At 41.3% G+C, this 72,089-nt stretch overlaps 1 pseudogene; it reads left to right on the top strand.

Annotated features, from left to right (window-relative positions):
* Positions 1-493, top strand: part of LOC149154819 (laccase-4-like) — a 2,300-nt pseudogene extending 1,807 nt beyond the window's left edge.
* The last annotated feature ends 71,596 nt before the right edge of the window (positions 494-72,089 follow it).

Genomic DNA, 72,089 nt, shown 5'->3' with positions numbered 1-72,089 from the left:
TTGGTTCCCTTCAACGCCACCATACAAGTGGTTCTCGGAGAGCCGTCCTGTCCATCTTCATGGATACGATTTCTTCGTAGTTGGGCAGGGCACGGGGAACTACAATCCACGCTCTGACCCCAAACACTTCAATCTGGTGGATCCTCCCCACAGAAACACCGTCGGTGTTCCCAGTGGAGGTTGGGTGGCAATTCGATTCTGAGCTTGGGTGGCAATTCGATTCCGAGCTGACAACCTAGGTAATATTATTTACATTTGTCCAATCTATTCCCCTCTTACAATTCTAGTCGCATTGATCTAAGACATCAAATTCTACCGTTCATATCTGTTTGATTTTGATGATTATTGTGTAACTTTTGTAGGCGTTTGGTTCATGCATTGTCACTTGGAGGTTCACACGAGGTGGGGATTGAAAATGGCATGGGTTGTCCTGGATGGAAATGCGCCAAATCATTCTCTGCCTCCTCCTCTCTCGGATCTTCCAGCCTGCTAGCTCCTCACCATCATCAATACACCACAGACGCTTCCAGTCACGGCTCAAACTGGCTGGTATTTATGAAGACATATATTTACTTATACTGAACCCTAAGTTGTCGAAGGTGATAAGAACATTTAATTTTCTCAGATCGTGGCACTACAATCGTGGATAACTGAGGATCGTGTATGAGTAGCCCGAGTTTTCACTAGAACTAAAGACTTAAATTATTATATTGATTGTGTTCGATTAGTTGGAGTCACGATTGCTATTACACCAAAATTTGTAGGTAAAAACTTGTAGGTGTTAGTAAATAGACACATCGCTAGTATTAAGCACATGCCACGAAACACACTGGAGTTTGTTAGTAAACAAACACATCGCTAGTATTAAGCACATGCCACGAAACACACGGGAGTGTTGGATCAACACCGCCATTAATGCAGAGTGCAATAATCTCCCCCTCAAGGCGAGCCAGATGTGTTTCGAACTCGTTTCGCTCTGATACCACTTTTTGGAGTCATGATTATCGTTACACCAAAACCCGCAGGTAAAAACCTGCCGGTGTTAGTAAATATACACATCTTTAGTGTTAAGCACATGTCACGAAACACACGAGAGGGTTCGATCAACACCGCCATTAATAAAAGCGCAACACGACTTTCCCATTTTCATATTTCTAAGCAGTCATACATTTTGTTTCATTCTTGTGGACAGAGTTTATGTAACCTGATCATTTTCTAAATTTCCGTGCACATCAGTCTTTGTTAAACTCGTGAACGTGTCACACGGTCTTATTATATCTTATTTGAATCTTCAGAACCATGTTTGAAGAGCAGCAAACAATTTTCTGGGTCATCATCTGAATGATTTTTGACAACATTAAAATTTAAAATTCAGCATCAAGCTCTAAAAAGAATGGCGATAATGGCTTTTAAACTGGAAACTGAATTGTTTGAGACTACTTTAAAACCGCGTGTGGTTATCAACAATAATAAAAATTTGAAAATTGATGTAGTTAAGAGCTTTAAAACTCCAATTTTCTAAAGTCAATATTTTTAAAAATATGTGGCGCTGATATGTAGTTCTTTTACGCTTTGAGAGTATATATATGTTTGAAAACTTTTAACTAGCATTTGCACCTAATGTTGCAAAGGAAATGCCGTAAGGCATAGTGTGTGGAAGAATATTGAAATGTGAATGGGCATTTTTGAAAGCAAGGGTCGATGATAATGAATTTGAATTGAGGAAGTCATGCCAAAAACCCTGTTCAGGGGTTAAAGTGCCTATGAAATGGAATAAAAGTAGTCATACATATCCATTGAACTTGTTTAGATACCTTAAAGATTGCCTAGTTGAAGGTGAAGTTAAACAAATGAATTCACGCGAACAACAACTGGGTATCCATATCGATATACAAAATTTTAAGGAGAGGCATGTTAATCTTTTCAAACAACATTCAAATATATTTGCCTAGAAATATGAAGACCTTAAACCATGTCACATTGTGATGAACTAAATCCCTGCCAGGATATATTCCTTATGACGCAATGCGCTTAGGAAGTTTTGTTGTTGGAAAGTTTGATTGGGCTGCATTGAATTAAGCAAGGCTAAAACATTAATGTTGACGTTGTAGCTATAGTTGTTCTGCATGTTGTTGAATCTCTTTGCAAGTTTGGTTTCATCGTGCCCATATACTAAGGAGAGGGTCCTCTTGAGAGAATTGAATTTGTTGTCATTATCCACTGCTAATTCTTCTTGTTTTGGGACAACTTCATAACGACAATCACTATTGTTGTCATTGTTATTGCTGAAATTGTTGTGAGAGAGGTTGGAGAACTGGACTTGAGGTAGTCTGCTGCTGTTTCCATTGCCATCCATGGCTTCATCATTTAAAAAACCATCTATGAAAGGATCGTCACTCTCCAACAACCCACTGAAAGAGGCAATGTTGGGCAGTTGCAGTTTGTTTTGCTGATAAATATCAGGCAAAGAAGCCATCACTTCATCTGCACTTGGTGATTCATCTCGTTCTACCCCTTGTACTCCCTGAGAATGACCATTTTTCTTGTAAATTCGGCACAACACCCAATCATCAAGCTGGAGAACAGAAGTACCATCAAAATCAACAATACCAATTTTAGTTGAATGAATCAATTCCTATTCATAAAGAATCAAAACACAAGAATTGTGAAAGGAAAATCATTCATATTGATCAATATTCAAGAAGACATCATTTTGTAGGGTGTGTTATTTGTATTTACACAATTGATTTTTTTATCCAATCAACTATGCTATTCTCTATGCTTTTGCTAGGTTCCTTCATCACCACCATCATTGGGAAATTCATTTCCCTCTTGAAGTATGAAACGAGTAGCAATTCCGAATTGATCTCACACTACCACCACAAAGAAGCTAGCAATCCTGATATACAAATCAAACCAGCCATCCTATCAAGCGATCCATGTAGTTCTCAATCTATAGCTTTGATAACCCAAAACTCAAATCTTTTATATTTAATATGCACAGAAATTTTCACATTAATATGTCTGGATCTCATTCTAAGATCTTTACAGATCTGATACAGAGGTAAACCAGATTTTTCATACTACGACAAGCAATATTAGCAAGTCTTTGAGTCTCTCTTATGTAATGTCTCCTCCTTATTTGATAGAGTTGACATTGTATGAGCATCGACTGCATTGAAGGGATCATCCAATAGATAAATGTCAACATCGTTATATACTGCTCTAGCCAACTGAATCCTCTGTTTTTGTCCTCCACTCATATTCAATCTCTCTCCCCAATCTCAGTGATATCTCCATGAGCAAAACTCTCTATATCCTTGTCTAATGCACAAGCTTTTATGGCCTTCTTGTATTGAATTTTGTCTATTGGTTTCCCATAGAGTATGTTATCTCTGACAGTACCACTCTGAATCCAAGTTGTTTGTGCCACGTAGGCAACATTGCCATATACTTCAACCTGCACGTAGTCCAATCAAAAAGTTTATGGAATAATTTATGTATATAGAAAGCAAAAAAGCAGCATCTACAATCTTGTTGAACTATGAAATGGTTACTTTTGCTCAAGAAGAGTAGTTAATGCTCAACTTACATCTGAAATTTTTGGGATTTCTCCAAGAACTGTATATAGCATAGCAGATTTCCCTGATCCCACTGAGCCACAAATTGCTACCTTTTCTCCAGTTTTAATGTGCAGATTTATTCCCTTCAAATGTTGGCTTTGTCAATGAAGATTCTGGATCCCAGCTAAGTATGGCTTGATGAATTTCGATGGTATACTAGGATCCGGAAAGTGCTTTCCCCACAACAAAATCTAGTCTCAGCTCATCATATTGTAAGAACTTGTCCAAAACGATCTAAGGAGACTTTAACCTGAATTAATATAGCCAAAAATTCAGGTAGCATTCTCACTGGATCTTGTATCACACGGAATGTTGCAAGCACTGTAAATATGGTTGTGGCAGTTAACGGTGGATCCCCTATGATAGGACACCCGACAAAAACTATAGATGCAGTAATGATGGGTGACATCCAGTAGAGTATGGTACCATATGTTCTATTAAATTGTGTTGAAGACAACCATTTGAACTCCACAGCTCGGAGATTTTCTATCAGCTCTTTAAATTTTTCTTCCCATGCTTGTAGTTTAATTATTTTCATACTATTAAGAATTTCAGATGTTATTCTGAGTCTTTCATCCTGTGTAGTCATGAACAAAACTTGGCACTTCTTGAGGGTTTTGGCCTTGGAAATTTGAGTGTTAACTTAAATTTGTAACATTATTCAATCATCATTATACATCATTTTACAATTTAATTAATTTAATTGCACCAGATGTTGCAATGGAAACGACGTAAGGCAATAGCATATAACATTAATTAATGTTTTTTTGACAATTTTTGAAAGTCAGAAAAATATCAAGAAAAGGAATTTGGAGGAGATGAATGTGATGGCAAGGCAAATCTGTTAAACTTCAACGATCAAATATGTTGAATAAATCTGCCACTATTGGAAGAGGAACATCTAATCCCATGACGCCACTGATGCATTGGGCTGAAGGTCCCTCACCAATTTGAAGAATATACGGTTCTCTAATGATATTGCTCAAAGGAAACCAAGAAAACAATGTTCTGACACCACAGGGCATTTATTGTTAGCTCCGTATTTGCTAAAATTTGCATTTTCTGTCTTACAAACATTCTGAAGCTAAGTCGTCTTCTTGCATAGATGAAGATGAACAATTTGCAAATGATGAGGAGAATTAGGGATTTAAAAATATAAATTTCCATGCCTGCTAGTTCCTAAATAATATCCCAATAACTACAGCACATATAAAGAGCAATTTCTTTGTAGGAAAAGAAAAGGCAAATCTGTTAAACTTAAACGATCAAATATGTTGCATAAATCTGCCACCAATGATGTTGAAACAGTACATTTATATTGGTCTCACAAAGAAGCATGAACCTGCCAAGTTCCAACGCAAAAATATTTCTTAAAATGTATATATGGAAATGTGTTCATCTCTTTATTGGATGTGTTGTGCATTTGATATTCATGAGTTTTCTTCATGGGCGCACCTCTTCTTTCTTGGCACACACTTAATGTTTGATTCTTGGTGACATGCTTGGATTTTTCAACACCTGGATATTTGCTTGTTGGCTCTCTCGGTCTGCTGGCTGAGATTTTAAAAGTGGAATGACAAAAACCAAAAGTGGAATTGCGTGGGGGTGGTTCCCTGGGAGTGAGCTTCACCAATGCACAATATACACCTAGTAGACTTGAAACCCAAATAAACCATTCCTAAGAGATCTTTGATATGACCAATGAGGAAGTTTAATCTTGTTGCCACCGACAATATCAAAATCATAAAACGAAGTGCAAATAGAGCATTGCTTACCCATCCATTCACTATTCCATCTCATTGCTATGAACATATATGCCTCACATTCATTACAGAGCCCTGGCATTGTTATGACTACAATTCAATGACTTTTGTTGGTGCAATTAAAAACATTGTGTGATAGATGCAGCAAAAGGTGATAATGCCCATGTCATAGTACTCACACTAAGGTATGCCATTGATCATCATTGAGTATTGCAACCCTATAATATCTTGACTACAGCTCGACTATGATGCAAAGAATACAGTGAAAAAATCTTTGGGCCATATACCAATTGTTATGAGAATAAGAACACCCAATAAAGCTGGTGGATTTCTGGAAAAGCTCAAAAAGTTTAACTGTATTATTTTGCCCAGAAAATGTTACAACATCCCCAATCCAATAAATCATTCATGGGACTTTAAACACCCTAAGTAGCTAAAGCTTCCATCTTTGACCTGCTTCTCCAACCCATGAATGCCTTGATAAGCATTTCTTCTAGGGCTTCATCTTCCTCAACTTCTTTGGGAAAACTCTATGTCCCGCTCCTTATTACTCACATAATGAATATATGTTACATCACCAATTCCCTACATCCAGAAGCTTCTTTCAATGGTGCATGTAGAATTGCTGCCAAAGGACAGGCTAGATATGTGTTCAAAAAAATAGCAACAAATTATTCATTAGCATGTATGCAGAGGATCTTTAGTACAGATAATGAGGAAGATGAACCCTTCATTATGGCCTTCTCCTTAAGAATGTGTACGTCCAAGCTGCGTTGTCTTTTGATTTGGAAACCTTTTCAAGCACATGACATTCTCACAATAAATACCATCCAGAGGATTACTACACATTCAAAGTCGTTATAGCCATCCACTCATCCTCCATAGCTTATATCTTTATGGGAAGAAGAAAAGATGATACCTCCCAAGAACGAAATGAAGAGTTGTTCCAGCCTTGTACATTAAGTGCAGCTACTGGATCTTCAACAATGTTGCCAAATACAACATAATTATTACATTGACCATCATCGACAACGACTTCATGACTTCCCACAACCGCATTCAATCATCAAACTGGGTGTAAAAATGGTTCCATTATGACATAAATTAAATTGTGTAATTTGTAGAGATTCAAGACTAATTTCCAATTAGCATGAGGCCTTATTATGAATGTATGATCAACACTTTTCAAGTATAAATTTCTATGAGAAAACAGTGGCTACCATTTAGGATACAAATAGATCTGCTAGGAAACTTGACCATAAATCACTATTAGAACATTGCACACATGAGTGTTGTGCATAAGAAAACTGTTAAGTATCTTAACAACACGATTACATATAGCATAGGCAGGTAAGGAATACATCAGTTGAATAATTTATTCCCTTGATATCATGCAGACAACGTATCCATATTCTGCCATTGCAGAAGCAAGTGTTCAATTTTTCTTTCGTTTCTAAAAATGCAGAGAATGTTACCTCATTTTTAAGAGCAGAATCACATTTTTAAATGCCAAACCTAGGATCGATAACACTCAAGAGAGCCCTGTTGAAAGAAATAATCACAAATGTATCAATGACATTCCTTTCTTCTTCCTACAAAGATGGTGGATTTCTGGAAAAGCTCAAAAATTTTAACTGTATCATTTTGCCAAGAAAATGTTACAACATCCCCAATCCAATAAATCAGTCATGGGAGTTTAAACACCCTAAGTAGCTAGAAGCTTCCATCTTTGACCTGCTTCTCCAATCCATGAATGCCTTGATAAGAATTTCTTCTAGGGCTTCATCTTCCTCAATTTCTTTGGGAAAATCTATGTTCCGCTCCTTATTACTCACATAATGAATATATGTTGCATCACCAATTCCCTACATCCAGAAGCTTCTTTCAATGGTGCATGTAGAATTTCTACCAAAGGACAGGCTAGATATGTGTTCAACAAAATAGCAACAAATTCTTCATTGGCATGTATGCAGAGGATCTTTAGTATAGATAATGAGGAAGACGAACCCTTCATTATGGCCTTCTCCTTAAGAATGTGTACGTCCAAGCTGCGTTTTCTTTTGATTTGGAAACCTTTTCAAGCGCATGACATTCTCACAATAAATACCATCCAGAGGATTACTACACATTCAAAGTCGTTATAGCCATCCACTCATCCTCCATAGCTTATATCTTTATGGGGAGAAGAAAAGATGATACCTCCCAAAAACGAAATCAAGAGTTGTTCCAGCGTTTTACATTAAGAGCATCTACTGGATCTTCAACATTGTTGCCAAATACAACAGAATTATTACACTGACCATCATCGACAACAACTTCATGACTTCCCACAACCACATTCAATCTGAAGAAACAAAGTTGAATATCTCGAACAGGTGCATTAAATCATCAAACTGGCTGTAAAAATGGTTCCATTATGACATTAATTAAATTGTGTAATTTGTAGGGATTCAAGACTAATTTCCAATTAGCATGAGGCCTTATTATGAATGTAAGATCAGCACTTTTCAAGTATAAATTTCTATGATAAAATAGTGACTGCCATTCAGGGTACAAATAGATCTGCTGGGAAACTTGACCAGAAATCACTATTAGAAAATTTCACACATGAGTGTTGTGCATAAGAAAACTATTAAGTATCTTAACAACACGATTACAAATAGCACGGGAAGGTAAGGAATACATCAGCTGAATAAGATATTTCCCTTGATATCATGCAAACAACATATCCATACTCTGCGATTGCAGAAACAAGTGTTCAATTTTTCTTTCTTTTCTAAAAATGCAGAGAATGTTACCTCATTTTTAAGAGCTGAGTCACATTTTGTAAATGCCAGACCTGGGATTGATAACACTCTAGAGAGCTCTGTTGAAAGCAATAATCACAAATGTATCAATGACATTCCTTTCTTCTGCCTACAAAGATGAGCACCCCCAATCACACCTGTATGAAGCCACTGATGCATTGGGTTAAAGGTCCCTCACCAATATACGACTCTCTAATGCTATGGCTCAAAAGAAACCCAAGAAAACATTGTTCTGACACCATAGGGCGTTTATTATTACCTCCATATTTGCTAAAATTTTCATTTTCTGTCTTACAAACGTTCTGAAGCTAAGTTGTCTTCTCTGAGCATAGATGCAGATGAACAATTTGCAAATGATGAGGAGAATTAGGGATTTAAAAATATAAATTTGCATGCCTGCTAGTTCCTAAAGAATATCCCAATAACTCCAGCACATATAAAGAGAAAATTCTTTGTAGGAAAAGAAAAGGCAAATCTGTTAAACTTAAATGATCAAATATGTTGCATAAATCTACCACCAATGACGTTGAAATAGTACATTTATATTGGTCTCACGAAGAAGCATGAAACTGCCAAGTTCCAACACTAAAATGTTTCTTAAAACGCATATATGGAAATGTGTTCACTTCTTTATTGGATGCGTTGTGCATTTGATATTCATGAGTTCTCTTCGTGAGCGCACTTCTTCTTTCTTGGCACGCACTTAATGTTTGATTCTTGGTGACATGCTTGGATTTTTCAACACCTAGATATTTGCTTGTTGGCTCTCTCGGTCTGCTGGCTGAGATTCGAAAAGTGGAATGACAAAAACCAAAAGTGGAATTGCTTGGGGGTGGTTCCCTGGCAGTGAGCTTCACCAATGCACAATATACACCTAGTAGACTTGAAACCCAAATAAACCATACGCCAAATTGACTTGAACAAAATTTCATATTTCTGACACATTTCTGATCCTCTTAGATTAGCCATTTTCTTGGCTATTTTCGAACTTAGTTTTTACTTGTGTCTCTTCCAGTTTTCTCTACAAATCATTGCACAAACAATTGCCATTTAATGGCCCCTCAAACAGTAGATTCAATGAACCTTTTACCAAGCGAAATCATACCAATTTCCACGGCTAATTCGTTCTAAAATTTACTATGTTTTGGTCGCTGCTTCCCCAGCGAAATCATGCCTCTGTCAATGGCATTTCGTGGCCCTTCAATACAACAATTTGATGGGTGCCTTACCACCTAAAAATGCGCTCCCTTTTGTTGCGACTTGGTTGGTAAATTCTCAGCAAAATCATGGATCCAATCCTAGTGAATTTGTATTCTTTTTATACTCCAGCAAAAATGAATCTCTTGGCTCTGTCAACCATGTCTGCAATTATAAATTTGTGATATTACCTCCCTGACTTCGCATGTTACATTTTTTTTCAACCTTCACTAATTTCGTCTTACTAGACCCTGGTTGTCCACGCATCTGCCTCTGCTCACAACTTAGCCATATTTTCATTCTTGGTTTGATCAAATATCACTGGTGATATGTTTCTCCCACCGATAACCACAATAATTGAAATCTTGCCCGCAAAAAACGTTATCAAAGATTTAAAACATAATTGAAATCGTTTCCACAAAAAACGCATTCAAAGAATTAAAGTACAATGGGTGGACGCTATTAGATGCTATCGTGACTAATACCCGCAGGTGTTAGGATCCTATAACCGCATAGGTAGAGTTAGGCTATTTGAGAGCATGTGGGGAAGATGGACAGTGTATTGATTAAACATTCAGTGCACAATTACTGCAAGTCTTACCATCGACGACTGTGTTGTTGTTGGGCTAATGTGCAGGTTCGGACACGATCTCAGCCGTTCCAACAGTGCCGTATTTTTCCCGGCTATGTAAACTGCTTTTAGCAACTTTACCTTCTTGGAAATCTTGTGCCCATTTAGTGCAGTTATCCACTAATGCGTTCCCCACACTCTCTATGCAACCACCGACAATGTCTGCTAAAGCACTTGTAATTCATTGACCACTTCCATAAAATTCACTGTTGAACTGCAATCAATGTTCTTGCATAATCTGTATAAGGCGTTCCCTGCCCCTACCTTCTTCCAATCCAGAGAGTCTCCTCCATGTTCAATCACCGTAACTTTCGTTTTACTTTCTTCTGCAAGATTATCGATTGTAGCCACTGCATCTTCCATGTATACAACACTTGTAGTATCCAGAGCATTCTCTGCAGTTTGTTCCTTTAATGTTTTGAATACACTATCTGCCGCTTTACTCAGCAAGCTATCGGTTGCAGGATCTGAGTCCTCCACCAAATCCATCAGTTCACTTGCCTCAGAGTATGCTTTTAAAGCATTTCTCCCACAATCAGGTGACAACCGAACGATTATATTGACCAATGAAACCGCTGTTAGCTTCAATGACAGTTTGGTCACGTATATGTAATGCTCTTCCACATCTAATACAGCGCCGGGATCTCTTTTCCACAAGAACTTCAAACCTGCTTTATTTTGTAATTTTGCAGGATCCAAACTCCGTATACCCACACATCCTGTTGATTTTCTATAGTTTCTCAGAAACCAGATTAGGGTATCGCATTATATACCATCCATGTTGCCCTCTTTCACAAGTTCCTTTGCTTTCTTGATGGAATTTCGGTTTGTTACAAACACGGTCCAAGGAGCCCCCCACAGAAGGTCCACGTTCTCCAAAATTGGCCTGTATTCTGAAAAATCCCCGTCCTCTGTTTCACCCAGCTTTGATAAAAACTTTGAGGATATTTTCTGCATACACCTATTATCCAACACGAACTCTGCCATAAACCAACAGAGTTTACTAGTATAAACCATAAAAAATTGCAGCCAATACACACATTGCAACAAACCCCATAAAAAGGCCCATAAGAAACGTATTTCTATTCCTTCCGAGCCAATCATTTTATTTACCTTTTCATCAACAATACTTTTCTGCTTCTTGGATGCTGCTTCCTGCAACTCAATGATGTACCTGGTCCAAAAGTCCTCTACCTGGAAATAGGTATACCATCTTTCATTTGGATTCCAGCTTTGCCATCTTCCATAGTACGCTACAGAGGTAAGACATCTCCAGCCGATGATTGCCCACCCTATCAGGATGAATACGACTTCCATGTTTGTTGTGATGAATTTTAACCGAGATTTGACACCAGGAAACACGTCTATAATTGGGCCCTGAACAAGCCATCCGGCGATTGAACTTAAAATGCAAATTGTGACTGCTACTGCGGCCGACGCGTCTAACACTGATCTTGCAATTATGGTTTCAGGATAACATGCACGGGAGACAATCCAAGATTTGAGTACCAGATCTTCTACTGCTGCGAGGAGTTCTCTGTAGCGTTACCTTGATTTGCTAAAATAATGGGAAGTTTTTGAGCGATGATATCCTGGATGCTTTTATTGGCTATTGTTGCAGAGCTGGAAGAAAGACATGAAGAGTCTCTGCGAAGAGTCTCATCACCAGCCGGCAGTCTCTGATAAGAGTCTCATCGCCAGCAGAAGAGTCTCATCGCCAGCAGGCGAGGCCTGGCTTTTCATTGGCCCATTACCATGGAAAAAAACTATTTTTCTATGAAAAAAAACAGATTAAACGGACGGCAGAAAACACCCCAATCATCTAACACACAAAATCAATGGCTCAGGATCGCACACGTCACATTTTAGGGATGTCTTTCTCAGAGGGAACGCCTTACGGCGTAATTATTTTTTGCGTTATGAATACATATTGTAATGGTATCCCTCCTATTTAGATATGAAAAAGCAAATCAATTAAATTCCAAAAATGAATATATACATTAGAAAACAAATTGCATAGAATTTGTATCATTGACATTAGTAATATATCATCATTAATTGTTAATTAGTTTATTTTTGCAAATTATTGTAAATTATGTTTCCTTATGTCGTACACCATAAGTAAATTGTGTTATCTATCCATCATAAGCCCACGCAGATGTTGTCAAACATTGAAAACTATGTGCTCCGCTCCAAAACTTCACATTGGCTCCTTAGTGTAGCATCGTTTTAATTAACATAAGGTTTACTATGCCCGTGTTATTCCGGTTGTCAGCATGATTTGGTATCCAAGTGATTTGTATAAATGGCCATATCTAACATCGAAAATATTAAAACCATTGAAGCGATTAATGACTCAACTCTTGATCAAAGATCTGTGGTTCGAATCGGTGTGGTTTTTCCTCTTTTGTTCTGGTACAAGTGCATGGTGGCCACGTAGCCCTAGAGTGATGAGGGTGTATCCTAGTGTATATACATTCTCGCATTAAATAAAGAACAGTTTTATCACATGATATTGGTCCTATATTCTAGTACAGGCGTGGAAGGAACATTTGTTCAGTATTGGTTGGATGGATCCATGGTGGAAATGCTTAATGCGTATGCACTATGAGAATTCTTGATAATAAATGAATGACAATAAATATTAGTTGTGCGAGTTGTGATATACTAGGAGTGTAGCTCTGCTAGGAACGACCATGATCTATTGGTATGGATATGTCGTAGATCAAGTGAAGAATGGGAAAACCTACAAATTGTTATTGGAGCACCATAGTATTACTCTGCAAAACTTTGAAATTAGATCTAGAATATGCTTGTGGCTTGGTACTTTGTGCATAGTAAGATTATTGTTGTATATAGTTGTGTAAGTCCTCTTTGAATCGTATTGTTTCAACGGTTGATATGCAAGATGGTTCCTCACATTGCTATTCTGATAATCCCTAACTCGATGTAATCAATATGGATCTTGGAAGTGACTATAGTCAACATTAGCAAGGAGAGTCGGTTGTCGAAGGAACAAAACCAATTAGAGCTCCAAGGATGATGCGTGAACCCTATGTGCATTGATTCGTGTCCTACTTAGTGAGCATTGCTGCAATGTTTACTAGTGCGAGTAAGATTTTGGGTCATTGGAACTTCCCTTAAGGTGTACATAGATTAAATGTAAGTTAAGATCACATTAATGAATTACTTAGGTGTAGAATGTGTACCAACTTTTTTATCAAAATTGCTCATGTGTAGCGTTGGTGCATGAATAGTTGTTGGAGAATCTATCCTATGTAGTGTCTATGAGAGGTGACCTATTTAAATTTATTGTTGTGTGTGCTCATGAAGGTCATGATTGAGCTATTTGTTGAATGTGCCCAAGCATGGAATGGTAATGGTTGCACTTTTACACTTGAAAAATGTATCTTGAAATTATATACATGGAAATGCAAATGACAAACCTTGAGATTAGAATAAATGAGTGGGAGAGAAATAAAAAGGAGTTGTCAGTAATGACATAGAGGTTGTATGAGATGAAGTCTAGCCAAGCGTTTGATATTGTGAAAAGGATAAGCTTGATAATTATTGAGCTTGCAATGTGGCACTCTGTTGTAGCGGTTGCAACACCCTCCAAAATTTTGGTCCACCTCCAATTTCGGAGCCTCCTTTGAGATTTTTACTTGATGTCTACAAGCAATCGGGTTCAACCCGTGAGCTCGTGTGAGTCTTCGTACCCACCTTGCTTGATCGTTCAACAAACAACTTTTGCATGTTGATGTCAATGTCATGCTTGCAACCATGTTCTGGTCATACACAAGGTCTCCGCTTCGTGTGTACATGTTGTGTTCGCTATGTAAACATCTGTCGCACTCACACACAGATTCATATACACTATCACGCAAGCATCGTCGCAGTCGTCCAACGATCAATCACAAGCGTCGCACCTGTCGACTTGCACCGTCGGTCAGTCATGTTGAGCATGTGTGTCTAGATGGTTTGAGTTGTCTCGTCATCAAGTCATGTAAGTGTGTGTTTGCAAGTTCACGAACGCACATTTTCACTCACTCACAAACTTAGTCATTTTATTGAAATTCTGACAACTTGATCATCCTCTGAAATCTAAACTTTTGCCCTGCCATCGACTCGATCGACTATCACCTAGAACAACACAGATGCATCAAGCAAGCTATTTCAAGCTGTGCTTCCCGCAAGCTGATCAATCAACCTTCCTACTGGTCAACTAGAGAATTTGACTCGGCAGTCACCCCGAAATTGATTCCCCTCAGAAATTGCACAGAGGCTGCATACCTTGCCCACTCCGCTGACTGAGAAAATTGCGCAGAGAGGTCGGATAGACACCCAGTGCCTGTCCTTATCTCCCTCAAAAAATTGCACAATTTTTCCAGCCAGCCCACAAGTTAGTCGTCCAGCTACTCACCTGGAAAATTGTGTAGATTTCATGAGAAAGTCCTCTACTGCCCAGCAGTCTGCTCAGCTCAGAAACTGCATAGAGGTGATCAGCAGGCTAGCCTTCCAGCATCAACGCAGTTTTTCCCGCCAGCAGCTCCGAATAGCAGATTGCCATTTCCCTCTAGAAATTGCACAATTTTTGCTACCAAGCTCCAGCAACTGACTATCGGTTTCCTCCAGGAATTGCGTAGTTTTGGCTGCCAAGCTCCCATTGGTCGCTCCTTCCGAAAATTGTGCAGATTTTTTCTGCCTAGCCTTCCCGCAGCCCGGATTGCTCCTCACAAAAATTGCACAGTTTTTTCTTCCAGCTGAGCCAGACCATGCAGACGATCACTATCGATCCGAATTTCCCGTCATCATCTCCTAGTGACTTCTGCGTAGTTTTCACCAGCAGTGCCCGGAGCTTCCATCCCATCTCGAAGCTTGCAACCTTGGCTTCTCTCTCGGTCCCCTGTATTTGCAACGATCATGCATCATGGTAGACTAGGAGGTTTATGGATTTGATGTCGTCTTTTCATGAGTGACTGCAAATATAGGTACACAAACAAACATGGCACGACGACGGATGTGATGAACAAAGGTAGTACATGCAGAAGGACATGTTCACCAACGTACGAACAAATGATGCATGCAAAGAGATGTGCTCGTGAACGAATGATCATGCAAAGATGTGTTCGTAGACGGACGGGTGATCGAACATGCGAGGATGTGTTCGTGCACGGACGGATAGACAAACATGCACTTTTCGCAAATAGACGAACTTTTCAAGCATGCCAACGTACAAGCAAGGAGCAACATGTGAATGCAACATCAAGTGAACCCAATGACCATCAAAGTATCTGGGAACCCTGCCATGTGGAGGTGAAGTTGTGACACACCATGAGGACATCCACCACACAACAACATTGCAGCTTGACATGCACACCAACAATATCACGAATGTACCAGCACTATCACATCGAGTCTTGTCATGAGACATGCTGTCCACATCTCTATTGTGGGCCATACTAGATATCATTTTTGGGATTCAACTGCGTTAAATCAATGTAATGTAGCATGGAAGTCCATGAGACCCACTTGTCATATGAAGAGTCATGTGAAGTTGAAAGGTCATGGAAGTCAAACAATCATGAGGGAAGTTAAACAGCCACAAGGGCCAGTTTCACCCGTGGCTATAAATACCCCCTCATTTGTACATGCAAAGGACTTTTCACCTCGACTCCTCCCGCATAGCCTTGAGAGTCTGTAATTTTTTCTTTAAGGAGTAAGTAGTGGCTCCAACACCCCGCCCACTGCGTTCGTGATGTACGGTGTAACGACGTGTCTTGGAACTTTCGCTTAATTCAGAAGCCTGCTAACAAGCCAGCACATTTTCACACATGTGTTGTAATTGTTGTAAGACTAATCTTGAACACTTGTAATGCATGTCGCTTTAACATGTGTTTAACACTTGAATGCATTCAATTGTTGTAATACATCTATATTAATGAAATTTTGTTGTATGAGCTGTAAACGTTGTCCTTTTCGTGTTGGTTACCTCCCTGGACATCAGACAGACCCTTGACATAAACTTTCTATAATGACCATCGGACTCATGCAGACTCCTCTGTTGTGTGTTGTGCGTGTTATCTTTCCTTGTGTGCCACGACTGTCGCATCTGTGTGGACTGCTCCTCTGGAAGTTATGCACATCCTATTGTGTTGTGTGTTCCTAACAGGGTTGGGGCTTCCTCCCATCTGTCTTGGGACTCACTCCCACCCTCTCCCTCTGCGGTGAAAGAACCATTGACACAAGCAACACTAGCAATCTCAAGAAATGCAAACCTCACTACTCAAAGACAAAACATACCACTCTCCTGTGTTGAAAAGTAAGAGTTGAGGCAAATCTTTAAGATAATGGCAACCAGGCCATCATATCGAATGGGACTCCCACACCAAACGGTGTGAGGTCTAGTTGGGACTTCATATTGGGGTGATCCCCTGAATGTTGGCAGGTCTAACACCGTCAAAATTTATGGCGCTAGAAGGAGGGATGCCAATTGTTTATTGTTGAAAATCCTCTCACACTCACTCTTCAACCATCTAGTCAAGGCAGTAACTCACACTCCCTATCACCTACGCGCGACTCTGCAGTTGGTTACTTCTCACCTCCCAGGACTAAACATGAAATTCCATATCATCACCTTCACTCTGTCCATCCCATCACCCACCAGTTCGCAAAAGCAGTTGGACTGATCCCAAGCATACAACATCTTCCATATGCATCAAGGAAGCCAAAATCCACTCCCACAGGGGTTGTTGTATCATCAGTGAAAGAGGAAGTTCTTGCCACACTTGAAGGTCTGGAAGAAGATATTGTAGATGAAGAGGAACCTCCAATCTTCCGACAGGAGGGATGAGGCACCCTCGTAATCTTTGGCTCAAACTCCGGTATAGGAGGTGCAGGCGTACACGAACCAACAGACTCAGACCTGGAACCATCAGATTTTGAAGAAGAGGAAAAGGACGAAGAAGAAGAAGATATGGCCAACCAAAATATGGAATGGATGACACAGGGACCATTGGCTCTCCCAGGTGCTTTGCACAAGATTCCAAAGTGGGTAGAGAGAATGAATATCAAGTTCAACCCTGACAACATTGTGAAGGCAGAAGACCATTTGGACAAATTCTCCCTATAGCTGCAGAACCTTTAGGTAAGATACAATGACGTAGCATGTAGATTATTTCCATGTACCTTGGACAATCACAGAGCTGCATGGCATCATAGCCTTCCAACCAAATCCATATAGAACTAGGGTGTGTTCAAACGTATGTTTCTTGAAAATGTTGTTGATGACAAGACCCCAGCTATGTTACTGAAACAATTGGGATGCCTGAAGATGGAGCGGAAAGAGAAGTTAAAAGACTTCAATCAGAGGTTTACACGCATATTGAACAAGTTTGTAGTGAACACCAAACCTCATGACCCCATCAGTGTTGATTACTACACGTCTGCAATGGAGACCAACATTGCACAATTCGTCAAGCGAGCTGCGAAACGAACACTACTGGAAAATTGTGAAGAGGCTATTGCTGTTAAGAAAGACTTGCGTGCAATTTGAGTCATCAAGGATGATGAAGCAGCGAAAGACTCCAAAGACATGAGGAGGAAGTCCTAGGCGATGGTGAGTAAAGGTAGAGACAAGGAAACAAATGATATTGAAGCCCTCACTCGCCTCGTCAAGAAATTGACAACAGAATTTTCCAAGATTAAACAACGGAAAACAAAAACCTCTACAAGCAACCATCTACCTAGATAGAAACAAGGAAGCATGTCATCAGGAAGAAACTAGTACACTGCAAAAACTGTGCAAAGCTCTCTATTCCAGCTCAATTAATGCGCAAATTCTGAATTATGTTCATTCCACAAAGAGCATCACCCAGAGAACTCTTGTTCAGACTGGAAGTGAGTCGCAAGCTCTGTATGCAATCATACATTTGACGCAGAAAACAATATTCAGAAACAAACGGAAGACATTGATAATGATGAAGATGTTGCACCTGATGAAGCATCAAGTTCTCGGCATGAGGTGAACATGTATCAATGCTCGCAAGTAGCGCTGAAGGTGAACACCGAGAAACATCCCCCAAAGAAAAATTACCATTACAATAGTAGGAGTAAAGGGGCTCCCCTTATAGTTGGGGAAGCGCAAGAAAAGATGAGACTTTTCTTGATCAAGGTTGATCCACCAGCTGCCCCAAAGAAGAAAACACAAAGCAAGTCCAGGAAGACAATGATGGACAAGAGTACATCCATGAGCAGCGAACTGCAGAATACTCCGTTGGACAACACGAACATTAGTCTTAGCCCGGACACCTCGGTGAGTCTAACCCCTCTAGACTACAACATTGTGGATGACATGAAGAAAACTCGCATGAACATCAGTTTGTTCGAGCTAGCTAAGATCTAGAGTCAGTGGGACATCTAGTTGCACGCATTGAGACAAATAGCAATGGATAACACAACCTCTACCAGCAAGGGATCAAGCACACCTCCTGAATCACTTTTTGTTGTGTTGAACACACTCCAAATGGAAGAAGAAAACACAAGTTGCCCTCCATTCTTTCTCTCATTAGAAGTTTTCAACTGTAATGTTCACAACTACTTGGTTGATTCTGGCACAACAGCTAACGTCATGCCGCTCTCCATTGCTAAAAAGATCAATGCACAATGGAGCAAGACATCTGCGCAAATCATCCAACTCAATCAAACATCTGAACCAACCATTGTTGAACTTTGAGATGTGATCATTCGACTATCTCACGACAGTCGAGTCCAATAATGCATCAACATTATTGTTGTGGACATACTAGACGCATACGGTTTGCTACTCAGTAGATACTGGTCTGACAGGCTAAACGAATATTTTGCTATGGACTGGTCGCACATGTGGCTCCCATACAATGGAAAAAAAAATCAAATCCGGGTGGTATCCGAGAGGTATATGAGGCACAATGTCACTCCCCTCAATGGCGAGAATGAACTGTTGGCCTTCGCAAAACTCATCTTTGGTAATTGCCTCCTGAAAACAACGTTGGGGTGTTATCCTGCATGGCCAGCTCTAACCCCACCAAACATGTAGTTGGATCTCCTTCCTTGCCCAATTGATGATAATGAAGCATGTACAATACATTGTACCAATAGTAGCAGTAGTCGTAACAACAACAGTAGCAGTAGTACAAGCGTGTTGAATGGTTCGTGTACAGATGAGTTGTGGACCATGTAATTTGATGGATCAAAGACATAGGACAGCTTAGGAGCCGGGTGTGTCTTGATTGACCCAAACAACATGAAGCATCTGGTTTCAAGTCGCTTGGAGTTTGAGTGCACGAACAATGTTGCTGAGTATGAAGCACTCGTGTTGGGCTTGCAAAAATCCATGAGCCTCAATGTGGTCACACTCAAAGTGGTAGGTGATTCAGAGATAGTGGTATGGCAAGTACGTAACACCACTCAATGTTTATCACCGCACGTCAGAAGTTACCAGCAATAGGTATGGTGCCTGATCTCTAAATTATAAGAATTTAACATCACTGTTGTACCACGTATGCGTAAGGCAGCTTCCAATGCTTTAGCGAACGCAGCTTCTAGAATGTTGTCGATTAGGGATAGATTTACTATTGAAATTTTATAAAAACCATATATCCCAGATAACATAACTAACTTACGTGTATTTAATGATGATCAACAGATACTACATTTCATGTCCAACGCTGACACCTTCAAAGATGCAGCGATAGATGATGATGAGCATGAGAGATCTCTGCAAGAAGAAGATGGTAATAGGAAATGCCATCTCATCACGAAGGGTGTGGCTTCGTTGGAGAAGCTTTATGACTTGAAAGAATGTTTTCGGGGGCCGAGGAACAGAAAAACCCACAATTCTGCCATGATACACAAACTGATCAACTTGGGAACAAAACAAGATCTAAAGTTCGTCAATCTTGGTACATGTCGCACACAGCAAGAGTGGCAAGCCTTTGTCTGCCTGTTCAAACAGTACCAAGATGTGTTCACATGGACGTACTATGATCTGAAAACTTATGACACACGGATAATCCAACACATCATTCCAATCAAAGAATGGGTCAAGCCATATCAGTAGAAGTTGAGGAAAGTACATCCGTCACTTGAACCCCTCATATAAAAAGATCTCACCAAGCTGTTGGATGCACGGAGCATATACAAAGTTTGTCATTCCACATGTGTTTCAAACCTTGTTCCTATACACAATAAGTCCAGGGAAATCCGCTTGTGTGTTGATTTCCAGAATGCAAATTGCGCCTCGGACAAAGACAACTACCCAGTGTCGTCTATGGACCACATTCTTCAAACAGTATCTCGGGCACATATGTTTTCCCTACTAGACAGTTTTTCAAGATACAATCAAGTTCTAGTAGCAGAACCTAACAAACTCAAGACTACCTTTCGTACCAAGTGGGGTACATTCGTATACAAACAAATGTCGTTTAGGCTTGTGAATGTAGGCGCAACCTTTTAGCGCACCATGGACATCGCTTTTTGAGGACTCATCGGGTAGAGCGTAGTGGTATACCTAGAGGATGTGACTTTGTTTTCAAGGAGATGTGAGGACCACATACATCATTTGAAGAAAAATTTTGAGCGATGTGAGAAATACAGGATCTCCTTGAATCCCAAAAAGAGCATATTTGCAGTGTCTGAGGGGAACCTTCTTGGACACATTGTTTCCAAAAGAGGGATCAAGGTTGATCCAGACCGGGTCTAGAATATTACATAGATCCCTCACCCAGTCAATAAGAAAGCCATGCATTCCTTCTTGGGAAAGATTAAATTCCTCTGGAAGTTCATCTCAGATTATGCGCAGATAATCAAGCCCATGCAAGACATGATCAAGAAAGATGAAGTCTATAGCTGGGAAAAGAGGGAAAAGTATGCATTCACCCATATCAAGAAGGCTATTGCAGAAGTGCCTACACTCTACATACCAGAATTCAAGAAGGATTTCCTACTATACATCTTCGCCTCCGATAATTCACTCGTTGCAGTACTCACTCAGAAGGACGAGATGAACATTGAACGTCCCATCTCCTTCATGAGCACAAGCATGTAGGGACCAGAACTCAACTACCCCATCGTAAATCCAGATTTAAACAGGAACGCAACAAATTACAGAGATAACCATAAACACAGAGATGCAGCGGAAATAATACTTCATTTCATTACTGTAAAATACTAAAATATGCTTACAAACAGAAATGGAAATAAACCAGCTGGGGCGATGGTAGCTTATCCCTAAGAAGAGATGTGGTGGCTACATGCCTCTGAACTGTGTTACAATGAGGCTTGAAGGCCTATTTATTGTTGAGAAACAACAGAAAACCATTAATATCCCAAAACCTAACCCTAGAAGATGAAACGCCAAATTGTGGGCCCCATTTTGGGTAAGTTGGTAGATCAACTTCCCAGGGTCATAACTTTAGCACCTGATATTTTTTTGACGTGTACAATAGCTTGTTAGAAAGATCTATCCGAGAACTACAACTTTTGAAAAAGAAACATTTGTCTATGGACCGATGCTACTCCCAGATTTCCCAAAAAACGTCGTTTAGGGCCTCGAAACAGCTCCAGAAGTTTAGGACCCGAAAAACTGCTAAAAATAGTAAATTGTGCTACAATTACGAAAACTAAAAAACTGAAAGAGACAATTGTGGGGGTCCAAGTGGGATAGGTGGTTGGCCACCAACATCCACCTGGATCATTCCTCCCCCATTAAGAAGCAATGGTCCCCATTGCGTTGAGTTCCTCCCTGAGATGGGGAAGCTTCTGCTGAGCTGGGTCCCTGGTGAGTTGTTCTAAAACCTCTGATGTGTCCAGTAATGGTGGAAAGCATGGTAGAGGGCGTTCCACATTTAAATCTTAGTGCAAGTGAAGGAATGGAGGAATGTTGTGCTTCAAATCATTATTTCCCACAGCCTTGGTAACGTTGTAAGGACCATGTCAGAGTGGTTTGAGCTTCTGATGGGCCCTTGTAAGGCATTCTTTCTACATATGTAACCAAACCTTGTCACCCACCTGAAACTTGTGTGGTGGCCTTGTGGGTTGGGAGAAGCTATTCCTATGTTCTTTCATGACCGTACCCCTCTGCTGCTACTGTTGTGTGGAGCAACCCTTCGCAGGGGTCATGGATGTGGCAATGATCTTCCCCTTACTTTGGGAGCGAACCAGACAGAAAATGAATTTCCTAGTTTGGGAGATGAGCTTGTTGTCTTTCTTAGCAGTGATCAAAGAGGTGGCAGTAGGTGGGGCTACCTCCAATATCCTGTATAATGAATTACCCAAAGAAATATTAATAGCATGAGGCCTTGACTCATACAAAACATGTCACCTCCACAAGTATGGATGGCCTAATAATACATCACAGACATCCAGAGGTGTAACATCACACAATACCTCATCTGTGAAGGGTTTGATGCTATAGGGAAGGTGACGCTGCTGGCGAAATCGAATATCTCGTCCTTGGTGAAGCCACCCGATATTGTACGGTTGTGGGTGTGGTGTAGTCGGTAGGACCAACCGCTTCACGACCTCTATTGAAATGAGGTTCCTTTTGCTACCACTGTCAACAATGAATTGCAACGACAAACCCTTCCCCCACATCTATGAGTGGAAAAGATGTTCCCCCTCCTCTGGATCTTTGGGCTCATTCCTCTGGATCTTGGCGATGGCAACAGTGACGTTGGGCTCCGCATCAATGATCTGCTTCCCTTTTCCATTCCCCTTATCGAGTTCTGACTCAGGGTTGAAACATGCATCTGATTCTGAAGCCTTCAACTCGGCCATCAGCGACTGCTTGGTCCGACACTCACTTGTGTTGTGGGTGGGGCTCTTATGGAACTCACACCACTTTCCTGTGTCCTTCTTCGACTTCGTGGTGTTGTTCTTTTCTTACGGCTTCAATGGATTGTCTTGGGTCACCCCGCCTTGGCTTTGTCCTTTGGTCTTCGAATTCGCAGATCCAAAGTCTCACTTCTTCTGTTTGAACTTTTGCTCGATTTTGACAGTGTATTGGTACGCCGTGCCGAGTGAGGAGATGTTCAGGAACTCCATCTCTTCCTAGATGTATCTGTGTAGGCAGCGATGATATTTGAGTACCAGATGCAGCTCGGAATCTTTGATACCCAACTGTGTGTGAAGGGTATGAAAAATGTTTGTGAACTCCAGCACATCTTGATCCCGTCCCTGCCGCAGCGTGGTCCACTTTATGTATTTGTCCTCATAGATTTTGACAGGGTAGTACTACTCCTTGATGGCATCCTAGAAGGAATTCCAAGTGGGTACGGCTAAGAACAGTGAGTTCGTACTTTCATCCTTCTGTTCGCAGTAGGTTTCCCACCAGTCCTTGATGTGGGGGGCTACTTTGAGAAGAGTGAAAATAATCTTTTCCTGACTGGAAAAATCATGAACAAAAAAATACCCATCTATCATATTTAACCATTTATCTATGGCATCTATGTATATTTGACCCTCAAAATGGGGATTTCAAAATTAACTTGTACCTTAAAGGGTGTGGCATTTCCAGAGTAGCTATTGGAAGCTAATGCATCACCTTTGGGTAGTCGCTAAAGGATCTGGGAAAAGTTGTGCATCATCGCGTTCCTCTATCGCTCGAGGGCTTGTTCGAGCAAGATTTTGATGGGATCTCCTGCCCCCTCATCTTTCTTTTCATCTGCCATTTGTGAGGCCAGTCTTGCAAATGTTTGACCAGTTCAAGCCCTAACTCCTTATATCTCGACCTCGTTAGGGACATGCAAAGAAAAACAGAGAAAAAAAAGTAGATCACTCTAATACCACTAATCCAGATTTAAACAGGAACGCAACAAATTACAGAGATAACCATAAACACAGAGATGTAGCGGAAATAATACTTCATTTCATTACTGCAAAATACTGAAATATGCTTACAAACAAAAATGCAAATAAACCAGCTAGGGCGATGGTAGCTTATATTTGAGAAGAGATGTGGCGGCTACATGCCTCTGAATTGTGTTACAATGAGGCTCGAAGGCCTATTTATTGTTGACAAACAATAGAAAATCCTTAATATCCCAAAACCTAACCCTAGAAGATGAAACGCCAAATTGAGGGCCCTGTTTTGGGTAAGTTGGTACATCAACATCTCGGGGTCATAACTTTGGCACTCGATCTTTGTTTGACACGTACAATAGCTCGTTAGAAAGATCTATCTGAGAACTACAACTTTGGGAGGAGCAACATTAGTCCTGCTCCCAGATTTCCCAAAAAACGTCGTTTAGGGCCTCAAAACGGCTCCGGAAGTTCAAGACCCGAAAAACTGCTAAAAATAGTAAAATGTGCTACAATTATGGAAATTGAAAAACTGAAAGAGACAGTTTTTGGGGTCCAAGTGGGATACGTGGGTGGCCACCAACATCCACCTGGATCATTCTTCCCCCCTTAGGAAGCAATGGTCCCCATTGCGTTGAGTTCCTCCCTGAGATGAGCAAGCTTCTACTGAGCTGGGTCCCTGGTGAGTTGTTCTGCAACCTCTGATGTGTCCAGTAATGGTGGGAAGCATGGTAGAGGGTGTTCCACATTGAACTCTCAGTGCAAGCGAAGGAATGTAGGAATGTTGTGCTTCAAAGCATTATTTCCCACAGCCTTGGTAATGCTGTAAGGACCGTTTCGGAGTGGTCTGAGCTTTTGCAGGGCTCTTGTAAGGTGTTCTTTCTACATATGTATCCAAACTTTGTCGCCCACCTGAAACTTGTGTGGTGGCCCTGTGGGTGAGGAGAAGTTGTTACTGTGTTCTTTCATGACCGTACCCCTCTGCTGATGCTGCTGCATGGAGGAACCCTTCGTGGGGGTCATGGATGTGGCGATGATCTTCCCCTTACTTTGGGAGCGAGCCAGATAGAAAATGAATTTCCTAGTCTGGGAGATGAGCTTGCTGCCTTATCTAAAATGGATTTTGAATAGCCTCCTAAGTCTAATTGTTCCTCACAGAGGAAAAATGAAGGTCCAAGGAAGTTCCTGGAACTAGCCCCATTGCAGAGATCGTATCATTCTGAATCTACTGCAACTTAAATGGGCAAAAATGGACTTAGTATGCAGAAGTTATCGCAGAAAGAAGATGCCCTTTATCCTTTGGAAAAAGAGGAAAATCTTCAAAAAAATGGCCTAAAAGGCTTTATGAAGAAAAAATCACATCAGAGGAGGTCAAAGGCGGACTTAAGCTAAAAAGGGAAGCACCCCTGATTGCCAATCCCAGAAGTATCGGATTGGAGGCGGGATTGTGCATATAACATAAGGTAAGGACCCCCCCGAGCCAATGCGATATGTCGATCACCGAAATTAACGATCGGCATTGGCGATGGCATGGGGTTTAAGGTGGAACCTCGGGGCGATGCGATATCGTGATCGCTGATAACGACGGATCGCAATCAGCGTTGGCATAGGCCATGCCATATGGAAAGACCCCAGGTCCATGCGATACGCGATTGCGGCATATCGCGTTGGAGTAATACGACAATAGGGCCATATATATATGCACCAATGCGATGCGACTGGACCTGAAAGGGTTGTAAATGCCACTGCATAATTATTTCAAGTCTGATATGAGCCATTTTTTGGGATTTTCTTTGTATTTGGGATTTTTAACAATAAACCAAAATACAAAGGAACCCGCGCCTATGTGACTTGCGATAGCGATTTAAAGGCAGACCCGATGGAATATAGGGTAGATTTAAGGATATTTGAAGTCCGATAAATGGAAAAATGACGAATTTTCCCGTGTTCTTAGTGTATTTCTCTATGTAAATAGAGAACGCTATTTTTGAGGATTTCAAAGACCCGGTGGTCCTTTCTGTTACAGAATAGGTGGCCACCATCCCTAAAGGTGTTTAGCAATGATTGCAAATGCTCAGAGGAGGATTTGAGTGGACAAATGCGGGGAGCCAGAGAGACCAGAAGAGGAAAACGAACAAACAACATCGATTGGATTAAAGCCACAGAATGACAGAGAAAGGAAAAATAAGGAGAGAACAAAGGTGCAGCTAAGAGAAAAAAACAAGAGGCTAAGCCAAAGTAGGAAGCTAAGGCGAAAGATAGCAACATAGAAAGCGATGTCGAAAGGTAGAGCAGAAGGCAGAAGCAGAGTGAGCCAAAAAGCTACTACGTAAAGCAGCTGAGGGAGCCTTTGGGGTCACTTGGAGTTCAAGAGAAAATCCAAAGAGCCGAAGGTTGCAGGAAGCCACTACACAAAGCCAAAGAAGCCAGAGCCGAAGAGCCAGAGCGAGAGCTAGAGCTAGAAAGCTAAGAGCTTCAGAGCCAGGGAGAGATGGTGTTTTGAGCCCATTGTTCCTGTGTGAAACAGTGGATTTGAGCCAACATCTTGTAAAAGGACTTTGCCATAATCCCAGAGAGCCTAGTCAAGTTGACTAGCACTCAAGGAGGCGTAGCCCAAGAGTTTTGGTGGAACTCCAAATTAATATTGCTGTCAATGTGTCTGTTTTATTGCTGCATTGTTTACTGTTATATGTATGTGTTATATCAACATAAACAACAGATTTTAAGGTACATAAATAGTTTAAAATAAATACCAACATACACCTTACCTTCAAGCACATATTATCAATTCCGCATTGGTTAATCAATAAGACTTGGAAATATTTAAAGCTTTGGAAGTGGGAGAGGTTCTTGTAAGTTAGACAAGAAGCCTAAGTGCCCCATTTTCAGATCACAGCCTTTCTTAGCAGCGATCAAAGAGGTGGCAGTAGGTGGGGCTACCTCTGGTATCCTATATAATGAATTACCCAAAGAAATAATAATAGCACGAGGCCTTGACTCATACACAACATGTCACCTCCACAAGTATGGATGGCCTAATAATACATCACAGACATTTAGAGGTGTAACATCACACAATACCTCATTTATGAAGGGTTTGATGTTATAGGGAAGGCCGCACTGCTGGTGAACTCGAAGATCTCGTCCTTCGTGAAGCCACCCGATACTGTACGGCTATGGGTTGTAGTCGATAGGCCCAACTGCTTCACGACCTCTGTTGAAATGAGGTTCTTTTGGACACCACTGTCGAAAATGAATTGCAGTAGCGAACCCTTCACCCACATCTGTGAGTGGAAAAGACACTCCCCCTCCTCTAGATCTTCGAGCTCATTCTTCTGGATCTTGGTGGTGGTAATAGTGATGCTGGGTTCCGCATCAATTATCTGCTTCTCTTTTCCATTCCCCTTGTTGGGTTTTGATTGAGGGTCAGAACGTGCATCTAATTTTGAAGCATTGAACTCGACCACCAGCGACTGCTTGGTCCAACACTCACTTGTGTTGTGAATGGGGCTCTTGTGGAACTCACACCACTTTCCTGTGTCCTTCTTTGACTTCATGGTGTTGTTATTTTCTTGCGGCTTCGACGGGTTGTCTTGGGTCACCCCGCCTTGGCTTTGTCCTTTGGTCTGTCGATTCGCAGATCCAAAGTCTCGCTTCTTCTGTTTGAACTTTTGCTTGATTTTGACAGCGTATCAGTACGTTGTGCCAAGCAAGGAGATGTTCAGGAACTCCATCTCTTCCTAGATGTATCTGTGTAGGCAACCATGGTATTTGAGTACCAGATGCAACTCGGAATCGTTGATACCCAACTGTGTGCGAAGGGTATGAAAAATGTTTGTGAACTCCGGAACATCTAGGTCTTGTCCCTGCAGCAGCATGGTCCACTTTATGTATTTGTCCTCATAGCTTTTGACAGGGTAGTACTGCTCTTTGATGGCATCCCGGAAGGAATTCCGAGTGGGTGCGGCTAACAACAGTGAGTCCATACTTTCATCCTTTTGCTCACAGTAGGTTTCCCACCAATCCTTGACATGGGGGACTGCTTTGAGAAAAACAAAAATAATCTTTTCCCGATTAGAAAAATCATGAACAGAAAAATACCCATCTAGCAGATTTAACCATTTATCTACGGCATTTGCATTTATTTGACCCTTGAAAATGGGGATTTAAAAATTAACTTGTACCTTAAAGGCTGTGGCATTTCTAGAGTAGCTGTTGGAAGCTGATGGGTCGCCTCTGAGTAGCCGCTAAAAGATGTGGGCAAAGTTGTCCATCATTGCGTTCCTCTGTCACTCGAGGGACTCTTCGAGTAATATTTTGATTAGATATCCTACCCCCTCGTCTTTATTTTCATCCGCCATGGGAGGTTGTATGGATTTGCAAGGCTGGTCTTGCAAAGGTTCGACCAGTTCAAGCCCTAACTCCTTATATCCCGACTTTGTTGGGGACATGCAAAGAAAAATAGAGAAAAAAAAGCAAACCGCTCTGATGCCATTGATCCAGATTTAAATGGGAATGCAACAAATTACAGAGATAAGCATAAACACAGAGATGCAGTGGAAATAATACTTCATTTCATTACTGTAAAGTATTGAAATATGCTTACAAATAGAAATGGAAATAAACCAGCTAGGGAGATTGTAGCTTATCTCTGAGAAGAGATGTGGCAGCTACATGCCTCTGAACTATGTTAGAATGAGGCTGGAAGGCCTATTTATTGTTGAGAAACAATGAAAAACCCTTAATATCCCAAAACCTAACCCTAGAAGATGAAACGCCAAATTGTGGGCCCCATTTTGGGTAAGTTGGTACATCAACTTCCCGGGGTCGTAACTTTGGCACCCGATCTTCATTAGACACGTACAATAGCTCGTTAGAAAGATCTATCCGAACAATAAAACTTTGAGAAGAGCAACATCAGTCCATGGACCCATGTTTCTCCTAGATTTCCCAAAAAACATCATTTAGGGCCTCAAAATGGCTTCGGAAGTTCAGGACCCGAAAAACTGCTAAAAATAGTAAATTGTGCTACAATACGGAAACCAAAAAACTGAAAGAGATAGTTGTGAGGGTCCAAGTGGGATAGGTGGGTGGCCACCAACATCCACCTGGATCATTCCTCCCCCCTTAGGAAGCAATGGTCCCCATTACATTGAGTTCCTCCCTGACATGGGGAAGCTTCTACTGAGTTATGTCCCTGGTGAGTTGTTCTGCAACCTCTGATGTGTCCAGTAATGGTGGGAAGCATGGTAGAGGGCGTTCCACATTGAACTCTCGGTGAAGCGAAGGAATGGAGGAATGTTGTGCTTCAAATCATTGTTTCCGACAGCCTTGGTAATGCTATAAGGACCATTTCGGAGTGGTTTGAGCTTTTGATGGGCTCTTGTAATACGTTCTTTCTGCATATCTAACCAAACTTTTTTGCCCACCTAAAACTTGTGTGGTGGCCTTGTAGGTGAGGAGAAGTTGTTCCTGTGTTCTTTCATGACCGTACCCCTCTGCAGTTGCTGCTGCGTGGAGGAACCCTTCGCGGGGGTCATGGATGTGACGACGATCTTCCCCTTACTTTGGGAGCGAACCAGAAAGAAAATGAATTACCCAAAGAAATAATAATAGCACGAGGCCTTGACCCATACACAGCATGTCGCCTCCACAAATATGGTTGTCCTAATAATACATCACAAACATCCAAAGGTGTAACATCACACAATACCTCGTCTGTGAAGGGTTTGATGATGTAGGGAAGGCGACACTATTGGAAAACTTGAAGATCTCGTCCTTGGTGAAGCCACCCGATACTGTATGGTTGTGGGTGTGATGTTGTCAGTAGGCCCAACCGCTTCACGACCTCTATTGAAATGAGGTTCTTTTGGCTACCACTGTCGACAATGAATTACAGCAGCGAACCCTTCACCCACATCTATGAGAGGAAAAGACGCTCCCCCTCCTTTGGATCTTCGGGCTCATTCTTCTGGATCTTGGCGGTGGCAACAGTGATGCTGGGCTCCGCATCAATGATATGCTTCCCTTTTCCATTCCTCTTGTCAGGTTCTGACTCAGGGTTAGAACATGCATTTGATTCTGAAGCCTTCAACTCTGCCACCAGTGACTACTTTGTCCGACACTCACTTATGTTGTGAGTGGGGCTCTTATGAAACTCACACCACTTTCCTGTGTCCTTATTCGATCTCATGTTGTTGTTATTTTCTTGTGGTTTCGATGGGTTGTCTTGGGTCACCCCACCTTGGCTTTGTCCTTTGGTCTTCAGATTCGTAGATCCAAAGTCTTGCTTCTTCCATTTGAACTTTTGCTAGATTTTGACAGTGTATCGGTACGCCGTCGCAAGCGAGGAGATGTTCAGGAACTCCATATCCTCCTGGATGTATCTGTGTAGGCAACCACGGTATTTGAGTGCCAGATGCAGCTCGGAATCTTTGATACCCAACTATGTGTGAAGGGTATGAAAAAAGTTTGTTAACTCCGACACATATTGGTCCCGTCCCTACCGTAGCGTGGTCCACTTTATGTATTTGTCCTCATATCTTTTGACAGGGTAGTACTACTCCTTGATGGCATCTTGGAAGGAATTCCAAGTGGGTGTGGTTGAGAAAAGTGAGTCTGTACTTTCATCCTTCTACTCGTAGTATGTTTCCCACCAGTCCGTGATGTGGGGGGCTGCTTTGAGAAGAGCGAAAATAATCTTTTCCCAACTGGAAAAATAATGAACAAAAGAATACCCATCTAGCATATTTAATCATTTATCTATGAAATCTACGTCCATTGACCCTCGAAGATGGGGATTTCAAAATTAATTTGTACCTTAAAGGGTGTGTCATTTCCAGAGTAGCTGTTGGAAGCCGATGCGTCGCCTCTAGGTAGCTGCTGAAGGATCTAGGGAAAGCTGCCCATAATCGCATTCTTCTGTCGCTCGAGGGCTTCTTCAAGAAAGATTTTGATGGGATCTCCTGCCCCCTCATATTTCTTTTCATCCACCATGGGAGGCCGTCGAGATTTGCGAGGCTGGTCTTGCAAAGGTTCGACCAGTTCAAGCCCTACAAACATAAATGGAAATAAACCAGCTAGGGCGATGGTAGCTTATCTCTGAGAAGACATGTGGCAGCTACATGCCTCTTAACTGTGTTACAATGAGGCTCGAAGGCCTATTTATTGTTGAGAAACAATGGAAAACCCTTAATATCCCAAAACTTAACCCTAGAAGATGAAATGCCAAACTGTGGGCCACATTTTGAGTAAGTTGGTACATCAACTTCCCGGGGTCATAACTTTGGCACCCGATCTTCGTTTGATGCGTACAATAGCTCATTAGAAAGATCTATCTGAGCACTACAACTTTGGGAGAGGAACATTGGTCCATGGACCCATGTTGTTCCCATATTTTCCAAAAAACGTCGTTTATGGCCTCAAAACAGCTCCGGAAGTTTAAGACCTGAAAATTTGCTAAAAATAGTAAATTGTGCTACAATTACGGAAACTAAAAAATTGAAAGAGACAGTTGTGGGGTTCCAAGTGGGATAGGTGGGTGGCCACCAACATCCACCTAGATCATTCCTCCCCCCTTAGGAAGCAATGGTCCCCATTGCATTGAGTTCCTCCCTGAGATGAGGAACCTTCTGTTGAGCTGGGTCCCTGGTGAGTTGTTCTGCAACCACTAATGTGTTCAGTAATGGTGGGAAGCATGGTAGAGGGTGTTCCACATTGAACTCTCGGTGCAAGTGAAGGAATGGAGGAATGTTGTGCTTCAAAGAATTGTTTCCCATAGCCTTGGTAATTCTGTAAGAGCCATGTCGAAGTGGTCTAAGCTTCTGATGGGCTCTTGTAAGTTGTTCTTTCTACATATATAACCAAACTTTGTCGCCCACCTGAAACTTGTGTGGTGGCCCTATGGGTGAGGAGAAGTTGTTCTTGTGTTCTTTCATGACCGTACCCCTCTGCTGCTGCTACGTGGAGGAACCCTTCGCGGGGGTCATGGAAGTGGCGACGATCTTCCCCTTAATTTGGGAGTGAACTAGACAGAAAATGAATTTCCTAGTCTAGGAGATGAGCTTGCTACCTTTCTTAGCAGTGATCAAAGAGGTGGTAGTATGTGGGGCTACCTCTGGTATCCTGTATAATGAATTACCCAAAGAAATAATAATAGCACGAGGCCTTGACTCATACATAGCATGTCGCCTCCACAAGTATGGCTGGCCTAATAATACATCACAGACATCCAGAGGTGTAACATCACACAATACCTCGTCTGTGAAGGGTTTGATGCTGTAGGGAAGGTGGCACTTTTGGCGAAATTGAAGATCTCGTCCTTGGTGAAGCCACCCAATACTGTATGGTTGTGGGTGTGGTGTAGTCGATAGGCCCAACCGCTTCAAAACCTCTATTGAAATGAGGTTTTTTTGGATGCCACTATTGACAATGAATTGTAGCGGCGAACCCTTCACCCACATCTGTGAGTGGAAAAGATGCTCCCCCTCCTCTGGATCTTCAGGCTCATTCTTCTGGATCTTAACGGTGGCAATAGTGATGTTGGGCTCCGCATCAATGATCTACTTCCCTTTGACATTCCCCTTGCCGGATTCTGACTTAGGGTCGGAACATGCATTTGATTCTAAAGCCTTCAACTTGGCCACCAGCAACTGCTTGGTCCGACACTCACTTGTGTTGTGAGTGGGGCTCTTGTGTAACTCACACCACTTTCATGTGTCCTTCTTCAACTTCGTGGTGTTGTTATTTTCTTGCGCCTTCGACGAGTTGTCTTGGGTCACCCCGCCTTGGCTTTTTCGTTTGGTCTTCGGATTCACAGATCCAAAGTCTCGCTTCTTCTGTTTGAACTTTTTCTCGATTTTGGTAGCATATTGTTACACCGTGCCAAGTGAGCAGATGTTCTGGAACTCCATCTCTTCCTGGATGGATCTGTGTAGGCAGCCACGGTATTTGAGTACCAGATGCAGCTTGGAATCTTTGATACCCAACTGTGTGCGAAGGGTATGAAAAATGTTTGTGAACTCTGGTACATCTTGGTCCCGTCCCTGCCGTAGTGTGGTCCACTTTATGTATTTGTCCTCATAGCTTTTGACAGGGTAGTACTACTCCTTGATGACATCCTAGAAGGAATTCCAAGTGGGTGCAGCTGAGAACAGTGAGTCTGTTGTAAGAGCCCCGAAATAAGAACATGTAATTAATTAGATTAATCATGAGATTTATAATCAACACGCAATTTATCAACTAATTAACATCAAATTTCAAAAAATATGAGTAGAGACAACTTACCCGTGGTGATGATGTTTCTCACTTATGATTTCAGGGTTGAACGCTAGTTGAATTGTAGTTAACTGCAACAAAGTCTTGGGGACAACTCTCCACCCAACCATAGGCTCAATTGCAAAAAATCTTGCTACAACTAGCCACCCCTCGAGCCCTCAATCAACGTACTACTGCCAAGGTATCCTTTGTCTCCTAACACTATTCTCCCAGAGAATGGATGATGGAATCATGGAATGATGGAATGCCTCTCATCTTCCTCACCATCTATTAAATAGAGCAAACATTGGAAGGGGAACCACATGCACACACTCCATGTGTCAACATGCAACTTTACTGCTTTCTTGTTTTATTTCTTTTGTTTTTACTTTTTGATAGCTTTACTGATTTTTACTATTTTTCTGTTTATTTTTATTTATATTTATTTAGAGCTTTAGTATTGTTATTTATTATTATTTATTATTTATTTACTATTACTATTTTTTATTTATTGTTTATTATTTATTTTCTTGTATTTTAATATTATATTATATTATTTTTTATTTTTTATTTTTATTATTATGATTATTTATTATTTATTATTAAGGGACATTACATACTCCCCCACTTTAAGGAACTTCGTCCCAAAGTTAAGTTGAATTATTTAACATTTTATTTTGTTATTTATTACTTCATGTTCGTCGACACACTCTGTTGAACTAGTATAACTAGCAGGCATCGAAAGTTTCACAACACCTAGGAAATCCCAAGAAATCTCTGTCGTTTTTCCCACTTTCAGAACCAGGCATAAGCCTCCCCAGTTTGTATCCCAGTCCAAGGCTCATGCCCGACTCAGACCTCATCTGCCCTAAGGCAGGCATTCAGTATGATACTCAATGACTCCGGGCATCTCCCAAGGTTGGCCCACTCCCTCCACAACTACTAAGGTGCACAACCTCAGGCATCAAAGTCCTTACACCCCCACCAGACTTCAGCATCCCAATCCAATAACAGGAACCTAGCCTATAACATCAGGCACTTGGCCTCCTCAAGATGGTCCCATAGCCCTTTAAGAGCTATCTATCAAGAGCTACACAAGACAAAGGAACCACTGGCATATGTAGTGTTGATTGAGTTTGTCCCCAACCCATATGGTGTTACTTATTCTCCCTCGTGCATATGGGCTTGCATGAGATCATCAAATAAACCATCCCTCTCGGCCCATTTGTGGAGTCCTGTCAATCATCACACCTCAACATGCAACCAATGCATTAGCTATACCATCATAGTATCATAGAAAATAATCCACATGCCAAGTCTTGCATGTCATCATGAGAACATTCATCATTGTTAATCACAACATTATGAATAATAACAAACTGCATGCTCGTGCATGTCATAAATTTGTATGCAACTATCACATGCTTCACTTTATGAAATACCATCATAAGTTATAACATCAACATATTTGTGTCAAAGACATATCATGACTTCACAGAATAAATGAACAACATGTCAATAAACCTCATATTATAGAATCATAATTCCTATGCCACGTTATGCATATCATATTCATCATGAGTATTCAACATTAAATACCTATCATCACGTAGTAAATAAATATTTCAATAGACCTCGACATAACATCATAATGCCTATATCATCATCATCATCATAAGGATACATCATCACTATAAGAACCACATGTGCATCATTATCCTCCTACCGTTATATCACGAAACCTCATGTAACATTATACTCAACATCATAGCAGTTAATTAAACTAAAATGAAATCATAGTGTATGATTTAGATGTATCATAAAGTTTAAACAATAAAACATGATTTAGATGCTCCATGAAATACAAAGAAATATTTTGGGGGTTTTCCGGTGAGGCTTTTCTTAGATCCTGTGTGCATTAACGCTGGTATGATCAAACTAAATAACAATACTAAAATCTCTAAATAAATATAAATAAAAATAAACAGAAAAATAGTAAAAATCAGTAAAGCTATCTAAAAGTAAAAACAAAAGAAATAAAACAAGAAAGTAGTAAAGTTGCATGTTGACACATGGAGTGTGTGCATGTGGTTCCCCTTCCAATGTTTGCTCTATTTAATAGATAGTGAGGAAGATGAGAGGCATTCCATGATTCCATGATTCCATCATCCATTCTTTGGGAGAATAGTGTTAGGAGACAAAGGATACCCTGGCAGTAGTACGTTGATTGAGGGCTCAGGGGGGGGGGCAGTTGTAGCAAGATTTTGTGCAATTGAGCCTATGGTTGGGTGGAGAGTCGTCCCCAAGACTTTGTTGCAGTTAACTAGAATTCAACTAGCATTCAACCCTGAAATCACAAGTGAGAAACATCATCGCCACAGGTAAGTTGTCTCTACTCATATTTTTCGAAATTTGATGTTAATTAGTTGATAAATTGCGTGTTGATTATAAATCGCATGATTAGTCTAATTAATTACATGTTTTTATTTTGGGGTTGTCACATCCATACTTTCATCCTTCTACTCACAGTAGGTTTCCCACCAATCCTTGACGTAGGGGGTTTCTTTGAGAAGAGTGAAAATAATCTTTTCCCGACTGGAAAAATCATGAACAGAAAAATACCCATCTAGCAGATTTAACCATTTATCTACAACATCTGCATCTATCTGACCCTCGAAGATAGGGATTTCAAAATTAACTTGTACCTTAAGGGTGTGGCATTTTCAAAGTAGCTGTTGGAAGCCGATGCGTCGCCTCTGGGTAGCTGTTGAAGGATCTAGGCAAAGTTGTCCATCATCGCGTTCCTCTGTCACTCGAGGGTTTCTTCGAGAAAGATTTTGATGGGATCGCCTGCCCCCTCGCCTTTCTTTTCATCCACCATGGGAGGCCATTGGGATTTGCGAGGCTGGTCTTGTAAAAGTTCGACCAGTTCAAGCCTTAACTCCTTATATCCTGACCTCGTTCAAGACATGTAAAGAAAAACAGAGAAAAAAAAGGCAGACGGCTCTGATACCACTGATCCGGATTTAAAAATGATTGCAATAAATTACAGAGATAACAATAAACATAGAGATGCAATGGAAATAATACTTCATTTCATTACTGTAAAATACTAAAATATGCTTACAAGCAGAAATGGAAATAAACAAGCTAGGGTGATGGTAGCTTATCTCTAAGAAGAGATGTGGCGCCTACATGCCTTTGAACTGTGTTATAATGAGGCTCAAAGGCCTATTTATTGTTGAGAAACAACGGGAAACCCTTAATATCCAAAAACCTTACCCTAGAAGTTGAAACGCCAAATTGTGGGCCCTGTTTTGGGTAAGTTGGTACATCAACTTCCCGAGGTCGTAACTTTGGCACCCATTTGACGCGTACAATAGCTCGTTAGAAAGATCTATTTGAGCACTACAATTATGGGAACAAAATCATTGGACCATGCACTCACGTTGCTCCCATATTTCCCAAAAAACGTCGTTTAGGGCCTCAAAACGGCTCCGGAAGTTCAAGACCCGAAAAACTGCTAAAAATAGTAAATTGTGCTACAATTACGGAAATTGAAAAACTGAAAGAGACAGTTTCGGGGGTCCAAGTGGGATAGGTAGGTGGCCACCAACATCCACCTGGATCATTCCTCCACCCTTAAGAAGTAATGGTCCCCATTGCGTTGAGTTCCTCCCTGAGATTAAGAAGCTTCTGCTGAGCTGAGTCCCTGGTGAGTTGTTCTGAAACCTCTGATGTGTCTAGTAATGGTGGGAAGCATGGTAGAGGGCGTTCCACATTGAATTCCCGGTGCAAGCGAAGGAATGGAGGAATGTTGTGCTTCAAAGCGTTGTTTCCCACAACCTTGGTAATGTTGTAAGGACCATGTCGAAGTGGTCTGAGCTTCTGATGGGCTCTTGTAAGGCGTTCTTTCTGCATATGTAACAAAACTTTGTCGCCCACCTGAAACTTGTGTGGTGGCCCTGTGGGTGAGGAGAAGTTGTCCCTGTGTTCTTTCATGACTGTACCCCTCTGCTGCTACTGCTGCATGGAGGAACCCTTCACGGGGGTCAAGGATGTGACGAAGATCTTCCCCTTACTTTGGGAGCGAACCAGACATAAAATGAATTTCCTAGTCTGGGAGATGAGCTTGCTGCCTTTCTTAGTAGCGATCAAAGAGGTGGCAGTAGGTGGGGCTACCTCCGGTATCCTATATAATAAATTACCCAAATAAATAATAATAGCACGAGGCCTTGACTCATACACAGCATGTCGCTTCCACAAGTATGGTTGGCCTAATAATACATCAAAAACATCCAGAGATGTAACATCACACAATACCTCGTATGTGAAGGGTTTGATGCTGTAGGGAAGGTAGCATTGCTGGGGAACTTGAAGATCTCGTCCTTGGTGAAGCCACCTGATACTGTACGGCTATGGGTGTGGTGTCGTTGGTAGGCCCAACTGCTTCACGACCTCTGTTGAAAAGAGGTTCTTTTGGCTACCATTGTCGACAATGAATTGCAACGGCAAACCCTTCACCCACATCTGTGAGTGGAAAAGATGCTCCCCCTCCTCTAGATCTTCAGGCTCATTCTTCTGGATCTTGGCGGTGGCAACAGTGACGTGGGGCTCCGCATCAATGATCTGCTTCCATTTGCCATTCCCCTTGTCGAGTTTTGACTTAGGGTTGAAACATGCATCTGATTATGAAGCCTTCAACTCGGAAACCAACGACTGCTTGGTCTGACACTCACTTGTGTTGTGAGTGGGTCTCTTGTGGAACTCACACCACTTTCCTATGTCCTTCTTCGACTTCATGGTATTGTTCTTTTCTTGCGGCTTCAACGGGTTGTCTTGGGTCACCTCGCCTTGGATTTGTCCTTTGGTCTTCGGATTCGCAGATCGAAAATCTTACTTCTTCTGTTTGAACTTTTGCTCGATTTTGACAGCGTATCGGTATGTCGTGGCGAGCGAGGAGATGTTCAGGAACTCCATCTCTTCCTGGATGTATCTTTGTAGGCAGCCATGATATTTGAGTACCAGATGTAGCTCGAAATCTTTGATACCCAACTGTGTGCGAAGGGTATGAAAAATGTTTGTGAACTCTGGGACATCTTGGTCCCGTCCCTTCCATAGCGTGGTCCACTTTATGTATTTGTCATCATAGCTTTTGACAGGGTAGTACTGCTCCCTGATGGCATCCCAGAAGGAATTCCAAGTGGGTGCGACTGAGAACAGTGAGTCCGTACTTTCATCCTTCTGCTCACAGTAGGTTTCCGCTAGTCCTTGATGTGGGGGGCTTCTTTGAGAAGAGCGAAAATAATCTTTTCCCGACTGGAAAAATCATGAACAAAAAAATACCCATCTAGCAGATTTAACCATTTATCTATGGCATCTGTGTCTATTTGACCCTCGAAGATGGGGATTTCAAAACTAACTTATACCTTAAAGGGTGTGGCATTTCCAAAGTAGCTTTTGGTAACCGATGCGTCGCCTATGGGTAGTCGCTGAAGGATCTGGGAAAAGTTGTCCATCATCGCGTTCCTCTGTCACTCGAGGGCTTCTTCGAGCAAGATTTTGATGGGATCTCCTGCCCCCTCATCTTTATTTTCATCCGCCATGGGAGGCCATCAGGATTTGCGAGGCTGGTCTTGCAAAGGTTCAACCAGTTCAAGCCCTAACTCCTTATATCGCGACCTCGTTGGGGACATGCAAAGAAAAACAGAGAAAAAAAAAGTAGACCACTCTGATACCACTGATCCGTATTTAAACAAGAATGCAACAAATTACAGAAATAACCATAAACACATAGATGCAGTGGAAATAATACTTGATTTCATTACTGTAAAATACTGAAATATGCTTACAAACATAAATGTAAATAAACCAACTAAGTCGATGGTAGCTTATCTCTGAGAAGAAATGTGGCGCCTACATGCCTCTGAACTGTGTTACAATGAGGCTTGAATGCCTATTTATTGTTGAGAAACAATGGAAAACCCTTAATATCCCAAAACCTAGCCCTAGAAGATGAAACGCCAAATTGTGGGCCACATTTTGGGTAAGTTGGTACATCAACTTCCCGGGGTCATAAATTTGGCACTTAATCTTCGTTTGACGCGTAAAATAGCTCATTAGAAAGATCTATCCAAGCACTAGAACTTTGAGAAGACCCATGTTGCCCCTAGATTTCCCAAAAAACGTCATTTAGGGCCTCAAAACGGCTCCGGAAGTTCGGGACCCAAAAACTGCTAAAAATAGTAAATTGTGCTACAATTACGGAAACTGAAAAACTGAAAGAGACAGTTATGGGGGTCCAAGTGGGATAGGTGGGTGGCCACCAACACCCACCTGGATCATTCCTCCCCCCTTAAGAAGTAATGGTCCCCATTGCGTTGAGTTCCTCCCTGAGATGAGGAAGCTCCTATTGAGCTGGGTCCTTGGTGAGTTGTTCTGCAACCTCTGATGTGTCTAGTAATGGTGGGAAGCATGGTAGAGGGCGTTCCACATCGAACTCCCGGTGCAAGCAAAGGAATGGAGGAATGTTGTGCTTCAAAGCATTGTTTCCCACAACCTTGGTAATGTTGTAAGGACCATGTCGGAGTGGTCTGAGCTTCTGATGGGCTCTTGTAAGGCGTTATTTCTACATATGTAACCAAACTTTGTTGCCCACCTGAAACTTGTGTGGTGGCCCTGTGGATGAGGAGAAGTTGTTCTTGTGTTCTTTCACGACCGTACCCCTCTACTGTTGCTACTGCATGGAGGAACCCTTCGCGAGGGTCATGGATGTGACGACGATCTTCCCCTTACTTTGGGAGTGAAGCAAATAGAAAATGAATTTTCTAGTCTGGGAGATGAGCTTGTTGCCTTTCTTAGCAGCGATCAAAGAGATGGCAGTAGGTGGGGCTACCTCCGGTATCTTGTATAATGAATTACCCAAAGAAATAATATCAGCACGAGGCCTTGACTCATACATAGCATGTCGCCTCCACAGGTATGGCTGGCCTAATAATACATTACAAACATCTAGAGGTGTAATATCACACAATACCTCATCTGTGAAGGGTTTGATGCTGTAGGGAAGGCGGCACTGCTGGCGAACTCGAAGATCTAGTCCTTGGTGAAGCCACCCAATACTGTACGGCTGTGGGTGTGGTGTAGTCGGTAGGCCCAACTGCTTCATGACCTCTATTGAAATGAGGTTCTTTTGGCTGCCACTGTCGACAATGAATTGCAGCGATGAACCCTTCACCCACATATGTGAGTGGAAAGACACTCCCCCTCCTTTGGATCTTCGCGCTCATTCTTCTGAATTTTGGTGGTGGCAACAGTGATGCTGGGCTTCACATCAATGATCTGCTTCCATTTTCCATTCCCCTTGTCGGGTTCTAACTCAAGGTTAGAACATGCATCTGATTCTAAAGCCTTCAACTCAGCCACCAGTGACTACTTGGTCCGACACTCACTTGTGTTGTGAGTTGGGCTCTTGTGGAACTCACACCACTTTCCTGTGTCCCTCTTCGACTTCGTGGTATTGTTCTTTTCTTGTAGCTTCGATAGGTTGTCTTGGGTCACCCCGCCTTGGCTTTGTCCTTTGGTCTTCAGATTCTCAGATCCAAAGTCTCGCTTCTTCTATTTGGACTTTTGCTCGATTTTGACAGCATATCGGTACGTCCTGCCGAACGAGGAGATGTTCAGGAACTCCATCTCTTTCTGGATGTATCTGTGTAGGCAGCCACGATATTTGAGTACCAGATGCAGCTCGAAACCTTTGATACCCAACTATGTGCGAAGGGTATGAAAAATGTTTGTGAACTTTGGCACATCTTAGTCCCGTCCCTGCCACAGCGTGGTCCACTTTATGTATTTGTCCTCATAGCTTTTGACAGGGTAGTACTGCTCCTTGATGGCATCCCGGGAGGAATTCCAAGTGGGTGTGGCTAAGAACAGTGAGTCTGTACTTTCATCCTTCTACTCGCAGCAAGTTTCCCACAAGTCCTTGACGTGGGGGGCTGCTTTGAGAAGAGCGAAAATAATCTTTTCCCGACTGGAAAAATCATGAATAGAAAAATACCCATCTAGCAGATTTAAATATTTATCTACGACATCTACGTCTATTTGACCCTTGAAGATGGGGATTTGAAAATTAACTTGTACCTTAAAGGGTGTGGCATTTCTAAAGTAATTGTTGGAAGCCGATGCATCGCCTTTGGGTAGCCACTGAAGGATCTTTGCAAAGTTGTCCATCATCACATTCCTCTGTCACTCGAGTGCTTCTTTGAGCAAGATTTTGATGGGATCTCCTGCCCCTCATCTTTATTTTCATTTGCCATGGGAGGTCGTCGGGATTTGTGAGGCTGCTCTTGCAAAGGTTCGACCAATTCAAGCCCTAACTCCTTATATCTTGACCTCGTTGGGGACATGCAAAGAAAAATAGAGAAAAAAATGCAGACTGCTTTGATACCATTGATCCAGATTTAAACAGGAACGCAACAAATTACAGTGATAACCATAAACACAGGGGATGCGGAAGAAATAATACTTCATTTCATTACTGTAAAACACTAAAATATGCTTACAAACAGAAATGGAAATAAACCAACTAGGGCAACGATAGCTTATCTCTGAGAAGAGATGTGGTGGATACATGCCTCTGAACTGTGTTACAATGAGGCTCGAAGGCCTATTTATTGTTGAGAAACATTGAAAACCCTTAATATCCCAAAACCTAACCCTAGAAGATGAAACGCCAAATTGTGGGCCACGTTTTGGGTAGGTTGGTACATCAACTTCCCGGGGTCATAACTTTGGCACCCGATCTTTGTTTGACGTGTACAATAGCTCGTTAGAAAGATATATCCAAGCACTACAACATTGTAGAGCAACATTGGTCCTACTCCGAGATTTCCCAAAAAACATCGTTTAGGGCCTCAAAACGACTCTGGAAGTTTAGGACCCGAAAAACTGCTAAAAATAGTAAATTGTGCTACAATTATGGAAACTGAAAAACTAAAAGAGACAGTTGTGGGGGTCCAAGTGGGATAGGTGGGTGGCCACCAACATCCACCTGGACCAATCTTTGACAACAAAGCATATGCATTTTAAAAGGTGGTGAAACACTTCAGGCCTTACTTTTTGAAGAACCACTGCATAGTCTATCTCCCTCACCTAGCAATCCACACACTGCTTGTACAACAAGAACTAGGTGAATGATGTGTGACTGAATGACAGGATTGCAAGAGTATGGTCTTGAAATCAAGCCAGTTGACATGGTCAAATGACATGGGATCTGCAGACTTGCAGCTAAAGAAGTACATGCACCGAAAGGTGAAGAATAGTTCGTTGACTGGGAGCAGGAAATTGAGATGTATGATATAGGTCGAACAACACCAACTGAAGATGGAACCTCTTGGTACGCAAATGTGCACCAGTACCTTGAGCATTGCATCGTAACCTCTCACTTTTCCATCAAACATAAGAGGGCATTGCGCTTCAAAGCTTTAGCATATCGGTGAGTGCGAGTGCTTTACAGGAAGCAGAGCAACAAAGTTTTTCGCAGGTGCATGGAGGCACATGAATTAGAGAAGTTATTACAAGATGTGCATGATGGACTCGTCGAGGGTGACTTTTTGGGAAACACCACTACACACAAAGTTATGCGAGCTGGTTTCTACTAGCCCACATTTTTCAAGGATGCACATGCTTATGCCCGTAAGTGACTGGTCTTTCAGCAATGCGTCGAAAAAACATGAAGGTCAACAACCCCACTCCACCCTGTTGCAATGACCGAACTGTTCCAACACTGGGGCCTAGAAATCATTGGGGAAATTTTCCCACATTCGTCAAAACAACACTGGTACATTCTAATAACAACTGATTACCTCACGCGGTGGACAGAAGTAGTTCTAATCGAACAAGTGAATGACCAGGAGGTCATCATCTTCCTCCACCAGAACATCATCTCACACTTTGCATTCCGGTATCACTTGTTTTTTATAATGCAACGTACTTTTCATCTTTAAATCTTTATGATTTTCCATTACAAAATGGTATTGTGATGAAACACTCATCTAACTACTACCCATAGGGAAACGGTCTTGTAGAATCCACGAACAAAAATCATATCTGCATAATCAAAAATATTGTTTACTCTGAGCAGCGCAACTGGCATTCCACCTTGATGAATGCATTATGGGATGACCGCATAACACCCAAACCCTCTCTGAATACCTCACCATACTTCCTGGTCTATGGTAAAGAATCCATCCTTCCACCCAATATCTACTTGCTTGCATTTTAGCTATCCCAAGAATCCCAAGGAAAGCCTCGGCAACTAGTTTAGTGTACGATGGATACACTCCACAAGCTTCAGGAAGAAAGGATGAAAGTAAAAGAAAAATTTACACTCCACCAAAACTGTATCAAGAGATGGTTCAATAAGAAGTCTGCAGGGAAAGCTAACTTCATTGTTGGTGACTTGGTCTTGAAATGGGATAAGTCCCATGAAGACAAAGGAAAGCATACAAAGTTCCAGTCCCTGTGGATTGGTCCATACACAGTCCATGAAAAGCTTGGCCCACACACGTATCGTCTGCAATCACTTGACGGGAGGATTGAAAACCTTCCTGTCAACAACCTAGATCTCTAGAACTATTTCCAGTAGGCCGGGCCACGCCCCGTGCCATTTACATAGTCTTCTTGTTGCTTGTTGTTTTCATTTTGTTTGCTTTGCATACTATTTTTGTTTTCATTTTGTTTGGTTTTATTAATACCTTACTATTTTTGTTTTCCAGAATAAGTGCTGCCATCTATTGTGTTCTAGCTTTCGAATGAGTATGTGGCTGAGTTATGAAGAGAATTATGACGCTGCAACACTTGGTTAGTCTTGTGTCCATCTTCTCTATGCTTGGTGATAACTTTTGGCCGACGAAGTCTTGACAGAAAGTATGAGCCGTCTGCAAGGGGAGTTTTGGTCCAACCATAAATATTTCCACACTGGGAAGCCTCATGCCTGTACTCAATTTTTTGCTCTGTGTATTCAAGCTCATCTAACTAGTAGAAACGAAGAAGGGGAAAATCTAAACGGGTAAACCTATGCCAGAGGTCTTACACTCTTCTCTAAAGGAACAACCTCTTCTGCTCTCAATAAGTCGGGATCCTTCTTCTTCCCCAAAAATAAATAAGTACATATGCACAGTCCTCTTAAAAAGAAATACAAAGGCGAAAGAAGATAAGGGCTTCCTGTGCAGAGAGGTGAAGCATACAACTCCACCAGGGTGCTGACCAGGCTCGCTGGCAGTGGAGCAATGTGTGTTTTCCTGCGTAACTCTGTTGGGGTACTGTTCAGGCCTGTTGTAGCGGAGCAGCACCAGAGATGAAAACTTATACTCTGAAAATCCTCAACTCGCGAGCTAAACTACCCTTTGCGATTTCGAAACACTGTGATCAAGCTAAACCTTTTTATCTTTGATTGAGTTGTCAAAAGGTGAACCATGTATGTCCATGGGGTAAGTGGGGAAGTCAAAGTAGCCTGCATAATGATTCAATACTCCTGAAATACCAAGGCCATGTGCTGTTAATGGACCAAAACAAAGAAGTTGGAGTTCTACAAGTGTGTCTCCAAGTGTTGTAGCAGCTACAACACCCTCCAAAATTTTGGCCCGCATAAAATTTCGGAGCCTCCTTTGAGATTTTTACTTGATGTCTGCATGCACTCAAGTTCGCCCCAAGAGCTCGTGTGAGTCTTCGCACCCACCTTGCTTGATCGTTCGACAAACAACTTTTGCATGTTGATGTCCATGTCATGCTTGCGAACATGTTTTGGTCATACAGAAGGTCTCCGCTTCGTGTGTGCATGTTGTGTTCATTATGTAAAAATTCATCGTGCTCAGACACGGAGTCATATACATTGTCGCGCAAGTGTCTTCGTGGTCATCTAATGATCAATCACAAGGGTCGTGCTTGTCAACTTGCACTATCAGTCAGTCATGTTGAGCATATGTATCTAGATGGTTTGAGTCGTCTCGTCGTCAAGTCATGTAAGTGTGTGTTTGCAAGTTCACGTATACACCTTTTCACTCTCTCACACACTTAATCATTTTGTTGAAGTTCTGATAACCAAATCACCCTCTGACAGCCAGACATTTGCCCCGCCATCGACTCGATCGACTGTCACCCAGAAAAGCACAGACGCATCAAGCAAGCTATTTCAAGTTGCATTGCCCGCAAGATGATCAATCAACCTTCCTGCTCGTCAACTGGAGAATTTCACCCGGCAATCACCCCGGGACTGATTCCCCTCAAAAATTGCATAGAGAGCGCATACCTTTCCCACTTCTATGACTAAGAAAATTGCGCAGATAGGCTGGATAGACACCCAGTGCCCGTCCTTGTCTCCCTCAGAAAATTGTGCAGTTTTTCCAACCAGCCCACTAGTCAATCGACCAACTTCTGACCCAGAAAATTGAGTAGATTTCATGAGAAATCCCTCTGCTGCCCAGCAGTATGCTCAACTCATAAACTACACAGAGGTGATCAGCAGGCCAACCTTCCAATATCAGTGCAGTTTTTCCTGCTAGCAGCTGACTGCCAGTTCTCTCTAGGAGTTGTACAGTTTTTGTTTCTAAGCTCTAGCTGTTGACAACCAGTTCCCTCAAGGAATTACACAATTTTGGTTTCCAGGCTCCCGCTGGCTGCTCCTTCCAAAAATTTCACATATTTTGTCTTCCCATCCTTCCTATAGCCCAGACTGTTCCTCCCAAAAATTGCGTAGTTTTGTCCCCCAGCAGAGCCAAACCCTGAGGACAGTCACTGTCAATCTGGATTGCCTGTCACCATCTCCTAGTGACTTCTATGTAGTTTTCACCAGTAGTGCCTGGAGCCTCCATCCCAGTTCGAAGCTCGCAATCTTGCCTTCTCTCTTGATCACCTACATCTAAAACAATCATGCATCATGGTAGACTATGTTATGAAACCAGCTCACAAAAAGATAGAAAAGAGAGATCCACGCCTTAGAATTCAGCCTCTTCGAGGGGGCAACCTCCTTTACATTACATAAATGAACAATTCTTGGATGATTCAAATGACAAAACCTCCTTTCTATATATAGGAGTCTAAGGAGTCACAATATAACCTAGCCGACCTAACAATAATAATATAAAGCCACAAAAATAACAATAGAGGGATTCTATGGGGCACAGAAATAACAACATGGGGGTAATAGGGGCACAACCATATAAATAAGGGGTATAACTACAATAGTAATGGGATAATCACTAGTATTATAGGGACCCAACATGCCCCTCTCCTTCAAAAAAGTGTTGTCCTCAACGCTTGAGTAGTTCTGAATACTTCTGCATAAAATTCTCATCCTCCCATGTGGAATCTTCAGCGGATAAGTTCTTCCACTTGATAAGATACTCTGAAATTGATCGATTTCGTAGCTGTCGAGTTCTTGTTTCTGTGACTGCTTCCGGTTCCAATATAATTTTTCCTTCCTCGTCAAGTTCTGGCAATATTATTTGAACTGAGAGCTTGTCGCCTATAACTTTCTTTAAACATGAATCATGGAAAACTGGGTGCAATCGAGAAGCTGCAGGAAGCTCCAATTTGCATGCAATAGTACCAATCTTTTGCAACACCTTGTACGGACCATAATACTTTGGTGATAATTTATTATCCTTCTTAGCTTTCTTTAGGGACATTTGCTTATATGGTTGTAGCCGTAGGAATACCCAATCACCTACATCAAAACTTCTTTCACTGCGATGTTGATCTGCCTGTTGTTTCATTCTATTTTGTGCCAACACGAGGTTATCCTTTAAGAGTTGGAGGACTTGTTGTTGATGTTCGATGTGATGTTCCACTGCCTGAACCTTAGAATTTTCTCTTAAATATGATGTGATGGATGGTGGTTGATACCCATAAAGTGCCATAAATGGGGTCATTTTTGTTGCTGTATGGAAGGAAGTGTTATACCACCATTCAGCCAGAGGCAACCATTTGACCCATTGTGTCTGTTTATCAGATACAAAGCAACGAAGATATCCTTCCAAACATTTGTTTACTATCTCAGTTTTCCCATCAGATTGAGGATGATAAGATGAGGTATGAGCTAACTGAGTACCAAGACAAGAAAATAATTCTGTCCAAAAATTTCCAGTGAAAATGGGATCTCTGTCACTTACAATAATCTTTGGGTTTCCATGTAGCTTTTGAATTGTTTCCATAAATGCAGTAGAAAATGTACTGGCTTTAAATGGATGTGATAATGCACAAAAGTGTGCATACTTGGTAAGTCTGTCAACTACCACCATGATGACACTCTTTCCCTCAGACTTGGGTAAACCTGTGATAAAATCCATTGAAACCTCCTCCCAACGTTGGCTTGGAATGGATAAAGGTTGTAATAGACCCGGTGTCTTAATTGTTTCAACTTTATTTTGTTGGCAAACCAAACATTCCACCACAAACTTTTGAATATCTAATTTAAGGCCATCCCAAAAAAAATTCCTTCTTAACCCTGTGGTAAGTTTTTAAAAATCCTGAGTGCCCTCCTAAGGGAGAAGTGTGCAATTCCATAAGAATCTTTTGTTTTAGCTGGGAATTCTTACAGAGGTATAAGCGATCTTTGTACCATAATGAATCATTTTGCCAGCTAAATGTATCAGACGTACTGGAATCTTGTTGTAGCTTTCGAATAAGTGCCCACACTTCTTCATCATTCTTCCATTCCTCCCTTGCTTCGTTTATCCAATCTGGTTGGATAATAGAAATGGCGCACAACAATGCTTCCACATCCTCATCCTTTCTTGAGAGTGCATCTGCCACCACATTTTTCTTCCCTTTTTTGTAGATGATTTCAAAGTCATAACCCAACATCTTTGTGACCCACTTTTGTTGCTCTTCAGAGGATAATCTTTGTTCTAAAAAGTATTTAAGGCTATCATGATCCGTTTTTACCTTGAAGTGTCTTCCCATTAGGTAGGGTCGCCATTTCTTAAGTGCATGGAGTATTGCCAACATTTCCTTCTCATAAATAGCTTTTCTTAAAAACTTTCCCTTGATTGGACGACTTTCAAAAGCAATGGGTCTTTCATCTTGCATTAGAACAGCACCAATTCCATTTCCTGAAGCATCACATTCCACAATAAAGGTTTTTGTGAAGTCTGGTGTAGCTAAGACTGGTGCTTGGCACATTGCCTCTTTAAGATGTTCAAAGGCCTTTGTTGCTTCCGGAGTCCATGAAAATGCATCTTTCTTCAATAATGTTGTTAGAGGTGCTGCTATTCTCCCATAATTCTTAACAAACTTGCGATAATACCCTGTCAACCCAAGAAATCCTCGCAGATGCTTTATGGATGTGGAAATTTTCCATTCCTTAATGGCTTTAATTTTGCTAGGGTCTACCTTAACTCCTTCATGAGATACAATATGACCCAAATATTCCACCTCCTGGACTCCAAAGAAACATTTGGATCTTTTTGCATATAATTGTTTCTCCTCCAATAGTTGTAGCACCCTGTCAACATGTTCAACATGATCCTTCCAAGACTTGTTGTAGATTAGTATATCATCAAAAAATACTAACACAAATTTTCTAAGGAATGGTTTGAAAATTGAATTCATCAAACCTTGAAATGTTGAAGGTGCATTGGTAAGGCCAAAAGGCATGACCAAAAATTCATAATGACCCTCATGAGTTCTAAATGCCGTTTTCGGAATGTCTTCAATCTTCATTCTGATTTGATGATATCCCGAACGAAGATCCAACTTGGTGAAGTAAATGATCCATGCAATTCATCCAGTAATTCATCAATGACAGGAATGGGGAACTTATCTTTAATAGTGAGCTTGTTGAGCTCCCTATAATCCGGACACATGCGCCATGATCCATCCTTCTTGTGCACCAATACTACTGGAGCAGAGAAAGAACTTTGACTTGGTTGAATTATACCAGCCTCTAGCATTTCTGCAACCATACGTTCAATTTCACTTTTTTGGACATAGGGATATCTGTACGGCCTGATGTTTGGAGGAACACTTCCTGGAATCAGATGAATAGCATGATCATGATCACGCATAGGTGGGAGACCTTTGGGAGTCTCAAATACCTTGGAATGATTGTCCAGGACTTTTTGGAGATCTGGAGAAATAGATGATTCCGATGTGGAAACATCTAGCGAACATAATTGTGCAATTACACCTCTTTGCTCCTTTTTTAGAAGCTTTGTCATACCATTAGAGCTGATTATCTTTCCTGGTTTCCCTGCAATACCCCTTAATTCAACTTCCTTTCCTTCCATAGAAAATTTGATGAAAAGTTCTTGAAAATTAAAAGCTATTGTACCCAAGGATTGTAGCCATTGGACTCCTAGTACAACATCAGCAACTCCCATTGGAATGGAAAGCATTGGGCTAGTCAATACATATTCTCCCATGGATAGCTTGATATTATGGCACCTTCCAGAGCAATTTATTGTTCCTCCATTTGCAATCATCACTTGACACTCTGGTGCTGGATATAGGAAGCAATTCAATTCTTTTGCTACCCTACAATGAATAAAATTGTGGGTGCTTCCTGAATCAATCAACACTATTACCTTTTTCTTCTTGATTTGTCCTTCTATCTTGATGGTTTGAGGAGTGGTAATTCCCGCCAATGCATTACAAGATATGGTCGGATTTATTTGTTCTTCATCTAGGCTTTTTTCCTAGAGTATATCTTCTTCTTTTGACCTTTCTTGCTCCTTTTCTCTTCCTCTTCACAATCTATGTAGAATAATTTCTTCTCAGCACACTTATGACCTTTAGTGTATTTTCTATCACAACTGTAACAAAGCCCTTTTGCTCTTTTTTCTTCCAATTATAGGTTGTGGAAGACTAGGGGCAACAACACTTCCGTCTTTATAGTTGTGAGTGGTATGCTTCCTGGTTGCCATAATTTTGCTTTCCATTTTTCTTGCTAACCTGAATGCCTTCTCTAATGAATCAGGTTCCCAAAGGCGAACATCATGTTGGATATTATCCTTTAAAGACCCTATGAACACATCAATCCTATGCTTCTCTGGAATATCTTTTACCCTTATGTTCAATTTTTGGAACTCCTCAATGTGCTCCATTACTGAACCCTTTTGTTTGAGACTTATCAATTGGCTAAAAAAAGTGTTGCTTTTTGTATCTTCATAATGTGCTATCAATTCTTCAGTAAAAATTGCCCAAGTGATAAATTTTTTATGAGAGCAAAGCCATTGATACCATACAAACTGATTTGGTTCCAAATATACAGTTTCCATACGTACCTTTTGTGTGTTTTGCACATTATTGAGATCGAAGAACTGCTCCATCTGTAATATCCATGTGGCGGGATCCTTGCCATCAAACTTCCTCATATCGATTTTTGGAATATGGTGGGTCTTCGATCCAACATTAGAATCTATGGAATCATGATTAACATTAATTTTGTTCACATCATGAGTTTCCTTTACAACCTTTTCACCATTAGTAAGTATCTCTTGTAGAAAATTTGTCAAATCTGTCTTCAAATCTTCCATGTCTGTCTTCAAATCTGTCTTCAAATTTGCCATGTCTTTCCTCAAATCTGCCTTCAAATCTATCTTCAAATCGTCCATCTTAGCTTCCACACCATTTATATTAGATTCCACGCCATTTATCTTAGATTCCACGCCACTTATCTTAGCTTCTGTTAGCTTTTGTGAGCGTGACATTTGTTGCACTTGTTCTTGTAATTTTGATATATCATGTAGCATTTCTTCCTCTTCTTCATGAGTCATGCTAGAGATTTCAGGTTCCTTACTAGGTGTTTTCATTTTCTTTCCCCGGGGCATCAGTTATCGATAATAATGCTTTACTATTCCCTTTGGATTCCGTTAAACCAAGCTTACACAAAAATTTAAAAAAAAACTACACACCTTTTTTTCACTTTATAGAAGCCTGATATTGAATCTGATGTATCTCTGTAATTTCGGATCATCCAGTTCTGAAATTGCGATCTGTAGTAGCCTTCTGTGTCCTCTTTCCAATGCCACAAGTCTGAACCAAATTGGATTCTCCAAGGAAGAGTTATGTGAAATCTCCCACAGTGACTTGCTTTTAGACTAGTTCAGTAGAGCGAACTTGTACTACGTGCCATGAGTCACTGTTTCAACCTTTGAATCTAAAACACACATACAAGAAACTACAGTCCGTCCTATTTCTGTACCTTCTTACGAAATTTCAATCCGATCCCCAGAGAGAAAGTTATGACGATTTTCCCCTAGTCACTTGTTTTGAATGTAATTCAAGAGTCTACAAAAAGACCAACTTCCTCAGATCATATATCTGCAAATATCGCGCGAAAAGCTCTGAAATTTGGACCCAAGGTTCAACGCGATTTCTTCTCAAATGGGTTTTTTTTGTGACTTCTGAAACGTCACAGAAAAAAATTTATAGCAAAAATGCCATGATGACCTGTTTGGAGCAGCGAAACCATAGAATCGAAAGCTCTGATACCAAATGTTATGAAACCAGCCCACAAAAATATAGAAAAGAGAGATCCACGCCTTAGAATTCAGCCTCTTCGAGGGGGCAACCTCCTTTACATTACATAAATGAACAATTCTTGGATGATTCAAATGACAAAACCTCCTTTCTATATATAGGAGTCTAAGGAGTCACAATATAACCTAGCCGACCTAACAATAATAATATAAAGCCACAAAAATAACAATAGAGGGATTCTATGGGGCACAGAAATAACAACATGGGGGTAATAGGGGCACAACCATATAAATAAGGGGTATAAATACAATAGTAATGGGGTAATCACTAGTATTATAGGGACCCAACAGACTGGGAGGTTTATGGATTTGATTTCATCTTGTCATGAGTGGCTATAGATACAGGTACATAAACAAAAATGGCACGACGACGATGTGATGAACAAAGGAAATCCATGTAGAAGTGCATGTTCACCAATGGATGAAAAAACGATGCATGTAAAGATATGTGCTCGCAACGGACGATCATGCAAAGATGTGTTTGCGGATGGATGGATGAATGAACATGCGAGGATGTGTTTGTGCATGGACGGACGAATGAACATGCACTTTTCATGAATGGACAAACCTGTCAAGCATGCCAACATACACGCAAGGATAAACATGTGAATGTAGCATCAAGAAAACCCAACAACCATCGAAGAATCTGTGCACCTTGCCATGCGGAGGTGAATTTGTGGAATACCATGAGGACATCCATCACCCAACAACACTACAGCTCGACATGCACACCAATAGCAACACGAGTGTAACAACATTGTCATGTTGAGTCTTGTCATGAGCCATGTCATCCACATCTCTACTGTGGCCCATACTGTCAATCAATGTAATGTAACGTGGAAGTCCAAGAGACCCACTTGTCATATGAAGAGTCATGTGAAGTTGAAAGGTCATGGAAGTCAAACAGTCATGAGGGAATTTGAACAACCACAAGGGCCAGTTTCACCCTTGGCTATAAATACCCCCTCATTTGTACATGCAAAGGAATTTTCACCTCGGCTCCTCCCACATAGCCTTGAGAGTCTGTAATATTTTCTTTGAGGAGTAAGTAGTGGCTCCCATGCCCCACCCTAAGGGTGAGTGATGTATGGTGTAACGATGTGTCTTGGAACTTTCTCTTAATTTAGAAGCCTGCTAACATGCCAGCACATTTTCACACATGTGTTGTAATTGTTGTAAGACTAATCTTGAACACTTGTAATGCATGTTGCTTTAACCTATGTTTAACACTTGAACTCATTCAATTGTTGTAATACATATATATTAATGAAAATGTATTGTATGAGTTGTTAACATTGTCCTTCTCGTGTTGGTTACCTCCTCAAACATCAGATAGACCCCTCACGTAAACTTGCTATAACGACTGTCACACTCGCACAAGCTCCTCCAATGTGTGTTGTGCGTGTTATTTTTACTTGTGTGTTGTGACTACCACATCTGTGTGGATTGATCCTCCTAAAGTTGTGCACATCGTGTTGTGTTGTGTGTTCCTAACAGAGTTGGGGCTTCCTCCCATCTGACTTGGGACTCACTCCCACCCTCTCCATCTACGGTGAAAGAACCATTGACATAAGTAACACTAGCAATCATGAGGCACACGAACCTCACTACTCGAAGACAAAGCAGACCACTCTCTTGTGCTTACAAGTAAGAGCTAAGGCAAATCTTTAAGATAATGGTAATCATGCTATCATATTGAATGGGACACCCACACCAAACGATGTGAGGCCTAGTTGGGACTTCATACCGAGGTGATCCCTTTAATGTTGGTGGGTCCAACACTGTCAACATTTATGGCTTTAGAAGGAGGGCCGCCAGTTGTTTATGGATGAACTTCCTCTCACACTCACTCATCAACCATTTGGTCAAGGCAGTAACTTGCACTCCCTCTCACCTATGCGTGATTCTGCAGTTGGTTACTTCTCACCTCCTAGGATTGCACATGAAATTTTGTGTCATCACTTTCGCTCTATCAGTCCCATCACCCACTAGTTTGCGAAAGCAATCGGACTGATCCCATGCATACAACATCTTCCATACGCATCAAGGAAGCCAAAAGCCACTCCCATAGGGGTTTTTGTATCATCAGTGGAAGAAGCAGTTCTTCCCACACTTGAAGGTCTAGTAGAAGTTATTGAAGATGGAGAGGAACCTTCAGTCTTCCTATAGGGGGAACGAGACACCCTCGTAATCTTGAGCTCAAACTTTGGTAAAGGAGGCGAAGGGGAAGGAAGCAAAGGAGGCAGAGGTGGAGACGAACCAACATACTCAGAGCTGAAACCATCGGATTTTGAAGAAGAGGAGGAGGACGAAGAAGAAGAAGAGATGGTTGACCAAAATCTGGAATGGATGAATCAGGGACCATTATCTCTCCCGGGTTCTTTGCACAAGATGACAAAGTGGGCGGAGAGAATGAATATCATGTTCAACCCTGACAACATAGTGAAGGCTAAAGACCATTTGGACAACTTCTACCTGTAGTTGCAGACCCTTGAGGTACGATACGATGACGTAGCATGTAGATTGTTTCCATGTATCTTGGATGGTTGTGTAGCTACACGGTATCATAACCTTCTAGCCAATGCCATGTATAACTGGGATACGTTCAAACGTATGTTTCTTTAAAAGTTTGTTGATGACAAGACCCAAGCTATGTTACTCAAAGAATTGGGAAGCCTGAAGATGGAGGGGAAGGAAAAGGTAAAAGAATTCAATAAGATGTTTACATGCATATTGAACAAGTTTATAGTGGACACCAAACCTCATGAATGCATCACTGTTGACTACTACTTGTCTGCATTTCCGACCAGCATTGCACAGTTCATCAAGCGAGATTCGAAACAAAAACTACTGGAAAACTGCGAAGAGGCTATTGCTGTTGAGAAAGACCTACACGTGATTGGATTCATCAAGGATGATGAACCAACAAAAGACTCCAAATATGTGAGCAGGAAGTCCCATGCAATTACGAGCAAAGGTAAAGACAAGGAAACAAACGATATTGAGACCCTCACTCGCCTCGTCAAGAACGTGACAACAGAAGTGTCTGAGCTTAAATAATGAAAAACATACACCTCTGCAAGCAACCATCTGCCCAGATAGAAATAAGGAGGCATGTCATCATGAAGCAACAAGTACACTGTAAAAACTGAGTAGAGCTCAGTGTTCCAGCTTGATCGATGCTCAAATTCTGAATTCTATTCATTTTATGAAGAGCATCACCCAGAGAAATCTTGTTTAGACTGGAAGCGAGTCGCAAGCTTTGTATGCAGTCATATATTTGACGTAGAAAAAAAATATGCAGGAACAGTTGAAAGACACGGATAATGACAACGATAGTTCACCTGATGAAGCATCAAGTTCTGGGCATGAGGTGAACATGTCTCAATGCTCGCAAGCATTGCTGAAGGCAAACACCGAGAAACAACCCCCAAAGCAAAATGAACGTTACAATCTTAGGAGTAAATGGGATCCCCTTATAGTTGGGGAAGCACAAGAAAATATGAGACTGATGTTGAGGAAGGTTGATCCACTAGCCGCCCCAAATAAGAAAACACAAAGAAAGTCCAGGAAGACAGCAACTTACAAGAGTACATCCATGAGCAGCAAACTGCAAAATACTCCACTAGACAACACGAACATCAGTCTTACCCTAGACACCTCGGTGAGTTTACCCCCTCTGGACTACAAAATTATGGATGACATGAAGAAAACTCACACAAACATCATTTTTTTCAAGCTAGCTAAGATCTAGAGTCAACAAGACATCCTACTGCACACATTGGGACAGACAACAATGGACAGAGTAGCCTCTATCAGCAAAGGAGCAAGCACACCTCCCGGATCACTTTCCACTATGTTGAACACACTCTGGATGGAAGAAGCAAACTCAGGTCACCCTCCATTCTTTCTCTCATTTGAAGTTTTCAACTGCAATGTTCACAACTGCTTGGTTGATTCTTGCACAACAGTCAACGTCATGCCACTCTCCATTGCTAAAAATATCAATGCACAATGGAGCAAGACATCCACGCAAATCATCCAACTCAATTGAACATATGTACCAGCCATTTTTGAACTCTAAGATGTGATCATCTGACTATCTCACGACAATGGATTCCACCAATGGATCAACATTGTTGTTGTGGACATACTGGAAGCATATGGTTTACTACTCAGCAGAGACTAGTCCAACAAGCTAAATGGATATTTTTCTACGGACTAGTCACACATGTGGCTTCCATACAAGGGCAAAAAAAATCAAATCCGAGTGGTATCCGAGAGTTATATGAGGCACAATGTCACTCCCATCAATGGCGAGAATGAATTGTTGGCCTTTGCAGAACTCATGTTTGGAAACTACCTCCTGGAAACAACGATGAGTTGTTATCCTTCACGGCTAGCTCCAACTGCACCAGACACACAATTGAGTCTCCTTCCTTGCCCAACTGATGGTAATGAAGCATGTACAGTACATTGTACCAACAGTAGCAGTATCAGTAGCAACAGTAGTAGAAGTAATACAAGCGCACCGAACGGTCCATGTACAGACGAGTTGTGGACCATGTACTTTGATGGATCAAAGACACAGGACCGTTCAGGAGCCGGGTGTATCTTAATCAACCCAAACAACAGGAAGCATCTGGTTTCTAGTCACTTGGAGTTCGAGTGCACGAATAACATTGCTGAGTATGAAGCACTCGTGTTGGGCTTGCAGAAAGCTATCAACCTCAACGTGGTCACACTCAAAGTGGCAGGTGATCCATAGATAGTGGTAAGCCAGGTACGTAACACCATTCATTGTTTGTCACCGCACCTCAGAAGTTACCAGTAAGAGGTATGGCGACTGATCTTTAACTTCCAATAATTTAGCATCACATTTGTAACATGTATGCGTAACGCATCTGCCAATGCTCTAGCGAACGCAAATTCTAGAATGTTGTTGATTAGGGATAAATTTACTATTGAAATTTTATACAAACCTCTATCCCGAATAACACAACTAACTTATGCGTATTTAATTATGATTAACAGATACTACATTTCATGTCCAACATTGACGTCTTCAAAGATGCAATGATAGACGATGACGAGCACGAGCGATCTCTACAAGCAGAAGATGGTAATAGGAAAGGTCATCTCATCACGAAGGGTGTGGCGTCATTGAAAAAGCTTTATGACTTGCAAGAATGTCTTCGGGGGCTGAGGAACAGCAAAACCCACAGTTCCACCATGATGCACGAACTGATCAACTTGGGAACAAAACAAGATCCGAAGTTCGTCGATCTTGGCACGTGTTGCACACAACAAGAGAGGAAAGCCTTTTTCTTCCTATTCAAACAGTGCCAAGATGTGTTTGCGTGGATGTATGATGATTTGAATATTCATGGCATGCGGATAATCCAACACATCATTCCAATCAAAGAAGGGGTCAAGCCATATTAGCAGAAGTTGAGGAAAGTACATCTGTCACTTGAACGCCTCATACAACAACATCTCACCAAGATGTTGGATGCACAGATCATATACAAAGTTCATCATTCCATGTGGGTTTCAAACCTTGTTCCTGTATGCAACAAGTTCAGGGAAATCTGCTTGTGTTATGATTTCCAGAATGTAAACCGCTTCTCGGAAAAAGACAACTACCCCGTGTCGTCAATGGACCACATTCTGCAAACAGTATCTGGGACACAAATTTTTTCCCTACTTGACAGTTTTTCAGGATACAATTAGGTTCTTGTAGTAGAACCTAACAGACTCAAGACTACCTTCTGTACCAAGTGGGGTACGTTCGCATATAGACAAATGTCGTTTGGGCTTGTGAATGCAAGCGCAACCTTTCAGCGCGCCATGGAAATTTATTTTTGTATACTCATTGGGCAGAGCATAATGGTATACCTTGACGATGAGACTATGTTTTCAAGGAGATGTGAGGACCACATACATCATTTGAAAAAAAAATTGAGCGATGTTGAGAATATGGGATATCCTTGAATCCCAAAAAGAGCGTATTCGCAATGTCTGAGGGGAACCTTCTTGGACACATTGTTGCCAAAAGCAGGATCAAGGTTGATTTGGACTAGGTTCAGACTATTACACAGATCTCTCACCTAGCCAATAACAAAGCCATGCAGTCCTCCTTGGGCAATATTAACTTCCTCCAGAAGTTCATCTCGGATTATCTGCAGATAGTCAAGCCCATGCAGGACATGATCAAGAAAGATGCAGTCTACAGCTGGGGCAAGAGGGAAAAGTATGAATTCACCCATATCAAGCAGGATATTGCAGAAGCACCTGCACTCTACAGCCTAGGCTTTAATAAGGATTTCCTGTTATACACCTTCGCCTTCGATAATTCGCTCGTTGTAGTACTCTCTCAGAAGGACGAGATGAATGATGAATGTCCCATATCCTTCATGAGCACAAGAATACAGGGACCAGAACTTAGCTACCCCACCATTGAAAAGTAGGCATATGTAGTTTACAAGGTCATGAAACACTTCAGGCCCTACTTGCTGAAGAACCACTGCATAGTCTACGTCCCTCACCCAACAGTCCGCACGTTGCTTGTACAAAAAGAACTAGGTGAATGATGTGCGAACTGGATGATAGGCTTGCAAGAGTATGATCTTGAAATCAAGCCAGTTCACACGGTCAAAAGACATGGGCTCCGCAGACTTGCAGTTGAAGCAGTACATGCACCAGAAGGTGAAGAAGAGCTTGCCAGCTGGGAGTAGGAAGTTGAGATGTATGATATAGGGCGAGAAAGACCCACTGAAGACGAAACCTCTTGGTACACAGATGTGTGCCACTACCTTTAGCATGGCATTGTAACCTCTCACTTTTCCATCAGGTAGAAGAGGGCATTGCACCTCAAAGCTTTAGCATATCAGTCAGTGCATGGAGTGCTTTACAGGAAGCACAACAACAGAGTTTTGCGTAAGTGCCTGGAGGCACATGAATCAGAGAAGGTATTACAAGATCTACATGATAGACCTACCAGGGGTCACTTTGCGGGAAACACCACTACACACAAAGTTATGCGAGCTGGTTTCTACTCGCCCACATTATTCAAGGATGCACACGAGCGCCTGGTCTGTCAACAATGCACCAGGAAAACACGAAGGTCAACAACCCTAATCCACCCTATTGCAGTGACCGAACCGTTCCAAAAATGGGACCTGGACATCATTGGGAAAATTTTCCCGCATTCATCAAAACATCACCACAACATTCTAACAACAACTGATTACTTCATGTGGTGGAGAGAAGCAATTCCACTCAAACAAGTGAACGACCAAGAGGTTATTAGCTTCCTCCAGCAAAACATCATATCAAGCTTCGGTGTTCTGGTATCACCTGTTTTTGATAATGCAACATACTTTTCTTCTTTAAAGCTTTATGATTTTGCATTACAAAATGGTATTACGCTAAAACACTCATCTAACTACTACCCACAAGGAAACAGTCTCGCAGAATCCATGAACAAAAACCTCATATGGATAATCAAAAAGACCGTTTACTTTGAGCAACGCAATTGGCATTCCGCCCTGACGAATGCATTATGGGATGACCGCGTAACACCCAAACCCTCTCTAAATACCTCACCATACTTCCTGGTCTATGGTAAAGAAACCATCCTTCCACCCAATATCTACTTGCCTGCACTTCAACTATCCCAAGAATCCCAAGGCAAGCCTTGCCAGCTAGTTCAGTGTAGGATGGATACACTCCACAAGTTTCAGGAAGAAGAAATGAAAGCAAAAGAAAAATTTACACTCCACCAGAACCGTATCAAGATATGGTTCTATAAGAAGTCTGCAAGGAAATCTAACTTCGATGTTGGTGACTTGGTCTTGAAATGGGATAAGTCCCATGAAGACAAAGGAAAGAATTCGAAGTTCCAGCCCCTGTGGATTGGTCCTAAACAGTCCATGAGAAGCTTGGCCCACACACGTATTGTATGCAATCAATTGACGGGAGGATTGACAACCTTCCTGTCAATGGCCAAGATCTCAAGCACTACTTCCAGTAGGTCGGGCCGCACCCTATGCCATGTACATAGTCTGCTTGTTGCTTGTTGTTTTCATTTTGTTTTCCTTGCTTACTATTTTTTTTTTCATTTTGTTTGGTTTGCTTAATACCTTACTATTTTTGTTTTCCAGAATAAGTGTTGCCATCTACTACATTCTGGCTTTTGAATGAGTATGTGGCTAAGTTATGAAGAGACTTGTGACACTGCAGCACTTCGTTAGTCCTATGTTTGTCTTTTTTGTGCTTGGTTATAACTTTCGAGCGTTGAAGTCTTGATGGAAAAAATGAGCCGTCTGCAAGGGGATTTTTGGTCCAACCATGAACCTGTGTCCACATTGGGAAGCCTCATGCATGTACTCAGTTTTATACTATGCGTGTTTAAGCTTATCCAACTAGAAGAAACAGAGAAGGGGAAAATCTAAACGAGCAAACCTATGTTAGAGGTCTTATATGCTTCTCTGAATGAACAACCTCTTCTTCTCTCAATAAGTCAGGATCCCTCTTCCACCCCAAAAATAAATAAGTGCCTATGCACAGTCCTCTTAAAATAAAATATACAAAGGTGAAAGTAGAGAAAGGCTTCCTGCGCAGAGATGTGAAGCATGCAACTCCACCGAGGTACTGACCAGGCTTACTGGTAGTGGAGGAATGTGTGTGTTCCTGCGTGACATTTTCAGGATACTGTTCAGGCCTACTGGTAGTGGAGCAACACCAGAGCTGAAAACTTATGCTCTGAAAATCTTCAACTCGCGACCTAGACTACCCTTCCCGATTTCAAAACATTGTGATCAAGCTGAAATTTTGTTGTGTTTGACTGAGTTGGAAAAAGGTGAACCATGTATGTCCATGTGGTAATTGGGGAAGCTGAAGTAACCCACACAACAATTCAATACTCCCGAAAGACCAAGGCCTGTGCTGTCAATGAACCGAAATAGAGAAGCTGGAGATCTACCAATGTGTCGCCAAGTGTTGTAGCGGCTGCAAAACCCTCCAAAATTTTGGCCCGCATCCAATTTCAGAGCCTCCTTTGAGACTTTTACTTGATGTCTTCACGCACTCGGGTTCACCCCATGAGCTCATGTGAGTCTTCATACCTACCTTGCTTGACCGTTCGATAGACAACTTTTTCATGTTGATGTCAATGTCATGCTTGCGACCATGTTCTGGTCATACACAAGGTCTCTTCTTCGTGTGTACATATTGTGTTGACTATGTAAACATCCGTCGCACTCACACACATAGTCATATACCCTGTCGCGCAAGTGTCATCGCGGTCATCCAACGATCAATCACAAGCATCGCACTTGTCGACTTACACCATCAGTCAATCCTGTTGAGCATGTGTGTTTCGATGGTTTGAGTCATCTCGTCGTCAAGTCATGTAAGTGTGTTTTTGCAAGTTCACATACGCACCTTTTCACTCGCTCACACACTTAGTTTTTTTGTTGAAGTTCTGACGACCAGATCACCCTTTGATAGCCGAACCTTTTCCCCGCCATCGACTCGATCGACTACCCCCCAGAACATCAGAAGCGCATCATGCAAGCTATTTCAAGCTACGCTACTCGCAAACTAATCAATCAAACTTCCTGCTGGTCAACTGTAGAATTTGACCCGGAAGTCACCCCATGACTGATTCCCCTCAAAATTTTCACAGAGGCTACATACCTTGCCCAATTCACTGACTAAGAAAATTTCACAGACAAGCCAGATAGATACCCAATGCTCATCCCTATCTCCCTCAAAAAATTGCGTAGCTTTTCCAGCCAGCCCACTAGTCAGTCGGCTAGCTGCTCACCTGGAAAATTGCGCATATTTCATGAGCAAGCACTCTGCTTCCCAACAGTTTGCTCAGCTTAGAAACTATGCAGAGGTAATCAACAAGCCATCCTTCGAACATCAGTGCAATTTTTCCTACAAGCATATGCATTTTACAAGGTGGTGAAACACTTCAGGCCCTACTTGCTGAAGAACCACTGCATAGTCTACGTCCCTCACCCAGCAGTCTGCACACTGCTTGTACAACAAGAACTGGGTGAAGGACGTGTGAACTGGATGAAAAGCTTGCAAGAGTATGATCTTGAAATCAAGCTAGTTCACACGGTCAAAAGACATGGGCTCTACAGACTTGCAGGTGAAGCAGTACACACACCGAAAGGTGAAGAAGAGCTCGTTAGTTGGGAGTAGGAAGTTGAGATGTATGATATAGGGCAAGAAACACGCACTGAAGATGAAGCCTCTTGGTACGCAGATGTGCACTAGTACCTTGAGCACGGCACCGTACCCTCTCACTTTTCCATCACGCAGAAGAGGGCTTTGCACCTCAAAGCTTTAGCATACTAGTTAGTGCACTAAGTGCTTTACATGAAGCATGACAATGGAGTTTTGCTCAGGTGCCTGGAGGCACATGAATCAGACAAGGTATTACAAGATCTGCATCATGGACCTGTCAGCGGTCACTTTGCAGGAAACACCACTGCACACAAAGTAATGCGAGCCAGTTTCTACTGGCCCACATTATTCAAGGATGCACACACTTACGCCCACAAGTGCCCAGTCTATCAGCGATGCACTGGAAAAACACGAAGGTCAGTAGCCCCACTGCAGCCTATTGCAGTGACCAAACCGTTCCAACAATGGGACGTGGACATCATTGGGAAATTTTCCCACATTCGTCAAAACAACATCGCTACATTCTAACAACAACTAATTACTTCACGCGGTGGACAGAAGCAGTTTCGCTCAAACAAGTGAATGACCAAGAAGTCATCAGCTTCCTCTAGCAGAACATCATCTCACGCTTCGGCATTCTGGTATCACCTGTTTTTGATAATGCAACATAACTTTCATGTTTAAATATTTATGATTTTCCATTACAAAATGGTGTTGTGCTAAAACACTCATCTAACTACTACCCACAAGGAAATGGTGTCGTAGAATCCACGAACAAAAACCTCATCTGCATAATTAAAATGATCGTTTTCTCTGAGTAGTTCAACTAGCATTCCACCCTAACGAATGCATTATGGGATGACCGTGTAACACCCAAATCCTCTCTGAATACCTTACCGTACTTCCTGGTCTATGGTAAAGAACCCATCCTTCCACCCAATATCTACTTGCCTGCACTTCAACTATCCCAAGAATCCCAAGGCAAGCCTTGCCAGCTAGTTCAGCGTAGGATGGATACACTCCACAAGCTTTAGGAATAAAGGATGGAAGCAAAATAAAAATTTACACTCCACCAGAAGCGTATCAAGAGATGGCTCGATAAGAAGTCTGCAGGGAAAGCTAACTTCGATGTTGGTGACTTGGTCTTGAAATGGGATAAGCCCAATGAAGACAAAGCCAAGCATATGAAGTTCCAAACCCTGTGGGTTGGTCCATACACAATCCATGAGAAGATTGGCCCACACATGAATCATCTACAATCACTTGACGGGAGGATTGACAACCTTCCTGCCAATGGCCAAGATCTCAAGCACTACTTCCAATAGGCCGAGTCATGCCCCGTGCCATGTACATAGTCTGATTTCTACTTGTTTGTTTTCATTCTTTTTGTTGTGCTTACTATTTTTGTTTTCATTTTGTTTGGTTTTCTTAATAACTTACTATTTTTGTTTCCCGGAATCAGTGCAGCCATCTACTGCATTCTGTCTTTTTAATGAGTATGTGGCTGAGTTATGAAGAGACTTGTGACACTACACCACTTGGTCAGTCTTGTGTCTATCTTCTCTATGCTTTGGGCCGATGAAGTATTGATGGAAAATACAATCCATCTGCAAGGGGATTTTTAGTCCAATTATGGACTTGTTTCCACACTGGGAAGCCTCATGCCTATACTCAGTTTTCTGCTCTGTTTGTTCAAGCTCATCCAACTAGTAGAAACGAAGAAGGGGAAATCTAAACGAGTAAACCTATGTCAGAGGTCTTACATGCTTCTCTGAAGGAACAACTTCTTCTACTCTCAATAAGTTAGGATCCCTCTTCCGCCCCAAAAATAAATAAGTTCCTATGCACATTCCTCTTCCAAAAAAAAAAATACAAAGGCAAAAGAAGAGAAAGGCTTCCTACATAGAGAGGTGAAGCATGCAACTCCACCGAGGTACTGACCAGGCTTACTAGCAGTGGAGCAATGTGTGTGTTCATGCATGACTCCATTGGTTTATTGTTCAGCCCTATTGGCAGCAGAGAAACACCAGAGATGAAAACTTATACTCTGAAAATCTTCAACTTGCGAGCTAAACTACCCTTCCTGATTTCGAAACATTGTGATCAAGCTGAAATTTTGTTGTGTTTGACTGAGTTGGAAAAAGGTGAACCATTGTTATCGGGAAAACTAGTTTCTATTCAGAGCTGCTAGTCCCACTAAGACGGGTAGCTATCTTAGAAACAAACAGATTAAAGTTACTTGTGTTTTCCTTTATGAGAGATAGATGAGAGAGAAGCAAAGAGTACCAACCTTAGTGTTTTGCTTGGCTCCTTGCTTGTTTCCTCCCTCTTTTGATAGAGATTCGCCACTCCTTCCTTACTTGTCCCGCTTCAAAGAACACCTGTAGAGTCAAAGTAGCATAATACCATCAAAGCATAGAGATCTATAACCATAAATAATATAGGATCAGATGTATATTAACCATACAAATGCATATATCAATACAAGAATCAGAGATATACAAGAATATGGGGGGAAACTCAAATATCTTTATTGATAGAAGTAGTAGAAGAGAGGATTACAACCCATTGGTCTGACCCAGTGCCATCCTCCCAGCATGAAAACCCTATTCAACTCATGAAAAGCTTAGATCACCCAACAATACAGTGTTGCAAAGAGAAACCAACAACACTTCCTTACAAAATACAAAATTCCAGCCTTTGGATCTCTAGGATGAGGGATCCATATATAGATGTTTGCAGGTGGGTGAGTGAGCTTCTGGGATGTTGATTAGTGTCATCTCTCTGATAGTTCTTGGTTCCACATGGAGATTTCATGATCTCTTACTCATCCTTGGGCAAATTCATAGAGGCAAGTGTCAAATGGGAAGTTTCTAGAAGATTCTCTGGGTTTCCACCTAGCCAACTGCCTCTGCCATTTGTCTGCTCTGGCTCATCGCACCCTACAGAAGGGATTTTCAGTATGCATCACACTTTTTGCATGTGGCAAGTGAGATGCATCACACCCTTAGCACTGGGCAATTTGTATGGTCATGTTTTAACCAGTTCTGAGTAGTTTTTCAGGGACAACTTCTAGGAGATGATGTAATCAGTCGACCTTGCTCCTTTAGGGTATGAAACAACACTTTTATGGACTTATAAGCCCTTGGTTTATGGACATATGTGATTGGGGTTGCAGTGCCCAAATATGTCTATAACAACAATGTATGTCCATGGGGTAAGTGGGGAAGTCGAAGTAACACGCACAACAATTCAATACTCCCGAAAGACCAAGGCCTTGTGCTGTCAATGAACCAAAACAAAGGCAACAACCTCCAAAATTTTGGCCGGCATCCAATTTCGGAGCCTCCTTTGAGAGTTTTACTTGATGTCTGCACACACTCGGGTTCACCCCATGATCTCGTGTGAGTCTTTGTACCCACCTTGCTTGATCGTTCGATAGACAAATTTTTGATGTTGATGTCAATGTCATGCTTGCAACCATGTTCTGGTCATACACAAGGTCTCCACTTTGTGTGTACATATTTTTTTCTCTATGTAAACATCCGTTGCGCTCACACATGGATTCATATAAACTATCACGCAAGAATCGTTGCGGTCATCTAACGATCAATCACAAGCATCGTGCTTATCGAATTGCACCATTAGTCAGTGATGTTGAGCATGTGTGTTTGGATGGTTTGAGTCATCTCATTGTCAAGTCATGTAAGTGTGTGTTTTCAGGTTCACGTACGCACCTTTTCACTCGCTCACACACTTAGTCGTTTTGCTAAAGTTCTAATGACCAGATCACCCTCTGACAGCCCAACCTTTTCCCTGCCATCTACTTGATCGAATGTCACCCAGAATAGCATAGACACATCAAACAAGCTATTTCAAGTTGCGTTGCCCGCAAGCTGATCAATCAACCTTCCTTCTTGTCAATCAGAGAATTTGACCCGACAGTCACCTCGGGACTGATTCCCCTCAAAAATTGCACAGAGGCTACAGACCTTGCCTGCTCCGCTGACTGAGAAAATTGTGCAGATAGGCCAGAGAGAAACCTAGTGCCCGTCCCTGTCTCCCTCAGAAAATTGCACAGTTTTTCCAACTAGCCCATCGGTCAGTCGACCAGCTGCTCACCAGAAAAATTGCGCAAATTTCATGAGAAATCCCTCTACTGCCCAGTAGTCCTCTCAACTCAGAAACTGCACAGAGGTGATCAGCAGGCCAGCCTTCCAGCATCAGTGTAGTTTTTCCCTCCAGCAACTGACTGCCAGTTCCCTCCAAGAATTGAGCAGTTTTTGTTTCCAAGATCCAACAACTGACTGCTGGTTCCCTCTAGGAATTACACAGATTTGGCTGTTAGGCTCCTGCTACCTGCTCCTTCCAAACATTGCACAGATTTTATCTTCCCATCCTTCCCGCAGCCCAGACTGTTCCTCCAAAAAATTGCGTAATTTTGTCCCCCAGCAGAACCAAACCCCGAGGACAGTCAGTGTCGATATGGATTTCCTGTCACCATCTCCCAGTGACTTCTATGTTGTTTTCACCAGTAGTGACCAGAGCCTCCATCCCAGCTCGAAGCTCACAACCTTGTCTTCTCTCTCGATCACCTGCATATGAAACAATCATTCATCATGGTAGACTAGGAGGTTTATGGATTTGATTTCATCTTCTCATGAGTGACTGCAAATATAGGTACACAAACAAACATGGCGCGACGACGGATGTAATTAACAAAGGGAGTACATGCAGAAGGAAATGTTTTCCAACGCATGAACAATCGATGCATGCAAAGAGATGTGCTCACGAATGGACAATCATGCAAAGACGTGTTCGTGGATGGACGGACGAACGAACGTGCAAGGATGTGTTCGCGAACGGATGGATGGACAAACATGCACTTTTTGCGAATGGGAAAACCTGTCAAGCATGCGAACATACAAGCAAGGAGCAACATGCAAATGCAGCATCAAGCGGACCTAATGACCATTGAAGAATCTGTACACCTTGTCATGCAGAGGTGAAACTGTGACACACCATGAGGACATCCATTACCTAGAAACACTACAGCTCGACATGCACACCAGCAGCAACACGAATGTACCAGCACTATCATGTCGAGTCTTGTCATGAGTCATGTCATCCACATCTCTATTGTGGGCCATACTGTCAATCAATGTAATGTAACGTGGAAGTCCAAGAGACCCACTTGTCATATGAAGAGTCATGTGAAGTCGAAAGGTCATGGAAGTCAAACAGTCATGAGGGAAGTTGAACAGCCACAAGGGTCAGTTTCACCCTTGGCTATAAATACCCCTCATTTGTACATGCAAAGGACTTTTCACCTCGGATCCTCCCACATAGCCAACTGTGTCTTTAATCTTTTCTTTGAGGAGTAAGTAGTGGCTCCAACACCCCACCCATGGGGTTAATGATGTATGGTGTAACGATGTGTCTTGGAACTTTCGCTTAATTCATAAGCCTGCTAACAGGCTAGCACGTTTTCACACATGTGTTGTAATTGTTGTAAGACTAATATTGAACACTTGTAATGCATGTTGCTTTAACCTGTGTTTAACACTTGAACTCATTCAATTGTTGTAATACATATATATTAATGAAAATGTGTTGTATGAGCTGTTAACGATGTCCTTCCCATGTTGGTTACCTCCCCGGACATCAGACAAACCTTTCACGTAAACTTGCTATAACGATCGTCGCACTCGCGCGGACTCCTCCGTTGTGTGTTCTGTGTGTTATATTTCCTTGTGTGTTGTGATTTCCGCATCCGTGCGGATTGTTCCTCCGAAAGCTCCTGCATGTCATGTTGTGTTGTGTGTTCCTAACAGAGTTGGGGCTTCCTCCCATCCGACTTGGGACTCACTCCCACCCTCTCCCTCTACAGTGAAAGAACCATTGACACAAGTAACACTAGCAATCACCAAGCACATGAACCTCACTACTCGAAGACAAAGCATACCACTTTCCTGTGCTGACAAGCAAGAGCTAAGGTAAATATTTAAGATAATGGCAATCGGGCCATCATACCGGACGGGGCTCCCACACCAAACAATGTGAGTTCTAGTTGGGACTTCATACCGGGGTGATCCCCTGAATGTTGGCGGGTCCAACACCATCAACACACTCATAAATTCTACTAATTGATGTCTGACGAAATGTTGAATATTATTGTTGTTAGGGGTCTTTTGTGACAGGATTGTATGCTAAGAAAAATTTTCATAAGGTATTGATCTCATAAGTATTTGTATCTTGAGTTACAGATGCAGAGTACAAAATGAGCATACATGTTGGTGATATCTTATAGTTTTTTGGCCTAATGTTTGTTTTGAGCAGGACTACCCATGAAAGGTTGTGTTTGATCAAAGCTAGTGGTTGTAGGACCAAAAAATGTTTAAAAAATTGCAATTTTTTTATTATTGCAGGGTCAATTCTCATTATGAAGAAGGCTTGTATAGCTCTAATATTTATGTGGTTATTCTAAGAAGCTTGTTGTTGAAACCCAAAATTATAATCTTAGTGGATGGAATCTTAAATTTGTTGTAGTTTTTTTTGTAACAGGGCATGGGACAATATTATGGTTTGCATTCAGAACTGGAGAACCAATATCTAATGCTTAGAACAAAATTAAAGTTTGAAGCTTATGCTTAACAGTCTGCTACTATAAGTATTGATAGTCAGGGTTGTTAGGTGAAAGTCATAGTTGATTACTCAAAACATAAACATAGTCTAGACCACTTATTTAAAGTTTCCTTTGAATGTGATCAAAGAAGATAACCACTTGATAAAAATCAGGGTATTGTTTATTTCCTAGATTTGTTGTTGAGCTTCATACTGTTGATATGTTCAGAAGTCAAAGGTTTTCTTAGGGTTTGTATTACAGAGATATGTTGTATGAATATTTATGAAACTTTTTCCTACTGAAGTGACTGTTAAGATAGATATTCCTGACTATCTATTGAACTAATAGGGTTAGTTAATGAGATGTTGAATATTTAGAGGTGTTAATGACAAGGACTAATTTGATTTTATGACAGGGCTAATTGTTCTCTTTGAGACTGATGGTTTATTATATGATAGAAGAGTGAATGTGTTGTTGAGAAGAAAAGGTGCAAAATGATTTGAAGATGATTTTGATGTTTGTGCTAAAGGGAGTGGATCTACTTTGAATATAGATGAAATGGATGTCCACATTGATTTTGGGGGCTGATGGCTCTAGTTGGTTTGTGCCAGCAAAATAATCTAAGGGAGTGGGTGCTTTCAACCAGTGGGTGTCAGTGAAATATTGCAAGAGAATGGGTGCTTCTTGCTGATGGGTGCCAACGAAAGAGTATAAAAGGAGTGGGTGCTTCTTGCTGGTAGGTGCCAATAAAACTTTGGAAGGGAGTGGTTGCATCTTACGAGTCGGTGTCAATGAATGTATGTAAGAAAAAATTGAAGATCGAGAAGAGAAAAAGTATGGTGGTTTTCTCACAAATCAAAAGTTAAGATTTATTTCCATAGTAGTTATGCCTTTTTTGTTATTTTAATTGAATTGATTAATAAAAAAATATCATAAAAACAAGTGTTATATGAAATGAGTTATGATTACTTATTTACATAATAAGAATCTCCATAATAAAATAAAGATAAATCTTAGGTTTAAGAATCTTGTTCTAAATAAAATTATAATTTAGTTAAATTTATATTTTTTTAAATTTCAATAATATATATTCAAAAAAAATATTTTAGTTGATACTTAGTAACATTTACCAATCAATTTTTTATAACTATACTAATTTAAATCATTTTTTTATAGCTATACTAATTTAATTTATATTTAATAAAATAAAAAATTATAGTATAGTAAATTCCATATTGATTCGAGTGTTTATATTACACTCCCCATTTGTAGAACTAAGTTGAAAGATAAAGAACCTTTTGTTTTTTGTTGGTCTAAGACCCCTTACACAAAGTAGGATCAATGTTATGAAACTAGCTCGCAAAGAGATAGAAAAGATAGATGAACGCCTTAGAAATAAGCCTCTTTGAGGGGGCAACTTCCTTTACGTTACATAAATGAACAATTATTTGATGATACAGATGACAAGACCTCCTTTCTATATATAGGAGTCTCAAGGGTCATAATATGGTCAGAGCCTACATAAAAATAATAATGTAAGGGCACAATAATAACAATAGTGGGCTTCTATGGTGCACAATAATAACAATATGGAGACTACATGGGTACAACAATATAATAAGGGGGTTGTACTAATAACAATAAGGGGTTACACTAGTAGTATAGGGGCCTAACATGCCCCTCTCCATCAAAAAGTGTTGTCCTCAACGCTTGAGTAGTTCTTGATGCTCCTGTATAAAATTCTTATCCTCCCATGTGGAATCTTCAGCAGGTAAGTTCTTCGACTTGACGAGATACTCAGAAATTAATCGATTTCATAGCTATCAGGTTCTTGTTTCTATGACTGCTCCAGGTTCCAATATGATTTTTCCTTCCCCTTCAAGTTCTGGCAATATTGTTTGAATTGGGATATTCTGCAACTTTTGAATGAGTGGCCACACTTCTTTGTCCTTCTTCCATTCATCCCTTGCTTCGTTTATCCAATCTGGTTGGATAATAGAAATAGCACAAAACAATGCTTCCACATCCTCATCCTTACTTGAGAGTGCATCTGCAACAAAAATTTTCTCCCCTTTTCTATAGATGATGTCAAAGTCATAATTCAACATATTTGTGACCCATTTTTTATGTTCTTCTAAAGATAATATTTGTTCTAAAAAGTATTTAAGACCATCATGATCCATTTTTACCTTGAAGTGTCTTCCCATTGGGTAAGGTTGCCATTTCTTAAGTGCATGTAGTATTGCCAACATTTCCTCCTCATAAATAGCTTGCTTGAGATGTAGCCGTAAAAATACCAAATCACCTACATCAAAACTTTTTTGACTGCGATGTTGATCTATGTGTTGTTCCATTCAATTCTGCACCAAAGTGGCGTTATCCTTTAAAAGTTGGAGAACTTGTTGTTTATGCTCGATGTGATATTTATATTGCTTGAACCTTTTCCTTCTTGATATGTCCTTCTATCTTGAGAGTTTGAGTGGTAATTTCTTCTAATGCTTTACAAGATATGGTTAGATTCATTTCTTGATGCTTGATGTGATCTTTCACTTCTTCAACATTTTTCTTCTTGATATGTCCTTCTATCTTGATAGTTTGAGGAGTGGTAATTCTGGCCAATGCATTACAGGATATGGTTGGATTCATTTCTTCTTTCTTGATTTGATCTTTCACTTCTTGAACCTTTTTCTTCTTGATATGTCCTTCTATCCTGAGAGTTTGAGGAATGGTAATTCTTGCCAATGCTTTACAAGATATGGTCGGATTCATTTCTTCTTTCTCTGGGGTTGGTTCCTGGTGTATATCCTCTTCTTTTGATGTTTCTTGATCCTTTTCTTCCTCCTCTTCATAATCTATGTAAAATAATTTCTTCTCAGCACACTTATGAACTTTAGTGCATTTGCTATCACAATTGTAACAAAGCCCTTTTTCTCCTTTTTCTTCCAATTGTTGTGGTGTAACCCCTGTAGGTTGTGGAAAGCTAGGAGAAAAAACACTTCCATCTTTATAGTTGTGAGGGGTAGACTTCCTTGTTGCCATAATTTCACTTTCCACTTTGTAAGAAAGCCCTTTTGCTCTTTTTTCTTCCAATTGTTGTGGTGTTTCTCTAAGGAAGGTGTTGCTATTTGTACCATCATAATGTGCTATCATTTCCTCCGTGAAAATTGACCATGTAACAAGTTGTTTACGAGAACAAAGCCCTTTATACCATAAAAATTGATCTAGTTCTAAATATGAAGATGCAATACATACCTTTTGTAACAGTGTTACACCATGTAGATCAAAATATTGCTCCATCTGTAGTATCCAATTTACTGGATCCTTTCCAACAAACTTCCTCATATCGCCTTTTCTTGATTTCAGGATCTCGATCTTGAAATGACTGTAAATCTATACTTTCGGCTCTTCCAATTCTGAAATTGTGACCTACAATAGCCTTCTGTGTCCTCTTTCCAATGCCACCAGTCTGATCAAAATTGGATTCTCCAAGAAATAGTTATGCACAATCTCCCAAGATGACCTAATTATATACCTTTTCAAAAGAGAAAACTTGTATGAAGTGTCACGTGTCACTATTTTTACCTTAGGATCTGAAAAATAT

Source organism: Pinus tabuliformis, chromosome 9 (genome assembly GCF_031772625.1).
Source record: "Pinus tabuliformis cultivar Carrire ecotype Pingquan chromosome 9, CPIR1, whole genome shotgun sequence".
In the NCBI taxonomy this organism is placed as follows: domain Eukaryota; kingdom Viridiplantae; phylum Streptophyta; class Pinopsida; order Pinales; family Pinaceae; genus Pinus; species Pinus tabuliformis.
This window is presented reverse-complemented; position numbering and strand designations above follow the sequence as displayed.